Source organism: Natator depressus, chromosome 10 (assembly GCF_965152275.1).
Source record: "Natator depressus isolate rNatDep1 chromosome 10, rNatDep2.hap1, whole genome shotgun sequence".
NCBI lineage: Eukaryota > Metazoa > Chordata > Testudines > Cheloniidae > Natator > Natator depressus.
In genome coordinates, this window is record NC_134243.1 from 12,825,013 (window position 1) to 12,897,101 (window position 72,089).

Consider the following 72,089-nt stretch of genomic DNA (forward strand, 5'->3'; position numbering starts at 1 on the left):
GCCCTCCGCTGGACTCTTTCCAATTTATCCACATCCTTCTTGTAGTGTGGGGCCCAAAACTGGACACAGTACTCCAGATGAGGCCTCACCAATGTCGAATAGAGGGGAACGATCACGTCCCTCGATCTGCTGGCAATGCCCCTACTTATACATCCCAAAATGCCATTGGCCTTCTTGGCAACAAGGGCACACTGTTGACTCATATCCAGCTTCTCGTCCACTGTAACACCTAGGTCCTTTTCTGCAGAACTGCTGCCGAGCCATTCGGTCCCTAGTCTGTAGCGGTGCATGGGATTCTTCCGTCCTAAGTGCAGGACTCTGCACTTGTCCTTGTTGAACCTCATCAGATTTCTTTTGGCCCAATCGTCCAATTTGTCTAGGTCCCTCTGTATCCTATCCCTACCCTCCAGCGTATCTACCTCTCCTCTCAGTTTAGTGTCACCTACAAACTTGCTGAGGGTGCAATCCACACCATCCTCCAGATCATTTATGAAGATATTGAACAAAACCAGCCCCAGGACCGACCCTTGGGGCACTCCACTTGATACCGGCTGCCAACTAGACATGGAGCCATTGATCACTACCCGTTGAGCCCGACAATCTAGCCAGCTTTCTATCCACCTTATAGTCCATTCATCCAGCCCATACTTCTTTAACTTGTTGGCAAGAATACAGTGAGAGACCGTGTCAAAAGCTTTGCTAAAGTCAAGGAACAACACGTCCACTGCGTTCCCTTCATCCACAGAACCAGTTATCTCGTCATAGAAGGCAATTAGATTAGTCAAGCATGACTTGCCCTTGGTGAATCCATGCTGACTGTTCCTGATCACTTTCCTCTCCTCTAAGTGCTTCAGAATTGATTCCTTGAGGACCTGCTCCATGATTTTTCCAGGGACTGAGGTGAGGCTGACTGGCCTGTAGTTCCCAGGATCCTCCTCCTTCCCTTTTTCAAAGATGGGCACTACATTAGCCTTTTTCCAGTTGTCCGGGACTTCCCCCGATCACCATGAGTTTTCAAAGATAATGGCCAATGGCTCTGCAATCACATCCGCCAATTCCTTTAGCACTCTCGGATGCAACGCATCCGACCCCATGGACTTGTGCTCGTCCAGCTTTTCTAAATAGTCCAGAACCACTTCTTTCTTCACAGAGAGCTGGTCACCTCCTCCCCATGCTGTGCTGCCCAGTGCATTAGTCTGGGAGCTCACCTTGTTTGTGAAGACAGAGGCAAAAAAAGCATTGAGTACATTAGCTTTTTCCACATCCTCTGTCACTAGGTTGCCTCCCTCATTCAGTAAGGGGCCCACACTTTCCTCTATCAAATGCCACAGAAAGATCGAGGAACAGGAGACTTGACCTCCACTTCATACCAAAGGACAGGAGGAAATGACCTATCATCACAACACAAATGATGCATTTCCATGCCACAGCCAGGCTTGACATCTGGTCAGGAGGGCACCAGAATCTTGGCAGTGGATGGGTGCAGCTGAAACTGCCTTTTGACTAATTTCGGTGGTTGGTTTTTTTTTTTATTTTATTCGTTTGCTCAGGAAAGAATTGTGTATACCAGGTGTTAATTTGCTAGATAGGTAGGATCCAGTTTTGGTGTTTGTGGAGTACTGGCCAAATCTTTTAATGGTTTAGGGTAAGGCTTCTCAAACTCCATTGCACCTTTCTGACAACAAAAATTACTGCATGACCCACGGGGGGAACGAAGCCTGAGCTCACGCGAGCCCCGCCGCCTCTGGTGAGGAGACTAAAGCCGAAGCCTCAGGGCTTCAGTCCCATGGAGGGGGCCTGTAACCTGAGTCCTGCCACTCCAAGACTTAAGCCCTCGGGCTTCGGCTTCAGCCCCAGGCGGTGGGGCTTGGGCTTGGGCTTGGGCTTTGGCCCGGGCCCCAGCAAATCTAAGCCAGCCCTGGTGATCCCATTAAAATGGGGTCACAATCCACTTTGGGGTCCCGACCCACAGTTTTAGAACCGCTGGTTTAGGGTGAGTGGTAAGTTTCCCTCTTGAAAGGCAGCATTAACTATGTTGTGATCCCTTCCCAGACACCTTTTACTAATCATGGATCTAGGTCACAGGAAGCGGCTTGAGTTTCTGGTAGCACATGGAATGCCTTTGGTTGTATAACTAGGCCTGGGAAAAGAGAAGAGGTGTTTCTAGTTATTGGGGGGGGGGTGTTTCCTGTGTCTGGAGAGGCCATTCTGGATACAGGTGGCCTGTGAAATGGGTTGACAGCGTGGGATGCTGGCTTCTGGAGCAGAGTGAAGGCGATTGGGATTGGTGGTGCATTTACATTCCTGAAAAGTTCTGCTAGTTGTGAGTTAGCAGCTGTAACGATTCAGGAGGAAAACGATCCCTTTGCTGCTACCACAGCTGTGGAGGAGGATTGTGGGAAATTCTTGTCTTAGAAGCCTGGCTTGTAGTTTCATCATCAGTTTTCAAATTTCCTTCTCTGCTGCTCTTTCCATTGCAGGTCATCTGAGAACCCCAGTGATCTGTGACAGTGGTTTTTTTTCGGGGGGAGTAGTATGAGATTAGCCCACGACTGAGTGAGATAGAAGTCGGTGCAGTGGATGGCAGTTCAAAGGTGACTGTTACTATTTGTATTGGGGTAGTGCTTTGAGGCCCTGAAAGAGGTGAGGCTCTCATTGTGCTAGGCACTGTACAAACATAGAAGGAGACCCTGCCTGGAAAAGGTTACCCTCTAAGCAGACCAGAGTGGCAAAGGGTGAGAAAAGAAGGTGCACAGAGACAAGTGATTTGCCCAAGGTCTGTCAGCAAGATTTAGTTGTGGGGGGAGGGATAGCTCAGTGGTTTGAGTATTGGCCTGCTAAACCCAGGGTTGTGAGTTCAATCCTTGAGGGGGACATTTAGGGATCTGGGGCAAAAATTGGGGATTGGTCCTGGTTTGAGCAGGGGGTTGGACTAGATGACCTCCTGAGGTCCCTTCCAACCCTGATATTCTATGATGATTCTATGAAGATAGTGACAGAACCTGACTCCCAGGCCAGAGCTCCATCCACAGAATCATTGACATCATTCCTTTCTTCACATGAACCCACATCCCATCCACAGCTTCGGCTATGGTCACTGATTTCAGGCCAGAAGGATTCTCAGCACCAGGGATGCTTGTGACTGACAGGAGTAAAGGAAGCAGGGTTTGCCCCTATGTCTGACATAGGAGAGTTCCCGGCATGTCCCACTTTTGTGTTTCCTTTCATGGTTGCACGTGCCTGTCCCACCTTTGTGGTTCCTTTCATGGTTGTGCCCTGTGATGCTTAGACTCTGCTTTTTCAGTTGTGTTATGGGTCTGAGGAAAGCAGTGCCATTCCTATGAGCAAGGCAGCACTGGCCTCAGTCAGGCTGACCCTGCCATGCTCTTGAAAATCAGCTGTGTGCCTGGCATAGATGAGAGGGTAAGAAAGCCTCAGTGGCCAGGGGACAGCTGAGAAGTGGTTTCCGTGATGGATGGGAGGGGAAGAAAGCCTTTGAGGCAAGGGGACAGCTGGGAGGTGGTTTCCACAGACCGGAGTTCTGAAGCATCCAGCAATTCTTCTACAAACCTTTCATTTTATGCAAAGCATCAACACAAACAAGATACTCGCGGGGGCTGGGTTGGCCACCAAGCTTGGCTCATGGGAAGGTTGGGAAGAGGCTATTGGTGACATGCTGTCTTCTACGCAGAGGCCACCTTCTGGGTTGCCTCCACCGTAATAGAGCCACCTGCTCTCCCATATACATTCTCCTCTTCCCCCTGCGTACACCCCAGGGACAAATCACTGCTCTCCCCACCCCAGGAAATGCCACCCACACACACTTCCTCCATGAGACAAACAGCTGCTTCCACACCCATCCCTCTACTGTGCCTGCCCCCCAACATACAGGTGCCATGAGACACCCAACCCCAGGTGCAATGCCCCCTGATATAAGTGCACATGCTCTCACATATGCACCCATATGTCGCTTTTCCCTTGAAGACACCCAGTCTCCCATGCGCTCCCTTCCATCTCTGAGAGGGCCTGTGGATGTGGGCTCCTACTCCTATGTTATACGCCTGCCCCTAGCCTGAGCAATTGCCTCCAGAGAAAAAATGTCAGGGTAAGGAGTCAAACCGTCCTTTCTGCTCACTTAAGGGGATTTTGTATCTGGGGATTGTTGGGCATGGATGAAGCTAATGGTGCTGGAAGAGGCAGAGCCTCTCAGCGTGGTTTTGTCAAATGACAGGAGCCCAAGCTCCCAGACCCTTCCTTTCCAGTGGGTTTTTGAAGGGTGAGTTATTGCTGTGCATTTCCATCAACATCCCTGGGCCAAGTTTGTGTGTCATCAACAGCAACATTCAAAAATCATAAGCCAGGTTCCAAAAATTAAAAGATAGGCTTAAAAATCATGAGGGTTTTTTTAAATAAATAAATAAATAACTCTGGCGTTCTTTCTGTTTGCCTTCTACTTTTTAAGCCATTAGGGTGCACTCAAGTCACGTTTTCAAGCTTTTATTTGCAACTGTGAGCGCAAGAAATTTGCTTTCATTTTTAAATGAAAGCTGAGCTTCTCACATAATCACATGACTCCATGAGCTCAGGCTTTAGGAAAAGTGCCATGTATGAATACAGGCCCACATTAGGCCTGAGTGAACTATGGTTTTAAATTGAGTTTGGATTTTAACATGCATGATAGGCCCGAAACATGTGATTAAAAAGAATGAAATCATGAGAAAGAGAAGTTGTTTGTGTTAAATTTGTAGTGACCCTGGAAACTCCAGTGTTATCTTACTTAAAGCTTTGGCTAAGCAATAGAAATAAAGAAAACATGGTTAATTGGGTACCAGGTGCAGTAAATAATTGGTTGGAAATGCTTAGTCCAGTAGTTGGGGGGGAAATATGGCAAAGGGAGATAAGGGAGAGCAGCAGAGTGCAGTCCTAAAGCGCTTCAGCTGACTTTAGCAAAGGTCCAGTAACCAGCAATGACATCACTTGTTTGTTATAGTGTATAAAAAAGCAAGGTTTTTCTAGGGGTTCTTGGTCAGAGCTTTTCCTTCCCCCTCTGGAGCCACGCCATGATGGGAAGGGGTCTCCCAGGCCTGAACTTGTTGTAAGTATTTTGGCCAATGCCTATAACTTTATTGTTCCTAGGGTATAGAAAATGGGTGTGTATGCTTATGTCTGTATTTTGTGTGTAACCAACACCCCAAGTGGCCTTTGGGACTAATAAAGGAATTCTTATGGGGAAGCTGAGTCACAGTAAACCTTAATAAACTTATTAGGAAAATTATTTCCAACATGCCCAGTATCGCGAGGTGCATGATTAAAATCTCAGGAGTTGGCAACACAGGCTCCCAGGTGGAGCCCTGCTGATTGCAGCGGGGTCGTAGGCAGGATAAAGTGGGCTCCGTCGATTTGCACATGGTGTGAGCCAGCACTGAAGATAGCCCATTCTGTTTGTCTCGCAAAAGGAAACCCAGTGCGCTGTATTTAATTAAATTAATTAATTACCTACTGTAATTAATTCCATTTATAAGATGCCCTCTAGGCGTATTTACAACAAAAACAAAAATACGCTCCATCATGCCAACCAATGTTCATTAACACAAATAAAAACATTCTGCCGCCAAGCCCCACTCCAGCATCCCCCTCAGTAAAAATCTGGGTAAATGGGCCTCATGGTCAACAGCATTGGACTGTGTCGGGCCAAAGGGGGAAGAGGGAGAGAATTCCAAAGCCCCCGCTGAGAGTGTCCTGCCAGCAGACATACAAATCAAGGGTCTGTCAGTGCCAGTCTCCCAGCTGATTTCCATTATCAAGCTCAGGCAACAAAGAGAGGGGTGCTTTCCAAAGCGCACAAGGACCTTGTCATGAAGAGAAGAGCCATCTCAGAGCTTGCTTGGCACAAGAGGGCATGTTGTCTCTTTTCTACCACAAGTTTCTCTCTGTTTCTGTATTTGTTATTTTTCCCTCCTTCCTCTCTGCTCCATTTTCACACTCTTTCACTGGATGTGGTCCTCTCTGTTCTTTTTACCACCTCTCCTATGTAGCCTACTAACATTCAGGTCCTAACCCATGATGTTCATAATTCAGGGGAAGTTATTTTGTCCATCCCTAATAATAAAACACGTGTGTGTGTGTGTGTGTGTGTGTGTGTGTGTAAATAAATATATGCCTTAAGAAAGCAGAACTACAACTATACTGTATCACAGTGGTTTTCAACCTGTGGTCTGCAGACCTCTGGGGGTCTGTAACAGACAAGGCTTACAATTTCCAAAGGGGTCTGCACCTCCATTCGAAATTGTTTAGGAGTCTGCAAATGAAAAAAAGTTGAAAACCACTGCTGTATCCTAAATAGGGCAATATGATCAAGCAGGTCCAAGAACAAACAAGACCACCAATATGTTGTAGAGCAGGCAGAAGAACGTGGCTATAGACAGGAGTCCTCAGTGAGGTGTATGGCTCTTGCTGAGAGCATAAGAATAGTTCTCCCTTTGCTGTGGTACAGTCAGCAAAGTTTTTGGGAGCCATGAGATTCAATATTCAGAACAGTGTTAATATAAAATAAACCTCAAGGTGCACACACAGGGCCCAATTTTATTCTCTGGGGCAAACTTGATGTTCCCATTTCCTTCAATGGGAATGCCACTCCAGCAGAGTTTTCCCATGGAGGGCAAAAATCTGGGTTAGCTATTACTGTAGGAAGCAGCCAGAAGAGCCACTGCTAACGGACTAATACAAGCTCTCGGAAGGGAAAAGGGCAATATGCTGGGATAACATGGGCAAGCTGGTGCTGTTGGAAAAGAAGCCCGTGACACGTGGTGGGGGTCACTTCCCCAACTTTTTTCTAATGCTCACGGCGTGTTTCTCTGTCATTGCAGTGTTTAGTGATTCAGGTCCTGCTCCCATTCAGGTCAAAGGGAGGTTTGATTTGGTTGGGCCGTTGGTCAATTGATCCCCACGTCTGAGGTAGAAAACAGCAAATGTGTAAAGCTTTAGTTTGCTTCATATTTTGTTAAACCAGTACTCTTTCCCCCCCTGGAAATAAACACATGGCCTATTACTCCTTGCCAGCACTCCAAGAAGGATTTGACACCTTCTCGGGGAGGACAGCCTCCTGATTACCAGCAGCTCTGCTGGGATTCATTCAACCGACTTTCCTAACTCTGAATTCATTTACAAACCCAGCCTGCCTGATCTCAGAGAGTGGGCTACAAGCAGTTTCCCTAACACACTCTGGTTTGCATTCCAGGAGAAGATGAATAGGGCTGGAACTTGCACTCAGGTTTCTTTAATTCTCCACTTACTCTGGGCCATTTCTGAGGGGACTGACAGGCCCTTTGTGCAATTGTGTCCCAGGGCTCCTTGTTTATTTCTTGGCGGGTCACACAAGGGGAAATGAATTTGTATGAATATTCGTTCAGACAAAGCCTGTGTTTCTGAGTGGCACAATACTGTACCTTGCACAAGGTTCAGTGTCTGCATCTCCTGTCATGTCTGGGGTTGCTAGTTTATTGATATGTTGTGTCTTTCTGTTGGATGGGAAAAAATTGGGGCAATAGACAATTAATGATGAAAATTAAAAATCTTGAAGTTAATTATGTAGGTAATTAGTATTGCTCTCTTTTTCATCTCACTATTGGGTGTGATTTGTGTTTTGAATGCCTCTCATTACAGAGATAACCTCTCCCCTTTGAGAGAGATCCATATCACATACTCCTAGTTAGGGATGGTCCTGAATCAAACCCAAGATCCAAACACTGGTTGGGAGCTTGGAATTTGGACCTTTTGCAGTTGGTCCTTATCCTTATAATGGGCTGGGTCAACTAAAACACTATCATAGAGATCCTGGTCTGAATTTGTGGATCATACCCATTTCCACAAAATACTGTATGTGCTTCCCCTATCAAGTGTCTGCTGTTTATGGACAGGAACGTGGCAGCTAGTATTCTGGGGGGGAAACTGTTGGTCCTTCCTGTCTAGAATCCTGCCTCTGGACCTGATCCAAAACCCACTGAAGTCAATAGGAGTTTTTCCATTGACTTCAATGGGTTTCAATCAGGTCCCCGGACAGTGCCAAATACCTGATATTTTAGGGGTAAAACCTTAACATACCCAGCCAAAGGTGCCAGGTTGCAGGTGGGGAAGGCCAAGGTGCATGTCAAGAGGGCATCTTTCCCATCCTCAGCATGACATCATCTTGCAGCCTACAACCTTCTGATGTCATCTTATAAACAATCCAGCTGCTTCCATTCTGTAAGTATGTCCATCACCCAACGCAGCCTGCAGTCTGTACTTGTGCAATACGTCCCGTTGCTGCCCATGGATGAGGGGCATCATGTGAGGACTGTAGTCCCTGAATCTGTGGCAAAAATGTGCATTTTTGGAGGTTAAATCCCACAGCATTAGATGCCTGAGAAATAGAATAGATGAAATAGGCTGAGCGTTACCTTACAAGCAGTTACTCTAGTCCATATGACAGACGCGATATAAAAATAATGTGTATATTCTTGTCGTCAGCCCCTCCAGATATAGTCCCCTGATGGGAGAAACTTTATAGAGCCCAGTGCAACTCCATCCAGAGAATCAGTGACTCAGCACATGAATACTCCCCCTCCCTCCTCAGAGATTCAGGGGTGTGAGGACCTGAGAATAGCCCAGCAATTCAGTCTCCGGTGAAGGTGGCAGTGATGCAGAGGTCATAAGTAAGGAGTGATTCATGGAATGTAGTGTCCTCCGAACTGCCCTCCCAAGCACTCCTTTTTAAGAAGACAGTGATTCAGGGATTGTAAAACCCCTTGTACCTATATTCACTGGCAATGACTTACTTGGGCTTTTAGCATGCAACATCCCTCCCTGGAAGGCTGCCAGCCTGTGCTGTGTTCCTCTTTGCTCATCAATCTTTTTACCAAAACAGTGTGAAAAATACTGATCAGCATCCCCATGGGCTCCCAAGACAGCGGACAAATTACCAGATTATTTGTAAATTTTAGTTATCCAATGGGAATTCAGTGCTTTGACTGTAAATGTGAAATCAGCTACTTCCTGCAACTTCAAAACAGTGAGCTGTTAACAAGTCAGGTAAATTAAACAGCAGACTCACTCCGCTAACAGGCAAAGCTGTCAGTAGAAGACAGATGTGTGCAATCAGCGTGGAGTTCAGACTGACTCTGCAGGATCCAAACTCCCGTTTCACTGATTCAAGGAAGAAATCAAGAGGTAGCTGTGAACCTGGTGGCTGGGAAAAACTGGGGGATGAGGGATTGTTTCTAGAGGCTTGAAAAAGCTGCAGACTGACTGCCTGTACTTCACCTAGTTATTCACTGTAATACACGAAGAAACTCTATGGCCCTTGCCTCAACCTAATAAAAAAGACCTGAGCTGAGGCATAAATACAGTACGGGTACTGTGCAATCCCAGACACACAGCGCAGTTCTGTGATCCCGGACGTAGCTCCATGATACCAGACAGTCCCAGAGGCGTTGCATAATACTAGGCACCCGGCACAAGTGTGGGTCAATGCCAGGGATGCAGCACAATCACACAGGCACATCTGTACAACACACACAACCCACCCACAGTGCCTGCGCAGAGACATGTGCACCCAAGCATGCAGCTGCAGAACCACACAGGCACCAGAGTTACTCAGCAGAAGAGAAGAGACGCGGTCACTTTATGAGGCGCTGTTAGGGATCTTATTTTTCTTCAGGAAGACACGCGTCATGCACCGAAACCGATCTCTGTTTTGGAGTCGGCGCTTGAAGCCCAGGCTAGTTTTTACTCAGTCCTTAGAGAAAGAATTCTAGAACTACATGTTACTCTTCTATTCTGTATAAGTTATACTGAAAGAACAAAAGGGGCTTAAAACAACACGCTACGTGAGGTCACAACGCAGCAGACAAGAAGGGCAATGCCATTAAGCAAAGTACGGATCAGGGATATAATGCAGCCTGCTGTACTGGAGGAAACATCTACCAAAAAAGAAGGAATTTGCACAATACGTCAAAATGTCTTTTCTTCCTGGAATCATACACATTGGGCTCCATTACATAAAAACATAACCCTGAGTGCTTATAACCAGAGAAAATACGATGAGGGAGACTGCAGCTACACTTGTAAATTTATTATGGATAATTTAAATACAGCACAGAACTTAACATGCAGTGTATACACCATTGATAGGGCTGGTTAGCACTGCGATCAGCTAATGCTGACAAAGTAAAAGGCAAGTTTATTAATGCTCATTTATATACTTGTTAAATACAAAAAAGAAAATAAGCAGATTTTTAAAAAAAACCTTCCCATTTCTTAATACATGAAACATCAGGTTCAAGTTTCTTAAGACAAATTCCTGACATTAGTTAATTTCTCCTGCACTACTTGCTTCACCTCCACCAAAAATTAATATTGATTTCTGTTTGGTGCAACCACGTTTATTTGTTGTGCCTACAGAACTTTTTTCCACTGACTGGTTTGCGGTTGTTAGACAGGGTCATGCAGGCATGTCCTTCCACCTGCCTGGAAGAAATGATCCCGTGTTAAAATATTTTGGGGGTGAGTGGGTAGGGAATTACAATTGTAGCTTTAAATGTTGCACTCAAAAGCGCTTACTGAAAAGTCCTGCAGGAGGCTTTTGAGTTTTGATTTTTTTTTTTAGAAGGAGTCCTTTGCATAAATGTCATATGGTTTTATTGTTTTGACACGTCTGCAATGATCAATATTGTTACTGAAAGTCAGGGGAAACAGATGGATGTCTGCTTTTGTGAATTTCATAAAATCTCAAGCTAATTAAGGGACTGTCAAAAAAATACTGAGCTTATGCATTAGAATCTCTGACTTGTCACGATGGGCCACATTTGGCCGCCCATAGAGGAGTAAAATTCCCAATGCACTCGGTGGGAGTTTTTCTGGGGCAAGAGACACAAAATTTGGGCCAGTATATTTTAAGTGGTTTCCTGATTTCATTTTTAATGGGAGTGACCCTGAGCGGATGAAACACTGATTATGCAGGCCCAGCATATCTAAACGATGCTGTATATGGAACGACGTGCTCTTTGCAAACAAGTATATGCAAAACCATACAAACGGTAGTGGCCTATGCTTTCAAAGTAGTTCTGCAACATATTCCAACATTAACGTTTGTACAGTACTTTGAACTGGTAGATCTCCAGTTGACTGATTAGTAATTAATTACTATTTTAATATGTTAATTTGGAAAGTTGACTTAGAACTAGAGAGGGGCATGAGCCACAACTTCCCCTAAACTGCTGAAAATGCCTTTTTTTGGTAAGTGGTCGGAGCATGGTCACCTTCCTTTGTAAATTTTCAGATGGGGCTCTTTGATTCTCCCTTCTGATAGATGGTGCAGAGAAAAATCGGGTGGAGTTGGAAGAGGAGAAAGATGGAGAAGGAACCATGGATGACAATATTGTGTATGATGCCGATGAAGAGGGAAGGAGAACAGAACGAAGGGAATGGTTGTTTTAGGGATGGGCTTGAGCCACCTGTCTCAGGGCACAATAGGAAATAGTGCAGAAGGTTGAGTATTCATGCAGATGTCTGGAGAAATGCAAAATTTTCCCATGGGGGATCTACAGGTTTGCACCCTCCACAAACTCCTCACACCTTTTCAGCCAGCATGATACCTCCAAAGGGCATACCTTTGCCCTTTCTTGGATCATTCATGGGAGGGGAAGATCTAGCTTTTAATGGCTAAATACACCGGTGTATCACTTTTTGTATTGCCATCTCTCAGTTTATATACCTGCAACTGTGAATGAGGTCACTGACATGATGACAAATAGGCAGCAAGTAAATTCTTTATCCGTATGGGATTCTGAGTCCTTCAAAGCTGGGAGCCACTAGGACTGGGAAAGTGCAAGTCCCTCTATTCAGCTCAGTGTGCATCTCTGTGGGTAATGAGGGGGAGGGAAGAAGACAACCCTGTTTACTGCACCTGGTTGTCTTTAACTGTAACAGCCACAACATCAGTAAAAAGTTACAGACTGGCAAGAAATCAATTGGTTCAAGAAGTAAAGATTTGAAAACACTGATGGACTCCAAGGGCTGGTGGGAATGAGAGGGACCTGCCGAGAGTTTTGTTTACCCTTTGAGTTTCCCACCATTAGTCAGAGGAGCTGCGGGTTGTTTTCCTTGCAGCAGCTTGAATTCATCTGTTTGTCTTCATCTGTATTTGCAAACAGGAGCCTGCAACCAGCTTTCTCTTCACTTTATCTTCAGCAGTAGCGAGAGCAACAGAAACTAGAGCTGCGTCCCACCCTGTGACATGAGGGATGGGAAACAGCTGAGCAGGGAAAGCCCCGATCTCCCAGGGATTCCCAGGTTAAACATACTCAGAATGAACACCAGCCAGCATCTACCCTAGGCATTCACATGCTCTTCTGGTCATTGTGTATAATGTTCTAAAACATGGCTTAAAATATGTTACTGATGCAAATAAAATCATGCCTTTCCTTACAAACATAACCCAGGTAAGTAGGCAGCTACAGAAGTTTTTAAAGTGCTAAAGGCCTCCTAGAGCAATGGATTTATAAGGATTCTTGATACTCTGCCACGTAGTATAAACATTTTCCAGGATCGCATGAGATAGTAGTACTTTGGTCACGTTAGGCATAGAGATGGAAATAACTCTGAGAAAGTGGCGGCTCGTTGTAGTAGGGGACAACCGGCGAGGAGATGGATGGATGATGTGCAGCAGATTACTGGAAGGTCAGGTGCTGAGTGCTTGAAGTTAGTGATGGATTGTGAAGTCTTCAGAAATTTCTGCTATGATGTCACCAATATTCAGACATGAAATAAATGGATTTACTTACTTTCTTCGGTGAGCTAAAAAGACCTAGCATGGTCTAACAGACTGATCATTAGCCTAGGAACCAGGAGTCCTGCAATCTAATCCTGGCTCTGCCGCTAGCTGTTTCTCCCCCTGAGTTGCACTCTGCATGCTTGCTCCCTCCACACCAATGTTCTTCAGAACCCCGTGGAGAGTCCGAAAGTTTACCTTAAAATTCTAACTTGTAAGTTCCCTCTCACATTGTCTCTCGCTATATCAAGGCCACCAACCTGAAACCTGATGCTGACTGGGGAAGTTTCTTTTTAGAGCCAATCCAGGTCCCACCACCTCTAAGTGAATACGTTGCTTTGGGGAAGACATGCAGGGTTACAGATAGGCCTTAATATCATCTTCTCACCCCTCCTGAAATATTTAAGAACGTTTTTAAATAAAGGTAGTTGACACTGAAGCAAGCACCATGGGATACCTGGCAGCCAATAGCTAGAGGTGTGATGTTATATTTCTGACCACTGGAGAGTTCTTATGGGGTGGGAACAAGTTATGTCCAAGTTAATAAGGTTCCCCTGTGGAAGTTTGGGGTCACAAAGACTTCCACGGCTTCCAAATTCAGCAGCCTACTGGATCCAGTGTTCAGCAGTGGTTAATACAATGCACTCTGGTTAGATGCACAGCCATGAAAACGTTCACTAAATATGCATATAGTCATAGTATGCGAGTACCCAAAGTTTTGCATAGAGGACCTGATTGACAGCCCATTGAGGCCAATGGGAGTCTCTCCGTTGACTTTACTGGGCCTTTAGAGAAGTGAACCTTTGTAAGTGCTCTTAGCTAACCTTTAATTGTTTGCATGTTGTTCATCTCATCATTAGATTGAAAGTTTCCATGCACTACTATTACTACTCATTTAAAAAGCCCATTGATATTTTCCACCATACAGGTTGTTTTTTTTTAACCCAGCTTGCTAATATTTCTTTCCACTGAAATTGATCAACGGGCAAAATCTCAGGAATATTCCAGTTAGTCACTTATCCTGAGCAATTACACGGCAAAGAACAGCATGTGGACCCCAGTTTGGCATGCAAATAGCCATATTATGCAATTAGTTGATATGCAATTAATTGGAATAATGACAAATGTAGTCAAATGGCACTGGCCTGAGGCTGTGTAAATAAAAGGGTTATGCAGAGAAAAGATTTAAGTGGGGTGCATTTGGTAGGTGACTAGAGAGAGCTTCAAATGTAAAGATTCTGTTTCTGAGTAAAATATCTTTCTCCTTAAATCAGATCTGAAAGAAACACTACAGTGTAATACACAAAGTAATCAAAATACTACAAGGAAGAATATAGGTCTACTCCCACTCCTAGCCTCAGTGTAGCCAAATCTCACAGTATGGCGGGTTTGTTGTTGTTTTTTTGAAGACCTCAGCTCCTTAGACAAGAGAATTTGTGAGAATCTCAGTTTTCATTTTGAAAAACAGTAAGTTTCTAGCCCTCATGGTTGCGGAGAAAAGCTTGAAGATGTGACCTAAAACCCACAGAGAAATAAATCCTGAATATATTATTTGTTTTAAAAAAAAAAGACTCTCATGATTTTGTGTATTCTGGGGGGCCTGACTCCAGATTTTAGGATGCCTGGGCTTGGCAATATTGCGTCCAAGACCTCAACTTCAAAGGGAGCAGGATTGCATTCTGAATCAGTTTAAAATAAATACATAAATATTTCTTAAATTCGCAGCCCTGCTGCCTCAGGCACAGTGAGAGCACTATGCCTCAGGTGTGGGGGGTGGAATGCTATTAAAGGGACAGCCTCCCTGAAAGCTGATCCAGCTGAGGGTGAGTGAAATAACAGGTAGGCCAGAGCCCTGTTAGTGTAGCAGTTCCTTGCCTTGGCTGGTGTGGAACTGGTCCTATAAATGTAACAAAGCTGTGGATCTCAAACAGTGGTCCATGGAAAACAAACTGGCCATGTGATGCTGGCTTTCCTCCTTGTTCCCAGCTGCTGAATTTTATGAAAATATTTCTTGTCCATCTGAGCACTTTCTGTAGTTACTGTGGGGAGAATACACAGTCACAATTGGGACAGGAGATGGGCTGTGTGTTGTGTTCCCCGTTAAGGCATGGAGTGCTTGTATTTAACACTTAAATTACTTTTATTTATACATTACATAGCAGCCGGAGCCCAGTATTAGCTACAACCTGCAGCTCCCTGCACCCGAGAGCCCCGCCTTTCAAAATGGAGGATGACCTTTAGTCTCTGCTGATACACCCCACCTCCTTCCTTCTATAACAATCGCAGCTGCTCCTCTACACAGTCGGCACAATAGTGCACAGGAGGAGATGTGTCCATAGGAAAATCTCTCCGCTACAATGACACCTACACTATGACAAAATGTGTGCATCCTTCCACTAAAGCAATAAAAAATTAACACTCAAACAGGGAGCCACGGTCTTATTCTTCTGGAAATGTGGCTTAGAGGCCAGGAAACGATGCTTCATACTATAGGGGCGGATGGAAAACCAGTGAGTTTCAAAGTAGTTGTAAGACACATTTTAGTTTCTTCATAATTTTACCATAGTTAAACTGTTGATAAATTAATCAACATTTTAAATATCCCCAAACTCAGACCAGTTTATGTGAAAAGTTTCAACGACTCTCATGTTAACCAACTTCTTTTTAAACTGGCACTTCCCTTGCAACCTTGAACATCTCTGACATCCCAGGCGTTCCTAGGTGTCATTCCATTCTGCCAAGGTATCAGAAGACTAACAGTGGCAGGGATTTCTAAAGATAATGGCTGGATCCCCTTTGGGGATCTATCACATTCACAGGGACCAAGTAGTGACAGGGATTTCTAAATAATGTTCTGCAAATGCATTTTTTGTGTTCTCCTGGATCAAGCCACAGGGCTGGGAGTCTGTAGCCCGGGGTCCTGTTCTCTATCCGGCCCATGGGCAAGTGACATCACCTCAAGCGCTATTTGCCCCCTCTGTAAAATGGGGTTAATAAGCCTTGCGCATTGTTGTAATGGACTCTGAGACCATGCGAGGATAATAAGCACTTTATAAATTGAAAGTCTTGTTAAAGATTGTATCTTAGTGAAATTAATATAAATCATCTCAGGTGACTTCCAGTAACTTGGTATGAAGAGAAGAAATCTTGGACACACCCGTGGCCTTGGCTGGGCTTGCTGTTCCCATTCACATGGACCAGCACCTGCAGTACGCTGCCAAAATTTGTCTGTACCAGGCCCGCTTTCTGCTAAAATCTTTTTTTATGCATTAATCAAGTCCCCTTCTGACTACTGTAGTTCTTACCCTATGGTCTAGCTTCAGAGAGTCCAGAATGTTGTGACTTCTCTAATTAATCTGTCGCCCCAGGTAATAGGACCATGGGCCTAAGCCTGCTTCCACTGAAGTCAATGGGCATTCTCCTTTTCTGGTTTCTCAAAATCCAATTCAAAATTACACTCCTGGTTTTCAAAACTCTCCTTGGATTTGTTGTACCTAGACTCTTACACATCATAGTGACTGGCTGCTTAGAATGGCCCTTCTCACTGTCCCAGCGTTGACTCCCCAAGAAGGGGAATCACACTCTTTTATATTGCTCTATTTATATGGAACCCTCGCCCTCTGAACCACTAATGCTCTTTACGCGCTTCCTTACTTCCTTTTCCTTTAGCCTCCAATTAAGACTATGCCCCACAGACCCTACCTGTCCATCCCCCCTTACAATAGCTAGTCTATGAGAGCTAAGCCAATGATTTACAATGACTAATATAGTCAGTGATTTTAGCTTCTCTTTCTGCTCATGCAATATCTGCAAGCAGATCATGGTTTCATCAGATTTTTTTAGTTATTTAAATTTAATCCACAAACTTCTTTTCAGGTTTGTTTGTTTTTTAAATTCTGTGGAATGATTTAAAATATTTGAAATTTGAACTGCAATGTTGTTTAACACTAATTGGTCAGATCAGTCACATGATGTTGTTTCTGTTTCCCAGTTGGATGAATGCACAATCATCGCCAGCAAACATACTTGCATGCATGGATAATACATACTTGGGTGTGTAACTTTTGAAATGGGCTTCCTGGGAATGTTTGTGCCAGTAAAGTTCAGTCACTCGAACGTCAGTGCAAACTAAACAGAGTGGACATCAGCATGGCTGAAGCAAATTAATTTTAAAATTGAAATAGATATTTGCAGAAATTATTTTGCTTTATTTGCCATGCTTTAGCAGTCAGGATATCTTTACAGGCTTTGTATTTTAGCTTATTCCTTGACCCTGCTCCATATTTACCTATCCCAGTGGGAAAGGACTACAAGGAGAGATTCTTTACCAAACCTTGTAAAACATTCTCTGCATTCTAGCTCTCTGAGATGCTGCAGAAAAACAAATGATCTTTTAGGGCCTGACTCGATGTCCACTGAAGTCGAGTGCCTCCGTTTGAGTTTGCTGGGCTTGGGCTTTGGATCCAGCCCTTAGCGTAGGTTTATATTATATACATTTTATTTGTACACACATAATATTCAGCCTTGAAAAACTGATAGGAAAATTTACCAGCCTAAGACAAAAAACTGCTTGCTCATTCTTCACAATGATGATTGATGATAATGGGAAAAATGAGTGCTATAATGATAATTTACTCGCCTGTCAAAGAAAATTAGTCAATCTGGGTACGTAGAATTTTGCCAGGCTGATATATATGCGTGTGTGTGTGTGTTTAGACATATAAGAGTATACATATATATAAAGGGTGTGTATATACTCCCAGAGAGATGGATTAGTTGTGCAACGTCGTGTCGAGACAGTGAAAGGTGCAAGTTCCATGTACTGTATTGTGCTGAACAATTAAATTATTCATATAGCGACAGGTATAAATATATATATTTACTTTTGCATAATAAGAAATTATACCATCACAATGCTAAAAGGAGCGATGGCATCTTACTATCTGGATATGTATAGTAAGAAAGCTGTACCTCCTAACTGCTAATATTTCCCAAACAAACATGTGCCACTAACACGTAAGAGCCAACAGAGAAGATCTAAAACTATTTCAGATGATGCCTCATTTCACACTATAGGCTAAACCAATATATGATATTTGTCAGTTTCATCCCTGGGATTGTTTGTCACATGAAATGGGGCTGCTTCAGTAATATTCCAGTGCATTCCATATGATGGCACGTATTTTAAATATAGGTGCAATGTATTTGATCAAATATTTATTTTTGCCACCTGGGTTGCAGAGGTTGCTGATATTGAGCATTTGGGTTCCTCTCTGCTGGTCTGGGTTTTTTTGGGGGGAGGAGGGGAGAAAGGAGGTGGCCAGCACAATTCCAGGCAGCACTATCAGGTCATTAATGAAAGACCTAAATCTCCCTTCATATTTGAAACGAGCATCACAGAGTGAGAGTGAACAAGACCATCCAAAGATTTGTTTCTTTACGTAAATCAAATTCTTTTACAATCCTTCAACAGAACACATTAAAATATGCCTCTCTCTCTCTCTTTCTCGCTGCAGCGTTTCCCCGGATTGCCTGCGAGAGGAGTGTAGACCCTCGGGAATTGTTTAGCAGCGATTCACTGGGTCAGTGTATTAGAACAGACTCAAGTCTATCAGCCAGATGGTGACTTCAGAAAAAAATTGACACACCATTTCAAACTGATTTCACGCAAACCCTCCTGAGGGGAGCCAGTGGGAATCCAACAATCAGATCTGTTGTGAATAAATATTACAAAATTGCCAATTACAAAAGGGATGTTTAAAATGTTTGACTGATTTAGAAACCCATTCGTTTTTGCCTTATACTTTGACAGATCCTCTCAATATCAGTGACTTATCACCTCTGCTTTTAATTCTTTATCGGAAGAAGTTACTGTACTCCCTCTCAGAGCATTTATCTCAGAGTTAGAAGGGGACTGAGATTGAGTTAGTGTCTGATGGATACAATTCAGGGCATGAGGGTCCCCTACAGAGAGGGGTAAAAAATAATATTGGACTTTAAATGGGCATTTGGCTTGAACACCATGTAAAATCTATATAAGGCCAGATCCATCTTTCATAAACACAGTCAAATGCCTGAGAATCACATGGACCATGGTATAAACGAATAGCTGGACTATCATTGCAGAGACTGGTGATATACCATGATAAAGTTTCTTATTCATTTGGAGGAGACACTGCCTTTTGCATCACAATGTACGGTGCTTTTAGTTCCTTGCTGCTTGTGTTACCCATTTAGCTATGTCATTGTCTCATCATCTGATGGTGGCCAGCTAAAATTCTCTCTCTTCCCTTTGGCCCCATACCATCTCAGAGGTAACTTGTCACCCTTATGGCTTTTATCAGACTTATGCCCACAACCATGCCAGTTTTAACATTCATTTTCCATTCCAAAAAGCTAGATCAGGAGATGTTTTATATGCTTTGATTTAAAAAGAAAATTGGGGATAAACCAAAATTGTTCCAATAACCTTTTGTCAGCAGAATTTTTATGGGAATGTCAGAATTAAAAAAAATTATGAAGCTGAATTGTGTAAATTAATAGATGTACTAGTTTCTGTATATAGCGTTTCTCTCTCTGATATGACATACATTCATGGTATGATCAACATAGCCCATTACATAAGTATGTGCTTGAACATTTTTCATAAACACATACACCAGTTCCCGAGTCCAGGTCCCAAGCCTTAGCTGCTCAGTTTCCAAGTCTGAATTCCACATTCAGAGTGACCCCTCACGGGGTTCTGGTGAATATTCCATAGCATTGCTAAATGGATTTGGTTTGCCTGCGTAAGAGGTGTTTCAGATGCATGAGGGAGTGTTTACACAGCTCTTTCTCAGGGCCCGCGATATAGAACAGTCTGAAACAGTTTAAGACAGTTCCCGAAGAGTAGGGAGCCATAAAGGCCTATTTCTCTGTACTGTAGGGATGACAGGCTACTAAGCATCTGTGTAACACCTGTGATCCTTGTCCAGCCCGGCTCTAAATATCAGCTGTCAGTCAGCGCTCCTAAATGCTGCAATGCAGCTCCTCACCCAAGCGGACCATCACCATCGGGACCAGCTTGGGTCACTCAGGTTCGTGAGAATCCTTTGTTACAGCTCTTCTCACCTTCAGAGTTCATGCTGACCTTTCCAAGGGCTCCCTAACTCGCTGACTTTTTTAATGTTTCTCACAGCCTTAACCTGGGAACAGCATCCCTGACCCTGAGATACCCCCAGTCATGGCTCTGCCTCTCGGCGAACAACCTGAAACTTTATCTCCCCACAGCGTGCAGAGACCCGTGGGATATTCACACGCTGCACAATGGCAATGTCATGGTGTGCAGTGCAGAACATCGCCTGAGACCTGGCCTTTGGGTTAGTAATTTATCCGGCTCTTAAGGCATCAGCTTTACCTTACCTCCCTTTCTGCTCTTTCCCCATCACTGTATCCTAATTGCTTTCACAGGAGACTCCAACAGCCAACTGTTCCTTGCAATCAATCAAATAACCGTGTAGCAAAAATATCATATTTTATAGACTGTTTTCTTCATTCACAGTTGAGATTCATCTCTAAGTTGATCTGGTCCTCCCCAAATTTGGCTGTGTGACCCCAGATGTCCCTTAACACCCTTCCCAGTTGTTAGAGAAACCGTGCTGTGGTACTTGAGCTCCACCATCAATCTTTTTCAAAGATCCTCCTCACACAGACCTTTCAACAACTTCTCAAATTCAAGAGCTCCCCCCCCCGCCCACCTCCCGTCTCGTAAGGTCTCTCAAAGGCTATCTTCTCATCCTGCTTAAATCTGGTTAAGCTTCACTTCAGATGGTGGTAGATCTGCTAATCTGTGAAATTGTCTGCATTGAAGACATGAGCAAATGGAGTTTGAGGGTTATTAAATTGACTTGCATGGTCATTATTTCCAGGAGCCTCTGGAGATCTGAGGTATGAACGATAATGGCAAAGGTCATTCATAACTTTAAACAAGACATCCATTCACTATCCCCAGCCAAATCAGTGATTCCTTGAAGTCACATTACTTGAAAGAGGTCTCACTGAGATTCAGGAGGGCTTTTCATCTCTAAAGACAAACTTCCGTCAGGAGTTTCATTAATAGAGGTGGACTTGAGCCACAAAGTTTGGAAGCTGGGTGGGGATCCAAACATTTAGGGGTGTTTGGTTGTGGAGTTCTAGTTTGGGCCCATCGCTGTACTTTACTCCTGTTTGTAACTGACAGAAGTTATCGGGACCCTCTTCATGATTCCCATTAATGGTAGGCCACCTGCTGGTGAGGCCAGACACTAGTGTGATCTAGTGGAAAGGGCACTGACCTGAGAGGCAAAAGGTGTAAAATCTATTCCCAGCTCTATTTCAGGCTGCTGTGTGACCATGGACAATTGACTTCACCTCTGTTTTCCCTCCCACTCTTTACATGGCCTGAGTTGTGCAAAAGATCAGACTAGATATTCACAATGGTCCCTTCTAACCTTAAAATCAAAAATATCTGCAAACTGAGGGCTACCTGGATTTGAAGCCCTACCAAACTTGGATTTGGTCCTGTCTGTCTTCCACGTTGCACAGGTGAGCGTGACAACACCAGAGGCAGGGCAGTAGAGAATCAGGCCCAGCCACTGTCTCTGAGTTTTCTTACCACTTTCCCCCACTCGTTCTCACCACCAAATGTGTCCTGAGTATGAAGAACGGTCCACCCTGGGGCAATGGATTAGAACAGCAGCTCAGCTAGAGAATGGAAGTCTGAATTCCTGCACCTCCATGCAGGGTATGGATGGGATTTTCCAAAACAGCAAGTCCTGAGACGCAACAAAGCTTGGGCTTCTAAATCACTTAGGTGCTTTAGAAAACCTCACCCTCTGGATTATGTGGTTCGTCCATCTTCCCAAACTGTTATTTTCATGCCGAGAGGCAGCACTGTAATATATAGACCTGTCCAAAGGGCAACAAAGAACTAAAAACTCCCTTACTGTGGCAACTCCCTTAAAAGGTGGAGAATATGTATAGTGTCTTAAAAATTTCCTTTCCAATCATGGCAATCCGAGAACCCTTTTTGTCAGACAATTTATCTCCCAGGACCCTTCTTGCTTCTCTGAGGGGTTTATTTTTGTTTTTGTTTGTTTTTATAATAAGATTTATTATTGGGTTATTTTGTATGGTATATTAGCCCTTAGTCAGAGTCAATGCTGACAGAAATGTTAGTCGTTTGGGCTCTGCTTAACCTGCTGAGAAGAACTGAATTCACAGAATGGGACAAGGCTTTTTATGATTTCATTACAGAGCCAAATCAGATAAGAATAATTATCCTCTCCTGGGATATTAGGCTGCACCTCACCAGGACAGGCAGCTGACAGCTGTTTTATTGGTTGACTCACTTGGGTCTGGAAATCAAGGATTAATTGTTCATGTGTCTTTGTGGTTCCAGGAATAACAGCAAAAGGTTCTTTCTGGAGAGTCAAGATAATATATTTTTAGTTGTTGTTACAAACATAATTTCATTGGACAGGAAGAATTTTACAAATTAATAAAATAAATAAAACTAAACATCTGATCTTAAAGATTTCAAATCTGGAGCCTTTACATAAAAATAAGTGTTGGGGGAAAATATTCTCCTTCCAAAAAAAGTCAAAATCCAATTTGTCAGAGAAATTTTATTCTACCAGTTAGAATGAACAGATTTGGCTGCTTCCCACCTCTCTGTCCTCCCCTTTCCAGTATCTACCTCCAGATTCTTTTATTTGGAACTCATTTACTCCTGCCTATCAGTTTTTTGCGATTATTCGAAGAAGAATAATGGGTTTGATCCAAAGCCTATTAAAGTCAATGGAAAACCTCTCATTGATTTCAGTGGGCTTTGGCCCATACTCTGATCCCAGACTGGCACAATCCCATTGGCATTTATGTTGCTGAGAGCAAAATGTGGCCTATATTTCTTCCCTCAGTACAGATACTGCTCTCCTCAGGCTGAGGGTTCCTGGGCTGAACTTTTATTTGGCACAGTCTGGATAACCCAAGTTCCAGAGCAGCACTGGAACACTTGCTCAAGTTTCCTAGAGGGGGTGGACTGGTTAGTCACATCATTCACCAACGAATGCCTACGGCATCCCTTGTAGCACTCCGCTCCCCACCCCCCAGCTCCGTTACTGGAAGGGAAATGCGATATGAGTTTGCCATAAATGGGGAACAGATCAGGTAACTCAAAAGTGGTAAAGGCTCAGAGTGACCGATCTCCTGCCTAGCTTCTCGCAGAGATGTGCATGAGCTACCATGTGAGCCCTTTCATTATCATATGGAGTACAGAGGAAGTTAGGAATCAGACTGGAGTCAGGAGTACTTAAACGATTGTCCCTGTTGTTGTGTGCTATCAGACCCTGCTGAACACCATTGCTGCACGCACCAGATTAAAGTTTAAATGAACTGGAGAGGATAGAGTAAGCATGATAACATCCCTTGTCAGTAAGGTAGAGAAGCTGAGGTCTTTGTGTGCAAAGTAGAGAACTTGGACACGCAGATAAAACTCCCACCAAAGCCAATGAGCACCTTTACCCACTTATGCCAGGGCTAAATTTGTCCCTAGGATATGACCCGTAGGCTTTCAGGCAGTTAGGGTGCACAGTGCTGATCCATCAGAGGAGGAGGTTATGAGGACGCAATGGTGTGTCACAAAGGGTCTGACGAGAATTGATAGGTAAGACCTGATCATTATGAATTTGCCAGCCCGGTGTCATTTCACGGCTGGGCTAGCTCTTTGCAGTGTATGATGCCCATCAATGCAAAAATGGAAATGATGATAAATGGGGGTGGTTAGATACATCTCACAGACTGATTGCAGCAGCTCACTGTTGATTGAGAAACAGTACCCGCCATCAGCAATGATGGGAGAATTCATGATTCAGAAAGTGTGACTTAATATAATTTTCCATGGGATCAAAAATGATTCATTGAAGAGCATGGACACCAAACAGAGGCATTTAAGAAAGTAGATTGCCAGACTGGACTTTACTGAAGCAATGATGTAGCTCCAAAATAGCTACTTTGCATTACTGGGCCAGGAGCCTATGAAAGACTCAAACAGAACCCTGATATAGGTAGGTCACACTTACAATAGCTGAGAAACGAGGAGGAGACAGAGAGGCAAGTTAGAAAGGCTGAGGAAGAAAAGAACCTGGAACAAAGCAGAGACTGTAGTTCTCCATAATCTCAAATGCAATAACAAGATTTAGGAGGAATGAAGGTTTCACTTTTCAGGCAATCTGGAATACGATATTCTGCCTACACCAATACAAATTGATTGATCTAAGGTACTTAAATGCCCCTCTCTGTTCTGTAGTAGCTGAGCATCTCACAATTTTTCATGTGAGTGCTATTATCCCCTTTTAGGAAACTGGGGCAAAGAAAGATAAAGTTACTAGCCCAAGGTCACACAGGAAGTCTGTGGTGCAGCAGAGACTTGAATCTAGGTTGCTCAAGTCCCAGGATAGTACCCTAATCACTGCACAAGCCTTCCTTTCTTTTTCAGGGCATAGACTATGGAGGGTGTGGAAATTCATGGGTTGCCTTGGAACATCATCCTGTATATTGGGGTGGGGCTGCAGCCTTTGCCATTTCTCCCATGACCAGGGGCTGAAAGGATTCTTTGAAAAACTGGAGAAACAAACATTTGGATGAACACACCCACTACAGAAAGGAAGCTACATGATGTTACCAGGCAAGGAAAGCAGAAGAGCAAGAGGATGGAATCTTGAGTGGATCTAGATGGGAAAGTTGTCATCATATGTCAGAAGCTAACCATAACTTCATGGTCCAGCTCCAAGACAAAAGCTCTTCTTGAAAAGGTGCTTCTGAAGGAGAAAAATTTCAGGGAGTTCTGAGAACAAAAGGATCTAGGGTATTAGAAGCTAGCACCGCAGTGCCAATCGGATGGCCAGGTGGTGGAAGTGGCCATCAGGAAGGTATTGGAAAAACAAGTCGCTTCCTCTTGTTCTCCAGCTCTTAAGGAAAGAGGAATAGCAGGGAGGTTGACCAGACAATGACTTGATTTATTTGCAAAAGGTGATGCCCTCATCATGCATGAGATGTCCAGGAAATAAAGGCTCTGAAACATCAAATAACAATGAGATTCCAAAGATAACCAAGCAATTACTGCCACCCCCACTGGAGAAGAGAGACCTGATTAGGCAGGCATTGGAGGGTATCTTGGTAAACATGCCCAAAGCGTGGTTAAGGTATTTGACAGAAACAGTGACCTTCTGTGGGGGGGGGGGGGTTGGGTTCAATACACGAGAAAACATTAACCCTTGTTAAATATGTGGTCGTGGAGAGGAAGTCCTTTGGGACACAGGAGATTGTGATTTTGGGTGTTCCACCTAATGAACTGGTTCACTGAACCTGTACCTAGGCTTTGCACATATTTCCCAATAGTAAAACTTGAGATAGTCACAGCGCTACTGATCATGATATGGCTTCAGCTCCTTCACGGCTGAGCAGATGTGAGGATTGGGTGAGGTGGAGAGGCAATTCCATAAACGAAACTGTTAACTAGAGAGGGGCTCAAACTTGAAACTCTGATTCCAGACACCCAACTCCCAAGCTTTGGAGGCTGTTCAGAACTGAATCTAAACTTCGGGTGAACATCTGGCTCCACTGTCATAAATGGCAAAGCTCCCATTGACTTCCCTGTGGCCAGGAATTCACCCCATTTCTTACCCTGTCTCTATAATGGACCAAATCCAAACACCGGGCAAATTCAGATGCAACTCCTTAAACTTGTGGTTCAAGTTCATCTTTGTTCACAATAGCACCAGGAAGAAAATAGTCAATATGTTTCTATTGTCAGTTTAGTAGAACATTAAATGCAGTGTCTAATAGTTCGGGGTGGTTCTTTATTGAAGGACAGTTAAATGAACGTTGATGAAAAATTCAAGAGTTTGCCACGTTAACCCCAAAGAAACAGAGAAGGAACTACTTCTGTGTTGGAATGTTCTTATTTCCCATCTCCAGGCTCAGTTTAAAACTTAAAAATAGCCCAGCACACCCACCCCTCCCAGGATGAAAAATATTCCCTTTAAACTCTGTGACAGACTAATTCTCCCTAGCGCTAGCAATCACAAATCCGGGCCAAGTCTCTTTAAAAGAGGAGTGTGAGGGATCACTGGGAAAAATTCCAAAAAGTGGGTCAAAGCTTTAAAACTGAAAATTAAAAGCTTCATCTTCCTAATTGTTTTTAAATTTCCCTCTGCAGGAGGTAGTGGCAGCTAAGTGTGTGAGCAACAGCCTGGGAAACAGGACTTCCAGATTCTACTCAGGTTTCCTATATCCCTGGCAGTGGGGCACTGTAGAAAGCATTCCAGACTAGGAGCTGGGAGGCCTGAATTCCATTCCAAATTCTCCCACTGATTTACTGTGTGACATGAGACAAGGCATCTAACCCCTTTTGTGCCTCATTTTCCCCATCTGTAAATCAGGGTGAAAATATGTACCCACAAATATGAAGGGTTTAGTTGCACCTGGCTCTGCTACCACTTCGCTGTGTGACCTTGGGCAAGACACGCCCTTAAATTCTTGATGCCTCAGTTTCCCCCTTTATGCAAATGATATAATAATTCCTACCCCACAGAGAGGGATCACTAATGTCTGTAAAGCACTGTGCATTGCTGGGATGAAAGTGCAACACAGCAGTGGTAACACCTTCGGTATGTTTGTTTCTCTGTGTTTGACTTAATTTGCCACAAAGCACCATGGTACATGTGACACATACTATATTATATGAATAAATAATCAGACTAACAGGACTCGGAGCTTTACATCGCAGTGGACTTGAATAACAAAAGCGTTTAGCTGGAGGTTTGGCTGTTTAAAATCTGAGCCGAGTCTCCGCTTTCCAAATCCTCTGCTCTTAATGTGGGACCCTGCCAGTTTCAGGAGGGGGCGGCGAAGATTTCTGATGCAAAATTCAGGACAGTTGAGAGGGGACATAATAATTGTCAGTCCAGAGAGCATCCCCGTGCACATGTTCTCAGGATAAGAGTGTCACCAGAGACTAGTGTCTGTCCCCTCTCTGTTAAAGTAGAGATAAGGCTGGGATAAATCTCCCTGGGACATTCTGCCCTATGATGTTATTTCATGCCACATCACCTAATAGGTGTATTTTCACACTGCTTGCTACTGCTGTGAGGGTCTGCAGCTCCTAGCCAGGCTGACAATCTCACTATATGGAGAATGGAATAGTGACGGCTAATTGATTTTACAGCAGTACCGAAGGACAGACAATGAAAGTACCATCAATTTAATCCACTATTTAATGGTTCCAATTTAGCCTCTGTAAATGCTCACTAAACTAATTTCTCTGGGTTCAGCAATCTGAAAAGCTATCATATCTCTAATCTCCTTCAATATATTCATCTGGAAAAGGGAATTTAGCCAATTCTGATGTGCGGAGATGATCTGTTAGCACAGTGTAAATGTTTATAACACGGCAATCTAGTTCGTTTATAAGGATATGAAAAGTTTTATTGGGGAGGGCACTGGAGTGGAACCACGGGATAATAGGCAGTTACCCAGCAGTCTCTGGGAGCCAGGGAGCAGGCAGGCATGCAGAAAAACACTAGGATTTACTTTAATCCCAAATTGTAAGCTAAAGTTCTGCCCGGTACATGATGCATCTGGGACTCGATGGCACAAAGGATTCTGTTCCAGCCCCCAGAGACCTAGACTTTCCAACCAGACCATGATAGTAACAGTCATTTTTCTTTCCTCATAGAGGCTGGAAATTAGTTTAGTTTTAGCACATTTGTATCTCCTTATCCAATACACAGAGCACAGACTGGCAACCCACCAGTATAGTGCTTCCCTCTGGGCACTCCCTGTTGCCTTATAAAAGTTTTCACAAAGGCCACATTGAATGGGCTTACTTATGTGACGCCATAGGATGGCAAGTGGTGGCAGCCATGAACCCCCACAGTTAACCAGCCTCTTGGAAGAAGAAGAAATGGCACCCATCAGAGCCCTTCTCACTAACCACCAGCCCTTTGAATAACCCAGTTCTGCTCCCCTTGAAGTCAAATAGGAATTTTGTCACCGACTTCAGTGGGGACAGGACTGCACCCAGTGTAACCAGCTGTAACTCAAAGCACCACAGGGATATAATACAAACTCCTATAGAATGAGCTAAAAAATTAGGCTGTACTTATGGTCAGCTTGCCTCATATTTGAAATGGGTCTGAACTGGAACTCCAGATCCAAATGCCCTTCCTTCCCTGGAAACTGGGAGGAAGTTCAGTCTTACGTTTGGGTCCAAATTTCAGCACTCAGCCCCACCTTTGCACTATAGCCTTGTTCTGCAGCAGCCCATCTGCTGTTGGAAAACAGATCAAATAACCAAACATTCCCTCTTTCTGCTATTTAAAAACAAATTCCAAAGATATTCAAGCCAGGGATTTTATGGGTCTGTATCTCATGATCTTCCAGCGCTTACACTGAATGCTTTATCCTATTGCCAAAGGAGAGCTGGGATTCTAAGATGTCCAATGGGATACACCACTCGTTTCTAGGCCTGAAGGTTCGCCAAGAGACATCTGCCCTTAGAAACGGTCACTGATCCACGATTAAATATATCGGGTCTTGGACCACAGACCAACATAATTTCCAACCCTTCCTCCTACATGATCTAGGGTGTCACAGGGAAAAGAAGAAAATATTTTGATGGTTGGTTCTTTCTATTAAAAATCATGGGTGTTGGGCGAGCTGCTGCACAGAGTTGGAGGGTTAGAGAACTGGTTTAAATAAACATTTGAGAATTTAAGCACTAGTGCCAGCAGAGTTAGATTACTGGGCAGGGATAAGAAGATTAAAGGTACAAAATGCATGCAGTTTATTCCATATATATCTAGATATATATGAGCGTGGAATAACCTGCATGTATTTTGCACCATATATGTGTGTGTGTGTGTGTGTGTGTGTGTGTAATGTTATATTATTATATAATATTTACACACATACATATGGCCAGATTCTCATCGGGCAATAATTGTGTTGCTCTTTTGACACCAGCTGAGGGTCTGTCCCACATATTCTTATAAATACATATGTATGTATATATGTGTGCATATTAATACACCCTCAGTCCTCCAAGCGTGTATAATACCACACACACCTTCTTCTTCTTCTTTTTTTTTTTTTTTTTTTTTTGCTGAACAAGAAACCAGGTACAACATGTCAAAGTAAATACACTCCTGTTCTCTGCTGTAGCCTGATATATTGTACCTGGGTGGTAGAGTCTTAACATTTCACTACGAACAGACAAAAATGTGTTCGCAGTCAAAAAGCAAGGATGGAGTTAACTGGATTGGGCTGTCAAATCTCTTTTATCGCAGGAGTAGTTCAGGACTGCAACGGTTTTACTTTGGCCATTTTTTTATTCCAAGACAATTCCACAAATGAGCTTCTGCTTGATTAGTGTTTTAATGAATATATCTGAATGTACCACAAGTCCACCAGCCGTGACTCGAGAGCCACAGGCTATGCTATCCAGATGCTGCCTTTGTGCTGTCAGTTCGGGGTGTTAATGTCAGATACGCTATGGGAGAAAGAAGGGGAATAGTCAAGAAATAAGCATTCTGTGAGGCAGCAATTTCCTTGGACAGAAAACTTCAGCTTTTAACCAGGCACTGGACAGTCCAGATGGACAATGAAGCATACTGGGCCGTGTTCCGAACTGACTCACACCCTGTGCAGCTCCAATGAAGCCAAAGGGGTGTAATGTCAGTGTGGACTTTGACCCTTTGAATAGATCTGGATCACAGAATCCAGGCAGGCCCTTTGCTAGAGTTCTTGGCAGTTCTAAGAGCTGCATGGCAGATTCATTAATGACTGTTTGTTAGATACAGTGCAGATAAGAAAGGCACTATGCCTACTAAGTATTACTGTGATTGCTTTGGGCAGTGAAATCCTGGCTGAGGTGTACTAGTGCATGCTTCCTTCTGCTCCTGGACTGATACCTGGTAAGCGACACTGCACAACAAGATTTATGGCAGTAGGGAACATTTTCCCACTGTACATTATTTTTAACATTCCACAGAACTTTATTGCATTTTGTGTTATGAAAAAAAATCTGTATTTAACTTCAAGCCCTGGTAAACATCTTTGCTTATGTTGTTATTTGATTCCTTATTTGAGTATTTCGATTTAATTTCACAGTTCATATATCTTAAAGTTTTCATTTCCCCCCACCCCCTTCCCGACTCTTCAGAAAGACAGGACTGGCCAGGAGCCTGGCCCTCCCTCTCTCTCTGCCTTCCCACTGCACACTGCAGGATGGGTGAAGAAAGTCCAGAGCATTTCCCTTTGCTGGCTCCTCCCCACCTCACCCCACAATGTGCTCTCCAGAGGCAAGGAATAGTCAAGAGTGCCTGGGGGTTGTACAAAATCTGTATCCCAAGCCCTCTGCTTTCCAGCAGCCCCAATGATACCATCCTGTTGGAGAGCTGGGGAGCGGGAGATATGATAAAAATCCCATGCCCAATAACTCCCTTGACATACCAAGGGCTTTACAGGGTAATGGGGGGGGGGGGGGCATTGTGGGGCTTGCTTCAAAACAAAAGCCCAGGGGGCCTGTTCCAAAGTCTGTCTGAAATCAAGGGGAGTCTTTTCATTGACTTCAGGCCTGATTCAAAGGCTACTTCATAAGGTCCTACAGTATCCTGATTGGCAGGTTGAAATGTGCTGTGTGCACAAAGGTGGGACAGAGTGGGGTAAGAAAAACCCAAAGTGAGAAACCATAAATAAATCAATATAGGCCTCTAAGTCACTTAGATGCTTTTGAAAATGGAGTTATGGCCACAGAGAGAGAATTTGCCCCTGTGCTTCTGGGTGCTCGGATAGGGGCAGTAAGCCTCAGCCTAACCTTGAGCCCTGGTATGTGGAGAAATAAATGATTTTGATACCTTGACATATTTATCATTGTGAGTCTGAGCCAGTCGCCACTCTGGGTTCACTCTCTAGCTTCTAGAACTGATGGAATATAATCATGTCTTTTGGAAATCTTTCATGAAGTCTCCTGCAGCTGCACAGCAAAAAGAAAGCTACGTGTAATTAATTGTCCTCCTTAGATTATTCATCAGGATTTACTGTTTTGGTTTGTAAACCTGTTGTTCCGATGATTATAAATAGTGATTTGGACAATTATGGGGAGTTTAGGGGACTCGTGTTTAACCAGAAGGCATCCCACCACAAGGCCCAAAATGGAATATCTAGCTTTCCTATGTGTCGGTTTCCCCCATGGAATTTTTCTTCCCTTCTTCTAATCCAGAACACAGTGACTTTTAGAGGGATTATACACTATTTTCACTGTACTTTGTAAAATCCTAATTTTTCTGAGACCTGGGTTTAAACTGTCTGATAGTGCCTGACTGGAAGGAAAGTTTTGTTGTTGGCTTTGGGGTTTTGTTTTGTTTTTTGAAGATTTTATTTGCACACTTACATCCTACAACATATTTTTGTGGGGGACAGAACCAGTTGTGAATACATCTTTTGTGGATTAGCACTTGTTTAGAAAATGCACTGTGGGCAAAATCCTTGTGATGACCTTAGACTCTCACATTCAGGCATTGAAAGAAGGACCCAATATTTTGAAAATGTTGACCAGATTTATTTCACCATCACCTACCTGAAGAATCCTGGAAGAATTACCATTTACTCTCTACCCTGCCTGGTTCTCAAAATAGTCATAATTACATTTCAAAGGGTTCTCTCAGAAATACATTTGTTATTCTGTTACCGAGCTTCATCGCCTTTGGTCGCACTAGCCAGTCAGTTTTAGACTTGCATATGAAAATTTCTACCCTGGAATGTCAAAGGTCTCAATAAATCTGGGAAAAGGAAAACATATTTATTATTCTTGAACAAAATCAACACAGACATACTATAGCTCTGCACCTGGCAATGCACCCCTTCCAAGAAGAGGAGGTAAAGCTACATTCAAAAAAGGTTAAAAAAAATTATATCATTCCCTCACCAAATGAAGGGCTGTATTCTACTGTTCATCTTTGTACAAAATTCCCATTGACACCAATTTCACTTATTTGTTGATTGATTTTTATGTGCTCAGTGCCATAGCAACTGGGTGCATTCAATAAATTAAATGTGACATCGCATTAAGTTAAACTTCTTGCAGTGGATAGCACATACAGCACCCCTCCCAGTGCCCTTCAAACAACTATAAATAAACCAGTGATTACCCAGAGTCAAGCAACTGTTTGCAATGAACTCTGAAAATCTGTAAATTTGAGCCTTTGCTGATACATACATATACACACACCGATACATACATACATATGTTTAACACAGATGTGAGCATAGGTATCACAATAACTATGAGTTTTCACAACCTGTGATATAAAATGTAAGGTCCTGATCCTGCGATCCCTAAAGACGTGCTATACTGGACACTAGCGAATGATCCTACTGAGTTCAATGAGATTGCTCACATGGGTAACATTAAGCTTACACATACACAGCATCGGGTGCTAGATCATTTCATAGACTAATTTAATTCTTTATTTACGGATGTCACTCATACTAGTGACATCATTGCTCCATAGTAACAAATATATTTCAGATTAATTTTTAGAGTGCTATAATCTATTACAACTCAGCCTCAAACTCCTGACTAATAATAACGTAATTATATAGTCACACAATGCTTCTCTATAGATATTTAATTAACATACTGCTTTTTATTTTATATGGTCATCCAAATTCACGGCACTAACTGGTTTATGATATTTCACCCAAAGAGATGAGGAACTCTGGCTGCCTGACTGGGAGGCTCAGGAAAGCTTTTTTTTATCCCTTTAACCTGTGTTATATAAAAGAGCTGAGTCCTGAGGAATCATTAGTAACGTTCTGTCCTGGAAAGGAATGCTGTGAATTTCTTGGACAACGATAACGTGTTACCTAGTAGGCAGATATAGGCTGACACTGAGAAATAAAAAGAAGTGGGGAGGAGAGAAATGGTGAGGGATCTGCAAATCTCTAGCATGGCCTTGCCTGCACTGAACACAAGCCAGAATGACCACGCCGCAATAAGAAGAACTGAAAAGAAAGCCCCCTTATGCTAGTAGGTGGTGATATTACGATTAGATGGTAGGCGGTAGCACCGGCTCCTGGAGCCTGAGCGATTTGTTTGCAATTTCATTCTGACACTGACCCCCTGACAGACTTTTGTTTTCAAATGGCATTTGGTTAACCAAACAGAATGGGATCCCGTTAACTTGCCAATCTCTTTTTTCCTGCCAATCTCAGGATGGCCCAGGCAGCTTCCAAAACCTCTTTAATGTGCCATCTCACATCCCTCCTCCTCCTTTTTTTTTTTTTTTTTTACAAAAAGGAATATATTTCTGTAGCAGCCAATTACAGCAGTTTGAGATGCATAATAATGAATCAATTGAAATTGAAATTGACACCTCAGAGAATCAGTGTAAAAAAAAAACCCCAACCCCTTAGATGAATCAAGCTCTTTTTCTCCCTCTCTCCTCCTTATAGTTTTCTATCATTTGCAACAATTTATTATCACTAGGGTCCTGAGCAGATTGCTGGGAGTTTGGTGTGTGCTGAAAAGTCAGTGATTGGGACTGAAGCTTGTACAGGCTCTGTCTCTTTCCTAAGCACAGATCAATTACAAGGCAGACAAGTCAGTGTCACATGTGATTCACAATGTCAATTTCATGCTAGTAGTAACCATTTAAGAAAGAGCAGTGGAGGTTTTACATTTGATAAGAAATCAACAGTGTTTGTGTTTGTAAAAGACCGATCACAGAGTGTGACAGCTCCACGAGATTGCTATGGAGCATCAGCTACCCGTCTGTCATGGACCTATAAGTATTTATTTCAAATGTTTTTAAAAAAAAAAAAAAAACCCAGGATGTTGAAAATAAACTGTCAGTCTCTATTTACAGCTGTACAAGTAGAAAATACAAAGGCTTTTAGGTTAAATTGTCAGTTAACAGAATTCAAAATAGAAAAAAAAAAATATGTACCGTGCTTGCTGATTTATTACCCATTTGGAAAGAGGAAAATCATTTCTAAATTTGGAGATACAGATGTCTCTGTTTTGGGTAAACACAGGTTGCATATTTTGGGGCCTTTTCGAGCCTTTAATGTCCTGACCTCCATATGTACTTCAGTTCATTATATATAATTTGTATGGTAGAAGTAGATAATTAGGGCCAAACTCTCATCTATTACATCAGTCTAAATCCAGACTACCTTTATTGAAGGCCATGAAGTTGCTCTTAATTTACACTGATGTAACTGAGATCAGAATCTGACCCTTATATTTTCAGCTTGGAGCAAACAGAATCTTAGAAGCTAGATAATGGGAGCCAGATTCTGATCTCAAAAACATCATTGTATATCCAGCGTACACTGAGATAATGATGTTGCCCCAGATTTACATCAGAGTAAAAGAGATCAGAATCTAGCCCTGAGTCTTCACCTCCTTTCCTGCCAATTTATAGTGTTTATCCCCAGTAAAGAATTCAACAGTCTTCTCTCCAAAAGAAGGAAACTGTCAGAACATTTTTTAGATGACAGCTCTACTTGACAGACATTTATTGTGGGGAAGGATGGCCTTGTGCCTAAAGTTCAGGCCTGGGTGCTAGGAGATCTGGGATCTACTCCCAGTTCTGGAGTAAGCTTTCAGTGTCCCCTGAAGAAAGTTCTTCTGTGCCTTTTGTTTTGTAGCTGTAAAACGGAGATAGCACTACCTGCATATCTTGCAGTTGTGAGGTTTATTTAATCAACCATCAAAAGGACTTTAAGATCCCATGATGGAAGAAATGGAAAGTATTACTTGGTAGGGCTTTGCATTATATCAGAGTATAAATAAGATCAGTCAAAGTTTAGTTATTTTTTTAATTAATACCATCGGAAATGCCCATCTCTGTTCACAGTAGCTCTACAACATGACTAGGAGCTGGATAGGACCTGGCAGAAATATCATGGTACTGCCATTCCTACAATATTTCAAAAGAGTGATCCCAAAAAGCATGCTCAAAAATACTGCAGGAAAGGCAAACCTGTGGCATTGCATGCTACGAAATTGTGCTGACAAGACAGCTCAGAATTATTGCATGAAGGGAAGTCTAGAGAGAAAGTGGAGCTGCTGGAATAGAGAGGAAATATCGGCCCTGACCATCACACTGATTCACACCAACATTTGCCCTTGGCCTCAGTGGAGTTCCATCAATTTTTCTTTAGTGGAGCTACATGGATTTACGCCAGCTGAGGATCTGGCCCTATATGGTCTTCAATACAGACAGACACTTAACAGAGAGATGCACAGACACAAAAGGAAATCTACAATTCTCCACAGCTCTTGGAAGCAATGGGCCCATTTCTTGTCTCAGATGTCCCAGTGTAACTCTGGAGTAAGTCCATTGCCTTTAATAGAGTTATTCTGGGTTTACACTGGGGCAACTGCTTGTAAAATCTGGCCCAGCGCTTGTATTCAAACATCAATATCTTACCAAAGGGGGTGAGGTGGCTCAGAAGCTATCTAGCCTTTCACTCCATGCTAAGCTGTTGGTTCTAATCAAGCTCGGCTTGACAGTGACTGTGTTTATCACCTGCTGGTGGCTCAGTGGCCTATGTGAAATGAGTTGGACTCAGTCAGTTCCTAGTGAAGAGGTGTCACAAAACCACCATTACAAGTGGCTTCATTGTTGGCAGTCTGAGCAAAGAGGCCAAGGGGATGAATTGCCCACTCTGTCCTAGAGCTGGAATGCTTCCAGTTAAGGTAGGGCAGTGGCCATAGCTTGCACTGTCCTTGCTTGAGCTGTGTCTGGTCTATGAATAAATGGAGGGCTTTACTCTCCAGTGCTGTCAAACAGGCTGCTTTATATGCATTAGAAGAACCACCACCAACCTGCCCTGAGTCAAAGTTGTGCTTTGTATTGACTTCTTTAATGTGCTGCTAACGTGTTTTAATTTACCTTTTCCCTTCTGCCCAGCTAGCACCAGGCCTGCCTGGGCTTCTGCAAGGGAATGCTCTAAACTCCTCTTTTGTTGCCTTTATTCTGTGCAAATTAATACTGGAGAGAGCTGGTGAGAGGAGGTGGCTTCTTGTTGTGTTATGCATGATTACAGTAGTGAATAAGTTTTCTAACCAGCACTATACTTTTTATTCCCTGGCTGGACTCATTACATAAAAACTGAAGGGCTGGCTGGAACCCTTTGCTTTGTGGCATAAGGGCATGTATTTTTTGTAAATATAAAATAAACACACACACTTTTTAACTTATGTTAAAAAAGATATTGGAAGATCAGAGTAAAGAATTAGATGTCAATACATGCAGCATTGCCAATCCCAGCATTCAAAAATCATGAGTCAGGGCCCCCGAAGGCAGGAGAGTATTTTTAAAATAATGTTTTCAGGTTCTTTTTTACTTGTCTTCTGGTTTGGGGGCCTTTAGGGTATGGGACAACCACCCTCTTCACTGACACACTAGTGAGAGAACTGGGGACCTCCAGAACAACCAGCATGAACTGTCCCAGCTTGAGTTAAAGAGCCAGAGCTTGGTAGCTGCAACAATTCATATATTCTCTGCAGCGCAGCAACGAGGAAGACTTGAAATTCCTAACTCATCAGTGGGTTCCAGGTGTGTTTGGGGCCTGTTTTCCAGCTGTTTTGGGAAACCGTGAAATCTAGAAACTTTTATTTTTAGCTGAGATTTCCCTCTAACCACATGCTGCCAGGAACAGGGTCTTTCAGAAAAACACCAAATGTTTCAAGACTCATGATAAAATCACAGGAGTTGGCAATGCTGTGAAGTGCAGGACAGTAAGTCACACCAGGACAGATGGAGAAGGATTTAGGCCTACATTTCCCCCAAACTGCCTCTGATATAGTGGGCACATGCTGTGGATGCAGTCGCCCTCATTCAGAAGCCTTGCGATATGACTGCAGTGTGCAGCTTCAAATCAGGCAATGAGGCATTATAATAGGGTTAGTTGTGGGTCTAATAAATTGCCCCTGCAAATTGCAGGTGCAGAATTGCATCCACAATATTGGAGTCCAGTTTGAGCACCTAAAAGTTAAATTGATAAGTGAAGTTTGTGTCGATGGGAATTTTATACAACAATGAACAGTAGACTATGGCCTTTTATTTGGTGATGGGTAGATTTAATTTCTTGTACCTTTTTTTTAATGTGAGCTGGAAATGTTTGGGTGGTGGCTCTGACGTCAGCTGATGGATTCCCAGTTCTCTGGACAGCTGGTGAAGTTTCACATACCCAGGCCTGTTACATGAATGAATTTTGAATTTAACAGTTAACATTCAATGGAAATATGTATTTCAACTTTGACAGCGTTTTGAGTATTAGCTATAAAATAGGGATAGCGGTACTGAACTGCTTTGTAAGGCTCTTTGAGATCTGTGGATGAAAAACATTACACAGTCACTAGGTATTATTATTATTAGCCCGCAGCTATAACATGCGACCATTAATCCCAGCACACATGACACTTACCTGTGTACCATACTGGTCTGGCATATCCATCAGCTACTATGACCATGCCTTCTGCTGAGGATCAGCACTGTCTGCAGGGCATCCTAGAAGGCTCACCGTGATCTGCACAGCGATGGAAGAGGAATCTGCATCCAAAGGCCCAAAGCTTCACTTCTGACTCAAACCAAATTACACCCACCCTCATCTGTTTTGTTTGTTTCAAAATAATTAGTGAGTGAATTAGGTGTTCATGCTGCTAATGAAGGATTAAGGACCCAGTTCTGCAAAATGCTGAGTGTCTCCTGGGAAATGCTGAGTACTCTCCACCTCCATTAGCTCTGTGTTGCCAACTCTAATCAGACTTATGATAATCAGTGTTTTTGTCAACGCCCGAGTTCTTGGAGTCATGTGATTTTAAAAAAGCAGAGATTCTCCCTTAAAGTAAATTTCTAGTATTTATGGTTATGAAATAAAACTTGAAAGTGTGAACACTAAAGGCTCAAAAGAAAAAGTAAATAAAAATAACCCAGAATTTCTTATTTTTAAAAATCTCATGATTTTTAAACCAATTTCATGTTTTTTGTGGGTCTGACTCTTGACATATGCATGTCTGAGGCTGGCAAATCTGTGATCTTCGGTGTGAATGAAGTCACTCAGCACCCTCCAGATGGTGCTCAGCACCTTGCAAAATACAGGGATAATAGTGCTGGCAAGACTCAGGCAGAGTGCAGGCAAGAGATGTGAAAGCTTTCCCCGCCCCCACCCGCAGTCCTGGCCTACAGAACCCTGGCTCTTCCGATCTCATGCACAGCATATGGACATTATTTATGTGGGGATCAAACACTTTCCTTTGGACACAAAGACAGACTTCCCTTTGATCCAGATATGCAACGGCATGTCCACTTGGACCACCCCTCCCTCAGCACTGATACCTGCCCTGGGAACACCAGATGATCACCTCAGGCACACAGTTTAGGACCTGACCAAATTCCCCAGCCCCTCCCAGTGGTATAGACAGCCAGACTTCCAATCTTCATCCCACACAATACAAGATGAGCGAGCAGACATACATCCATATTGTCCTTGCGTCAGCCAGCTGCCCTCCCTACTGACGTCTGTCCTAGTACACACATGCAACTCCATTCTGATACACTGGACTAACCTTCACCCCATCTACACAACCCTCTCCCAGCATCAATATAGACACTGGTGGGGCTTTCCAATTGGCGTTAGACACCCAATTCCCATTGACTTTCAATACCTCACTCCCTGAGGGCCCTTTGGAAATGCCATCCACTAGCAATGACTTTCATTCCCATGACCAGGAGCAACTTGGACCAAATTCTTCTCTCAAGTACACTTGTGTAAACCCAAAAAAACCCACAATTTTAGTGGAGTTAACTCCAGATTAACACTGGTGTAAAAAGGAGCAGACTTGACCCCTTACTTCAAAGAGACATACTGGCATTCTGAGGGCCCAATTCTCCTCTTCATTACTTCGGTGTAATACTAAAGAAGCCAATATCTACACAACAGTGTAACTGAAAGGAGACGTCCGCCTGAGTTACTAACCTTTGTGCTATGTACACAAGCCCCTCTCCTCAGAAATGCAGGCACCCACCCAACTAACCTTCACCCACGCAAGCACATTCAGGCACTCGGCTATTCTGTTGCTTCCTGTATATTTGTTGGCTCCCCAAAGACCTTTATTCCACAGAGCTCCCTTGTGGCTGCACACCCCAGAGCACGCACAAACACAAACCCACACAGCAAGCGGCTTCTCAAGGGCCACAAGTGGAGAGTTTGTAAGCAGTGAATTTTCTCCCTGTTTATGCCCTGGAGGGGGTGTTTTGTGGGTTTATTGACTAAATAAGGGTATTGATTTGTTAAGAGCTTTTCTACTTCCTTTCAATGGGAAATATTGTTATCTCTTTCCTCTCCCCTGTACACAAGGTGAGAAGTTCTTTTAGTGAGACCATAAATTTCCATCTTGGCTTTTCTCTGCTGTGTAAACAAGTGTTTGCCTGTCCCTGGGGGTTAATTTGGTCATGTTAAATGATCTGAAGATACCTCTTGGGCTCCAAGCTTGTAGACTGTAGCTCTAAGGAAAAGTCACATGCTTACATAAGATGTAACCTCCCTTCACACATTCTGCATAGTTACACTGGTCTCCCCACCACCCCGACAAACTCCAGGGCACAGACAAGCAGCTACAAAATCAGGGGCTTCTCAAAGTACACACACGTGTTCTCTCGTCAGCCTCTCTTTCCCCCATACATGCACAGGGGCTCGTACATACCTTTCTCAGGGTGGCTACGTTGCAGCGTAGAAAACTCTTGTGTATCTGGTGGCGGGCCCCTGAAAAGCCATCACTGCCTCAAGAAGGGTTTGACGGCAAGAGAGGTGACATTGACTGCCTCCCCTTGTGGTCTCATGACATGCAGCCCCACACGCCAGGTCAGCTACATCATCTCACCGTAACTGAATGATCTTCCCCTGGAAAAAAGCACAACCATAAAACAACAACAACAGTCATGCTCTGGGGATAACTCATGGTAAATGTGATTAATAATGAATAAAGATAGCATTGCTGTAATCTCCAGCCTACGGTGGAACAGTAGGTTATTGCTGACCACTAGTGTCAGAGCTACACCTGTATTCATAAATGCAGTAGACCTTCCTTCCTGAAAATTACAGTCACTGAGAGGCTCCTAAATAGACATGGGTATAACACTAACCTACCCCTTTTCCCAGGGAGAAAATTCAGGCTTGTGAGGAAATGTACATAGCAATGTATTTTATTTGTGTCCATAGCAACGTTGGCTCCGCCCTTTAGCAGACCCTTCATGAATCTCTCTCATGAAGAGTTTTCAGTGGCTAGATTTTATTGTTCTACTGTTTTGTTGACATCAGGGCTATCTATTCAAATGCAAGGCATGCAGTGATTATAGTCAGAGCACCTCCTCATTCTCCTAATGTAGGAATGAGCATGGAATACCCATGGTGCAAGAGGGAGAAATGCCTCTTAGTCGTCAATGCACTTTCAGGTGGAGGAGCAGATCCTAGCTTTATTGGGGTCCATGGTTCACTCCACACACACCCAAGCCCTGATTCAGATGTATATCCTAAATCATGCCTTCATACTATTCTAGGTTCCTTCTTGGGATAATTAATTGTTTCTCAAGATTATGGCGACCATGAAAGCCACAGTCCAACTCTGAAACAAACCATTTTAATCTGTTGGGATGCCAGATGAGATTACAGCAAGTCCTATTAAGCTTCTCCAGGCTTCAGTGGGCTGTGCCAGAACTGGACTGTAGGCCATAGCACAACCTAATGGGCTGTGGGTTGTATCAGTAACGTGTGTCATAACAGATCCCACTGGGCTGTGTCAGCTCCATTTACCAGAGCAAATCCCGGTGGGCTGGGTAAGATTTGAACTTCATGTCATACAGGAGTTCATTTACAGAGCATTGCATAGCTGTGTGCGTCCCACTGATTCAAATGGGGAGCTCGATAGCTAAAACTTCATGCAACACTTTGGAAATTCACTCCACTATGTTGCACCACTGGAGAGCCTACTGGGCTGTCAGCATTATGGCTCCCAGGAGGGCTGGCTGTAGGGACACCATCTTATTGGTACAAGAGGTCCTGTGAAACTGTATAAAATGCATCACAGAAGGACCTATAGCGCTGTGTCATTCCCAATAGGCTATGCAACACAGCTCATGCCTTGTAGAAGCTATTAGGCTGGATCAACATCTTAGGTGCAATCTTGGCTTGACTGAAGTCAATGGCAAAACTCCCATTGACTTCAGTGGATCCAAGACTTCACCCCATACGTCTCATGCACGCATAGCCCATTAGTAACGTCAACATGGTGTGCTGGAACAGATCCCACACTGACCTGTGTCTAAACCAAATATTCATCTCTGTGGTCTGTAGCAGCACCATATTGCATCACAAGTGTTGCTGAGCAGGGCCAGAACAGGAATAGGTGCCACAGCAAAGAAAAGTGAGCTGTCCTGCGGTCTGAACTGCATTACCACTGTCGCCACACGATGCATCAGGCCTAGCTTCCCTGTCACAGAAGGTTCCAGTGGACTAGACGAGAATTCTGACTGGGAGTGTGTCGTATGCTAATGGGCTGTGAAAGAATCAGCGGTCTTTCATGGGTGCAAAGGAGCAGGGCCTGTTCTATGGGCTGGCAATCAGAGCAGTCAACCTGGGTACCAACCTTCAGGGGACACTGTGCCACTCAGGTTGTTTGGTGGGTCTTTTTGTTTTGCTTTTTCTCTACTGATTGGCCAACCATCATTGTTGTTGTGGTGGGAACACCAAAAATGTCTTCCTCCCTGGCTGGCAAAACACCTATGGCTGTTTTTGCAAACAAGAACAATATTTAGCCTGCTATAGCAACTGCCAAAGGGTTGGACCAGACTGAATCCTGTGTGGGTTGATTGCATCTCACAGTCATAGTTAATAGGCACTATATACGTTAGCACATTAAAATGACAATTACAGTCTCTGTAATATTGTACTGGTCCAATCTGGTTGTATGAGAAATGGATCAAGTGACAAGCAGATTCCAGGTTGCTGTCCCAAGACAGGACTCTGCCACAGCAAATCCTGTGTCACAATAGATCCCATGGGTCTGTGTTAGAAACAGCAGGTAAAAGCAGGTTCCAGGATACGGCATGTAAAAGGAACAGAACAGCTGCTGTATGAACATGCCTCAGGATTCCAGGGCCTGATACTGATCCCACTTATTCCTGATTTACACTGGTGTAAGGGAGAGGAGAATCAGGCCCTTAATGTGCACTTTGAACATATGTCACAGCAGATGCGAGTGAGCTTCATTAGAACCCAGTGGCGTGGAGTAGCAGGTTCTGCTGAGTTTTATCAAACCTGAAGTGTCAGAGGAGGAATTAATAGGCTGTTCTGTGTGTATATGAAAGCACCTAGAGGATAACGGAATCAGAAGCAATAAACAACATTGGTTTACAAAGAACAAATCATGCCAGACAAAGTTGATAGCTTTTTTTTGATCAAATTACAAAATTAGCGGATGAAAGGCATACCGAAGATGTAATGCATCTAGACTTGAGCAAGGCATTTGATATAGTGCCTCGCAAAATGCTACTTGAGAAATTAATCCAAATTGGCTTAGATATGAGCACCAACAACACGGATTGAAAGAAGTCTGAAGGACTGTAAACAAAGAGGAAGGATAAGTGGCAAAGCACTGACGTAGGGGGATGTGTCCTAGTGCAAAGCCATTGGATTGGGGCTAGGCCTTGGTTCGTATCACATTTTTATTAATGGCCTGGGGGAAGAAGGAGTAAATGGCTTATTGATACAGAACTAGGCCAGGTCAGGTCTTGAATGGGAGACAGGCAAGGTGCACACAAGGAGCTGCAGGAGGGAGTTGTGCTGATGATTCAGTAGGTGGCGCTCATCCCTGTGAGTTAGAAATAAACGAATGCTCCAGCGTGGGGCTAGGGGGCACTGTGCTGCTGGAAGTGCCATCTCTGGGTTTAGATCCAAAACAGAGGTCCTGATTACTTATGGTCACTAAAGATCTCATGGCATTTTTGCAAGAGTATAGTGGTTAGTCCTGGTGTCCAGGCCCAGGTCTAATCAGGAAATTACATGTTGCCTTCTTTTCATTTGGGAACAGGTCAGTTCTCTCAGGGTAAGGTCTGGTTTTGTTTGGCATGTTCTAGTACTTTTCTTTTGTGGTTATACTTTTATGGCATATTTTTACCATTGCCTTTAACAAGGGCAGCAAGCACAGAAAACTTTGAGAACTCTGGATTAAAAATTAAAGGAAGCTGAAGCTTTATCACCGTTCAGGTCTGACAGGGTTGCCCAGTTCTCCTGTAACAATGTCATAAGGCAGCTATCACATCATCTCCCGGCCAGACTCTTACGCCTAGTACTAGACTGGAGTAACTTGTTAGCCACACCTGCACCCTTCTGCTCCCCTGTCCTACTCAGGACTTTATGCCTTGCACTTGTACATGGAATATTCTGCAGCTGCTTCTGTGCAGGATCAAACCCTACAAGCCTGATCCTGCTTCCACTGAAGTCAATGGAAAAACTCCAGTTAATTTCAATGGGAGCAATAGCAGGATAAATTTGTTGTGTCTGGACATGCCATGAATCTGATTATCTACTGTGCGTGTTTTTAAATTCCCTGATTGCTTCTTCACCTAGAGAGAGATTGAGAGCACGTTGTAAAGATCAGTCCCATCAAGCCAAATCTGCAGCTTTACATAAAGGTGCTCGATCCAAGCCCACAAACACATTTAGCAGGTCAAGGACTGAATCAGCATTCATATTCACCTGCCAGGGCTAGGGAGGGCTGATTTTTATTTAACTATCATGAGAGAGGCTGGAACAACCTGAGCTAGGAGAGGTTAGGCAGGACCTGATGGAATCCCCACACTGTGTGCATTATTCCTGGTGTGCAAATGAGGAATATCTTACTACTCACCCCAAGGGAGGATTGAACCACAATTTGGGCACTGGTATGATGTATTCATCTTTGCAGAGACCTGAGTCGGGAACCCGTGAGTTCAGTGGCAGGAGCTTTCTTTCTAGACTTAAAGGAGAATCTTGATAAGCCATCAGTTAGGTAGCACAAATAACCCCTCTTGAGCCACCTGCCCAGAGTGATCAACATCTTCCCAATAGCACACATGGTGCATTCGTTCCTTGCTAGGCAAAACTTGTGTAGGCCAGCGCATCAGACAGAGTCAAAACTCTGATCACTTTACCAGATACCTGACACATAGTCACCATTTCACACAGCCATCAAGCCATCACCATGCCACGTCTCTGCCACGCGACCGCCACGCCAGACAGCTGTCAATCCAATAACCAAGCCAAATTACCTTAATTTTGGTCCCTGTGCCAGGCATCCCTCCTGCTGATCCCAGCCCCCTGCCAGACAGACATTGCAGGCATCACACAGCACTATGATTTCTAGAGCAGGCAGCCATGGCTGTGACCCCTACCCCAGGTCTCCCTTTGATGCCTACATCTGACAGATGTTTCCTCTCCCTCTGCCATGCAGCCCTCACTCCAATTCCAAGCAGCTAAATAGCCCTTGTTCCTGATCTCCAGGCCAGGCAGACCTCATCTGATTGCCAGTCCAGAGCAGGCTTTGGGAGCTGGGAGGGGAATCAGGTTTGCTTCCCAGATAAAGACTGGGAAGGATTATGGGCTCTTTAAGCCTGTCTGTGCAGTTGTGTTGGCTCCCTGTGTGCTGACCCATTCGTGTGCTGTATTAGAATTGTAGAGTAATAAATGAACAGTGGAGGGGTTTGTAATGATGATTAGGGACTGAAATTGGCTCAGATTTACAGTGTCACTCAGGAATGGAGGGAGAGGGGGAAAGCATTCTGAGCGGCCTAATGGATCCATCAACTCGTTTTGGCTGCTCAGTGGGCCGAGCAGGGTCACCAGGCTTTCCGCTGGCAGCACAAAGCACTTCAATTTTGTTAGGAAATGTATCAATTTAACTGACTTGAGCAGCACACTGAAAAACCTAATGAATCTGGACTCAATTTTCCGCCACACTGCTTCTGCGAACTGTCGGAAACAATGTCTGTGGTCGGGGGTGAAGGCTGCCTCGGATAGGCTGCCTGCTCTTCCCTTCCTCTGTCAGGGTTAGTGGAGAGAGACAAGCCTGCCTCCTGCAAGCCAGTGACAGCCACAGACCAGGAGCTGCCACTCTCCTAACAATGATGTCATTAAAGGTAAATTGGCCTCTATTTCAGCAGGATGATAGTGCTAATTGAGTGGGAAAATATAATATAGGGAGCTGTTGTCTGCAGTTAAAGGGAGGAGGGGGACAGATTAAATGGCCTACAATAGTGGGTGTCAGGCATGGCAGATGTTGCTTTCTGCTGATAACTGCACTGACATATCTCTAGCTTGTCAAGGCTGGGGTTTTCAGAGAGACTTACGGCAAAAGGCAGCAGATGGCCCTCCTGAATGGGAATGAAGTGCTTAAACAGCCTGGCTGCTGAAGGCAGCTAGTTTGTAAATAGAAGAGTCGGAGGTGTCTTATTGATCCTGCTCGCTGCCCACGAGTGCAGCTAACCAACAGGCAGTGAAGAGGGCCCCAAGCAGCAGGAGTCAGGTTTCGCGGAGGGTCCAGGTTCCTATCCGGAGTGACTGGAGTTGGCCTTCCGGCTGGATGAGCTGCTTGCACAGCGGATACTCCCAGACCTATGCCCTGGATAATTAGGACCTACCTGTGCACAGTGTCTGAGGTGCATCACCTTAACGTCGGAGACTGTCAAACTGCAAAACAAAACTCAGAGAGTCTAATCCACTGGCAAAACAGCAGCACTGCAGTAGTAACACCAAACGCACTGCCATTACACAACACTCAGAGAAAAGAAATACCAACCCCACACAACGCTATACCAACCCCCCCCCCAGGTATACTGCAGTCTCCACAAACACCCTCCAACGAAACCACACCAATAAAAATAGACAGACATTCAAAAATCACACCAACAACAACCCTGCAGAAGAAAGAGCTGTACACCCACTTCTCCAAACACATGCAAACTACACAAAAAGAATCCAATTGTTTCATTACAAAAAATAGATCAGGTTAACATGTATATATTTAATACATCAGATCATCTCAATAACTGTGAGATGCATGGTTTTCCCATTCAGGAACATACTAAATTTAAACACAAAAAGAAATACAAATTCTTAGATATTTGTATATCTCTTAAATATGTATAGGTCTGGATTCAGATTGAACCTTGGTTTTCCACAGATGGATCTTCATTGACTTCTGTAGAGAGACTCCTGATTTACACCAGTATGCATGAGAGGTAAATCAGACCCATATTGTTTCAAACGATGTGAATGAAAAGGGGGGATATATATGTATATACATGCATATAAACAAATATACACTCTATACATATATGTGTGTGTAATACATACATATACATGTTTTACATGGAAATTAAACATAATATATAAACTTTGGGAGATTATGTGGGAGAGGTATATGAATATAAACATATCCAATGTTCATAGAAACACACAAGAAATCCCACAAATGCATCCTCTAGTGATGTCACACAAAAGCTTACCAATTAACTCACAAGCACATCCACTGGTGAGATCATGCAAAAGATATAAAATCCCTTCCACAAAGTTCTGCAAGCATCCCCTTACATACAGGCTCACAAAGGAAAGGTCTGAAGCCCAGGAAATTAAACACTCCAAGTGCGCACGCACACACACACACACATCTGCGTCCACAAACTCCCACATCCATCCACAAGATCATTCATACATATTGTCCAACAAATGGAGCTCTCACAGAACAGTAGTTCCACGCTCAGAAATCATACATAAGTGTCATCCTGTCACCCAGATTCAGTCCCATTTCCTGTATACATGAGCCTCTCCCATGAGCCTCTCCAAATATAAACACACACGTGCACCCTATTATTAAATCAATCCAAACATGCAAGCATGGCCTTTCACAAAATCACACAGAGTCTGGCACAAACACTTATCTGCTTACCAAATGACATAAATTGAGTCTGTATACACAAACACATCCACTGACGCAGCTGGAGAAACACATTGCTAATATCCACACAGACACAGATTTACCACTGATAACATCACAGCCTTTCTTCCTCACACACACATTGCCAATAACACAAGCATGCACGTAGGGACAAATTATGCTCTCACTGAAGTCAATAGAGTTGCTCTGGCTTATACCTGTGTAGCTGAGAGCAGATCCATATAGACACATACACAGCTCAGGTTTCAGAGTAACAGCCGTGTTAGCCTGTATTTGCAAAAAGAAAAGGAGTACTTGTGGCACCTTAGAAACTAACCAATTTATTTGAGCATAAGCTTTTGTGAGCTACAGCTCACTTCATCGGATGCATGCTGTGGAAAACTTTCCACAGTATGCATCCGATGAAGTGAGCTGTAGCTCATGAAAGCTTATGCTCAAATAAATTGGTTAGTCTCTAAGGTGTCACAAGTCCTCCTTTTCTTTATACACAGCTCAGACACGCTGAAATAGAGAGGTTCTGATCCTGATCTGACTTACACCAGTGTAAATCAGGAATTAATTATGTTGCCCTTAATGGAGTTAAACTGGTAAGAGATCAGTCAAGGCTAGAGTGTAGTTCTGGTGCAAACATATCTAGCAGGCTACAGCTAATGCGAGAAGACCCTGCAGCAATTCTGTTGTTTGCAGTGTTGTCTCTCCCACCAACAGAAGTCAGTCAATAAAAGATATTACCTCACCCGCCTTGACCCCCTACACAGATTGGCACTGAATCAGGTCCAGAGACCATGTAGGGAATCCCGGAGACGTTCAGAGGTGTGTCCACAAACATGTCCCATGCACATGCATCCTTAACACACACGCCCCTCTGCATGCCCCCAACGTCACAGAGAGACACATTCCCAGACATCCTGCGGCACACACACATTCATGCAAAAGAGTGTGATTCCCAGCCATGTGAATGTCCACCCAAGTAGGTTTACATGCTGGGCTTGTGTTCCTATGAAATGCAGACACACATGCAGTGTAACGAACCTCTCCTCATCTGCATTTATGAGCATTCTGCCTAGGCTCCTCCTTGGAAGGAACAAGGAAGCAAGGTGGGGCTTGAACTTGGAAGGTGATTGAGATACTCGCTCCTGCTACATGTAGTGTCACTGGCCTAAATTCTGCTCCTGTATCCATACATACAGATCCTGTTTGAAGCCAGTGGCTACTGGGCCTGTCTACCTGCCTTGTCTTAATTGGCCTTCTGGCTAGTTACCTCTGCAAACCCCACTGATTTCAATAGGTTTGATTTGATGTAACTGAAAATAGAATTTGGCCCCTTGCCTTCCTTAAGAGGGAATCCATGCTGGAGTAGCACATCACACCGGCAGGATCTTGTTCTTTGCCACTGAGCCTGCTTTCCGTCATGCACCAGCAAATGGAGAAAAAAGGCCATCCAATACAAGGTTTGTAGTCACCTGAATGAAATGCCCAGTGCTGCAGAGAGACATTTCCAGGGCTACCAGATTTAAAGAAACTTGGAACTTACAGAAAGCAGTTGCCCTGGTACTCCCATCTTATGGGCCGTCTTCCAATGCCAGTGCAGCCGCCCAGTCTCCATCTCTGTGTGGGTGAAACCTACCAGCCTCACACCACTGCTCCTTCTCCTGGATGTGATCAGACAATTTTAGTACTTCACAAGGAAAAGGCTTTTCCAGCAATGTACTGGCACTGGGACAAAAAGTTTCTTCTACTGTGGGACAAGGACGCTGTTGCAAATGTTCTCCCCACCACCACTCTGAGGAAAGCATTCTCATGGTGGCTGGGGCCTTTTGTGGATATATCTGGTCTAGAAGTTGCCCAACCTCATTTAGGGTTTATTTTGCCACACCTACGTCAAAGCAGAGACTGAACAGGAGACAGGATGGGGCGTTACCTTGCTCCTCTCTCCTTTCTCCTCTTTCAATTTCCTTTTCATTTCTTCTTTGCCTGTCCTCTTTACCTTCCCCACTTCTTCTTTTCTTTCCCCCACACTCTCCTTTCTTCTTCTTCCTCTCCGCATCACCCTCACAACATTCCCTTTGTTCTTCATGGTCTTCCCTTCCCTACTCTACTGCAGTACACATTTGCTTTACTCTTCTCTGTTCGCTTCTACTCTCCTCTTTCTCCTGACTTTCTCTTCTCTGCTTTGCCTCCACCTCTCCTTTACCTTTCCTTCTTTTCCTTTCCACACACCTCTCTGTCTCTTCCTTTTCTATCCCTCTCTTCCTTTTTCCCAACACTCATTAATGGCTTCCATAGGTTGCCTACCTTCCTACATCCATATTATCCTTTGCTGTATTTCTCTAGTGGCAGTGTCTGGACTCGGGAGGTTTCGCTCAACTAAACCTACAAGCTTGGTTTCCTTGCCACATAGCCATGTTTACTTGGACTGCTCCTGTTATCAAATATTGTAATTCTAAATCACCTTATATATCATACAACTGCATGTACAGACACAAACCTAACTGAATTTTACTACGGCATTGCTGAAGTTTAAGGACTTGGCTGCTTTTCCATTCGGCAATAGGAAGACCATAATTTTACACATGATCAAGCCTCAAACATGAAAACAAACACTGGCTAGACAGATGTTGAGCCAAGACCCTCTGGTTCTTACCCATTACTCTGCTTATTACACAACACTTTTCTCTAAGCTCTTGCTACAAACCTAGGTAACCTTCTGCTATCCAAGCTCATAACCACCAGTTTCTCTAGCACAAATTCCTAGCTCTGTCTCAGCTGAGCTGAGTGGAGTGTTCTGTTCAATATCCCTTTGCCAACATAATATGGCTGGTACATGTGGTGGTGTCCTAGAGATTCTTCGGAGTTTTGATCCAATAACAGGTAACGCTCAAGCAAAAAAGAGACAGTGCGGCATAAAACGAGAAGGGAAAATCAGGGTAGATTTGAGGTGTGATTCTTTGCTCTAGTTTGGATGGGTGGGATTATGGATTTTATGTCCCATCCATACATATCTATCCAGTGCTTGGAAAGGCCATTGTTCATCATACAAGTAAACAAACCTGCCTCAACCCCCTTTGGCACCAGCCCCTCTAGGCCGGTCTCTGAAAAAAGGACCCTTAGATTTAGCAAGTAAGTGGCTCAGTCTGTCCCAGAGGAACACAGAGAAGCTCTTTCCACAGTCTGAGGGAGGAATGCTGCCCTTTTTCTGTACAGCACATAAAGAAACTCACTCTGCACAGAGGGAGCAGGTTCTTAACGGATCGCCCAGCATTTGCAGTAATCAAGAAGGATTCAAGTGACAGGTTTGTGTGGCGTTTGTTAATTTACTTGAGCTTCATTCCTGGGAACAGCTGGCTGGATCCCAGCAGGACTGTGCCTCTCCCTGGCCCACCTGCTGCTAGACAGACGGGCTTTGGGTACAGTTGTAGTTAAAGTTTAGCAGGCAGCTATTGCTGGCCATTACAAATCTCAAACTTCTTGAAAGACTCATGTGCAGAAAATGTTTTGGAAGCGGAGACATTGGCTCTAGGCTTTGCTAACTGGTTTCACTTGGGTTTGCAGAGCAGTTGAGGAGCTGAGAGTGCTCATTCTGCCATTAGCACATCACCAATTGAATTACCAGGGTGATGCCACTGAACACAGGATTCATAAAGAAAGAACGTAATGGTCAATTGTATATTGTGACTGGGGCTTTTTCAAAGGAGCCTAAGGGAATTAGACACCCAATCCCCATTGAAATTCAAGAGGAAATGGGCACCTAACGCCTTTAGTCTTCTTAATCTCCAGCCTACGTATTTATATAATATTAATATTTTACCTAATTATTCCTATTGCCTTAAAAAGCCAGCTTTCTCTTTTACTGTAACTGTGGAAATGGATTTTTAAAAATAAAATAAAAAGATGCAAAAATTCCCTAGCATGGAAATATTTTTCAGCATATTCTTGTTAAAAGAAAAGTCACTATTAGGTTTCAATGTAATTCATTTTCCATTTTCTGGATGTGTCCTGAACCTCATAAATTCCTCACGGAAGTTAAAGCTGGAGGTGGCATGGGTCAGTGGCTAGACCACATGGGCCGGGGAGTCAGGTGACCTGTGATCTAGTCTCAGCTCTGCCATTTGCTGTCTGCGGGAACTTTGGCAAGTCACGCCACCCCTCTGTGCCTTTTTCTTCTTCTGTAAAATGGGTACAATGACGCTCACCCTTCCCTTTGTAAAGCACATGGAGATTTAGGGTTGAAAAGGGCTGTATGAGGACTGATTCCATACCATGCCCAGTGGGTATCACCTCCCACCTTGCATTGTTAGGATGATGGTGGTCCCATGATTTCACATGATCTCTAACACCAGGGTGTGCTGCATTGCGGGAGGTCCTTGTCACTTGTGCCATGCCTCCTTTCCACCAGTCCCAGGGTGTTTAGTGTTCACATTGGCAGTGAGGAAACTAGAGCTGTTGAAGCCGCCTCCTGGACACCTGCTTCGCTACCAGGACCATCCCATTACTCCCCCTGCGACTGGAACGGAGTCTTTGGGCCAGCCCATCCCATGCTCTCTGCTTCCTGGCACTGAGTGCTACACTCCCCTCGAGGCTGGAGGCTCTTCTTGGGACGCCCTTTCAGCTTCCTGGGTCCCACCTGGTCACTACTAAAGAGACCATTGCTGTGAGAGAGCCCATACCCGGCCTGAACTCCACCTCATCTCCCCCAGCCTGAGGGACTCAACATTCCTCACAGCAGCGGGGAGATTTCCCTTGCAGTCTGCATCCCAGCGCTCTGGACAATCCACCCCAGGAAGCTGCTTCCCTCCCTCCTGGGGTTCTGATCAGACATGCCAAACCCGCAAAAAAAAAACCCCACAGAAATTGGGCTTGGCTTTGGCTTAATTGGCTTGTGAGTTGCTAGTTTTTGGCTTGTAGCTTGTTGCTTGTTTGGCTTGTAGCTTTTGCTTATTTTTTTTTGATCAGCTCCCGGCAAGCCGGGGGCAAGCAATGGTAATGGGGGGGAGAGAGTGAGAGATTCTTAGGGATTGGCTTGTTTTGGCCTTGTTTTGAAATGGGATGAGCTTGGTTTTTGATTTATTGTGAAAGTCGGGGTGCTTATTGACTGCATGAAAGTTGGCAGCTGAGGTTCAGATACCTGCAAATCCGTCCATCTTTGATTAGAGCTTTGTGTATCTTTAAAAATGGGCAACTGGCAACAGTCACAGTGGATGAAGGGCAAAGAGAATGTGCTCTGATTGAAGTGGAATCTTAAAAGTATTTTGGTTGCAATCTCAAGCCCTAAATGGTCTTGGGGAAAGATACCAACAGCACATTGGAAATCCCTGGGGATGGAGCAGGGATGTGAATTGTATTGGCCTTGCTGTATGTTACAGTCCTTCCATCATAGTTTTGGCAGGAGGCCTGGGGAACTCAGAGTTGACTCTTTCAGGTGATTGTTATTTTAACATTGTTTGTATTACAGGAGCACCTAGAGGCCCCAGCTGAAATAAAGACTTCATTGTGCTGAGCACTGCATCACCACAGATTAAAAGACGTTCCCGCCCCACAAAAACTTAGTTTAGACAAGACAGGGAAAAAAAGGGAAAGAAAAGAGAGGCCTGGAGAGCTGACGGGACTTGCCCAAGGTCACCCAGCACTTCAGTAGCAGAGTTGGGAATGGAAACCATGCCTCCCAAGTCCCAGCTCCACTCACCTATGCTGCTTCTGCCCTTACGTATCCATGGCACTTGGAGAAATATAAATATATGTATTTAGTGTGGGCACTTTCACAGGTCCAGAGAACATACACAAGATCACAGATGGTTCCTCTGTTGAGAGAAATATATATTTGTCCAAACATGCTATATACCTACCAGCACATATTAATTATTAATTAATTATTAGTAGTAGTTATTTATATAGTGGTAGGGCCTAACAGCCTCAGTCATAGATCAGGCCCCCCATTATGTTAAGCGTTGTACAAACACAGAACAGACAGACAATCCCTGGTCCATATAGCACATAAAAAAGACCTCCCACCAAATGGCTAAATAAATGACACTAGAGTTATTATGGTCATACTTTATATTAAAGACCCGTTTATCAAAAGTCAATAAATCAAACAGATGTTGTAAGCATGCTACAGACCTAAGTAGTATGGCTTAGAGATGGTTATAAGCCTGTTGACCTGTCAGACTCTGACAACCGATTTATTTGTCTGTGTATTAAAACATCTATTAATCATTTATCTTTTATAAACAACTTATAAATGGAACCTAAAGTGTGACCTATATACTGTTAAGCTAGATGTATTTAACACAGATATTTAAGTTACGTTTATAAGTAATATTTTACATTATATCCCGTAAATAGGTTCATTATATTTAGTTTTATTTAATTTCTTTATTTTATTATTTATCACTACTCTCAATCACAGATGTCTCCATTGGCTTGGTCATCTAAATCAGATAGACACATACCAGAGGATCTCCCGTATGGATGTTCCAAGGCCAGTGGACTGATCTAGGCTCAGATTCAAGGACATTTGCAAGAGGGACTTGAAAACTTTCAGCATCAGCCCTGCAAGCTGAGAAGACGCAGCTAGCAATGGGCTAAACCAGAGGGCTGTGCTGTGCCCGGGAGTCAAAGAGGCTGATGAGAGGTGGTTGAGAGAGAGAGGCCTCAAGCATTTGTCCGTGCCAGCTTCACCCTCTGTCCCTGCATCTTACACCCGCACTAGTTCTGGCAAGGACTGTTGCTCAAGACTTGGTCTTTTTAGCCACGCATGATCAGTGGTGCTGGAACAATTTTTATAGTGGGGGGTGCTGAAAGAAGAAACAATGTATGTGGGTTGTTACTACCACTTCAAGCCAAGGGGTGCAGCAGCACCCCCAGTTCCAGCACGTATGCTCATGATGCTTTAGCATGACACACAGTAACAGACCTGATTTGGCACTTCCACCACCATCTTTTGAGATGGACAGTTGCCACCACCACTATTTCATTATACTCAAAAATGTATGTTTCCATATAGACGGCTCATTGGGAATTATAGTAATGTCAAAAATTACAGTGCCAATTTTCCCACTGTCCATCTAATTGCAGCCTGTAGGTTTTTGGTAATGCCCGTTCATTGAAGGACCACGGGGTTGTGGCATGTTCTTTCCGCTGATGCCCACTCACTTTGCTATCAGCCAAAGGATTCCTTTGTTCCACTCTTCTGAGACTCTTTAACAGCTCACATCAAGTATGGGATCAGCAAAGTGCCTGTCAGACGTCCGCACAGGCAACGCCTAACTGCATTTATAAGCTTGACCCAAAGTCACATACTGGCTGAAAACCAGGAACCACTGCCACTGTGTGAGCCGAGCAGAATCCATTTGTTACTGGACAAATGCAGGAGGCTTAGCCAGTTTGTAATACAGTAAACAATTAATCTTTTCGATTCCACAGCACTCTTAATGCAGGCATCTCCTCTGAAAAGTGCAGCATAGGTCTAAGATCTCCAACAGGGAGGTGCCCTGTGTAATCTTTGGGAAATAAGAACAGAGAATGGAAAGAGGAGTGGTAAGCAATATTAGAGGCTGTGCACCAAGCTGGTGGGGAATGGAGAGTTGAAAATGGCTTGGAAAATACATAGCAAATGGGAAGCAATTGATTATCCTGATCCTTTATAGCCTTCCTTTTTTTCCTTCTTTCCTTACTTGTGGTCTAATAACCATTTTCTGTATCAATGCCATTATCATAGCTTGAAAGGCACTGTATCGTCCAGTATTAGATTTAAATTAATTCACACTATCAACAGCTGATGTTGAGCCACTGGTAGGGTCTAGCAGCAGAGAAGGAATTAACCTGGACTGGCCTATTTGTGCAAGTGCCTGATTGTACTACAGGGCTAAGGCTCAGTCACTTGCTGGTGTTCAAATCAAGTTTTCAGTGCTTTGAAGTTGTTTCCCCTTTGAACAAAGCAGGATATTTTTAACCTATTTAATATCTAGATAGAGGAGGTTTTTCCCTCAGGATACCGACAACAAATACTGAATACATGGGCCAAACATATCCCTGGTGTAACACCAGTAAAGGCAATCAAATTACAACAGGGATAAATGTTAATACCAGCTCCTGTACGGCTTGTTTGATCAGCAGATCTCAAAGCACTTTACAAAGTTTACTTTACAGTATTTAAAACGGGGTGACTTGGGCAGTTACAGGCTGGTCAGCCTGACATCGATCCCGGACAAAATAATGGAATGGTTGAGAAGGGCCTCGATTAATAGCGAATGAAAGGAGAGTAATATAATGAATGACAATCAACCTGGGTTTAGGGAAAATAGATCTTGTCAAATGAACTTGATTTTATTTGGAGATTACAAGTTTGTGTGATAAAAGAAAGAGTGCTGATGTAATACACTGAGACGTCTGGGGCCTTTGACTTTGTATTGCACAACATCTTGATTACAAAATCAGAATGATTAAAAAAAAATCAATATGGCGCACATTTAACTGGTTTAAAATCTGGCTGACTGACAGGTCCCAAAAATTGTAAACGGGGCATCATCAAGCAGATGTGTTTCTAGTGGGACCCCGGAGGAATGACTTCTTGGCCCTATGCTATTTAACGTTTTTATTAATAACCTGGAAGAAACCATAAAATCAAATAACTACTGACAAGGTACTGTGCAGATGATACAAAGACTAGGAGAGTGGTAAAAAACAGAGGGTGGGTCACGATCTGGATCAGTTGGTAAACCTGGCACAAGCAAACAACATTCATTTTAATACCGCCAAATGTAAAAACATACATCCAGGAACAAAGCATGTAGGCCATGCTTGTAGGATAGGGGACTCTACCCAGGGAAGCAGTGACTCTGAAAAAGACTAAGGGTCATGGTGGATAATCAGCTGAACGTGAGCTTCTGGTGCAACACTGGCCAAAAGGGCTAATGTGATTCTTGGATGTATAAACAGGCGTATTGAGTTGGAGTAGGGAGGTTATATTCACTCAGTATTTGGCACTGGTGCTACTGCTACGGGAATCCTGTGACCAGTTCTAGAGTCTAGAAGGAAGTTGATAACTTGGAGAGGGTTCAAAGAAGGGTCCCAAGAATCGTTAAAGGTTTGGAAAACGTGCCTTATAGTGATAGACTCAAGGAGCTCCATCGATTTAGCTTAACACAGACATTTCAGCAGTGACTTGATCCCTGTCTATAAGTCCCTGTGTGGGGAATAGATGTTTGGTAGTAGCGGTCTCTTCAATCTAGCAGACAAAGGTATAACAAAATCCAATGGCTGGAAGTTGAAGCTAGACAAATGCAGAGTAGAAATAAGGCATAAATATTTTACAGTGAGGGTAATTAAACTGCTGCAACTATTTACCAAGAGTTGTGGTGGATTCTCGATCAATGAAAAAAAATTAATTGGATGTTTTTCTGAAAGATAAGGCTCTAGGGAAGTGCTATGGCCTGTGCTATATAGGAAGTCAGACTAGATTATCACAATGGCCTGTTTTGGCTTTACAATCTATTCTTTCCATTTTACAGATGCGAAAACTGAGGCCCAGATATGTGAAATGACTTGCCCAAGGTCTCCTGAGTTGCAGTCCGCTGCTCTAACCAGTAGGAAACACTGCCGTTATCACCGATTTTTTTTTCTCTTACTCTGCAGAAAAGATTTTATTGCTATGTTCAGTTTATGTTGGAAACAGAGATGGACTCGAACCAAAGACCTAAGAATCCGAGGATGGGTCCAACCCAGCTCCAGTTCCAAACTGCACTGGTTAGAACCATCGCTACTTGTCCCTCCCCCAATAGAAGAAAAGATTTTTTTTTTTAAAGAGAAGCAGAACTAACCTGCTGCAAATCAGAAAAAAAAATCCCCTTCCTGTTTGCGAGCAGGGAAAACAAGGGTAAAGCAGGACAAGAATGGACGGAGGGCTAAATCTAAACCACCAAAATGGTCAATTGTGGCATAAAAAGCTGGGAGTGTCTCAGGAAACGTTACAGCTGTTGTTGTCTTTTGGTGTTTGTACAAACACACATAATATGAGGGCCCACACAAGCATGTTGGGAGCCAAATAAATGTTTACTGAATATATACAGCACGAGAGGCCTAATTACATATAGATGCTGCAGCTCTGATTCTGTAGTGTCAGCTTCTAAACACAGAAGACTGTGAGCATCACTAAAGGGCTTACAACCTATTTAAAGGGATACTACTTTTGCCCTTTGAGAGTGCCGCAAAAAGACAATAAAGTGTCCTGTAGCTGGCCTAGCGGCTGGAGCAAAGAACTGGGAACCAGGAACTCTGATATTCTAACCCTGGCTCTCACCCTGAGGGCTTGATCTCAGAAAACCTTACTCACACACATAGTTCCACTCTAAACATGAGACTCAAGGCTTCAGGATCGGGCCTTGATTTGCTGCACAACCTTGGGAAACAATTTAGCCACTCTGCCCTGCCTCAGTTTCCCTCACTCTAAAAAGAGGGTGATATTTAGAGTGGAGGGTGCTGTTGCGAGGATTAGTTAAGGATGAAAAAGGCCATGCCAGACTGTAAGGAACACAAATATTTTACTTTGCACAAGAACGCTCTGCCTCATGCAACTGTTTGTTTCAGAAACATGCTCGGTTGTTCTCAGCCCACATGGCAAGAGAGATGGCTCCGAGCCTTTGGGTCTGACAGTTGGGCTGTGATGGAATTATTGGGCAGCATGAGTTTTTGAGAGATGGCCGAGGGTGCCGATCGGGATAATGCTCTCACCCGTGGGCTGGTTACACGAAGAGAATAATGAAATCCCAGGAAGCACTGAGACTATTTAAAATGCAGGTGTCACATGAATTCACCCTCCACACGGATGTCCTACTAATAATGTACTGAGCGCTCCTGCTAAACCAGCAAAGTATTCGGGACATGTCTGGGCTCTTTGGAAACCTTATCTAAGTGCTCGGGGTCAAATTCAGATCTCAATTCATCCAGTGTAAATCTGGAGTAAGTCTGCTCTCTCCAGTGGAGTTAGTCCAGATTTATACCCTTTGTATCCAGAAGCAGAATTTGGTCCTGTATATTGAGCTGGTAAGAGAGCTGATGTCTCATGAGAAACTGGCTGAAGGAGAACCGTAATTGTTGCAATTCTACATCTTCAAGGCTATTAGATCCTTGTAGCTCCCCATCAAGCTGTGTTTGGAGTAAATAGAGAGTGTTTAGCCAAGCTGAGAGATCCTCTAATGGAACAGACAGTTCTTCCTCTCTTCATCTGCTTGTCCCCACAGCTTTGTTATTTAAAGTCAGGTTTAAAAAAAAAAAAATCCGTAGACAGGTTTGGTTTGGAAGCCGGAGGACAGGAAAAGTTAGAGATATTTATTTGACAGGGTCAAGGTTGCTGCTTTTCTTTTCTCTTTCCCCAGGTCCCATAGGTGTTAGACTGAGAGACATTTAATCGAGGGAGTAGCGGTTTCATATCTATAACAAAAATCAAATAATGCAAGATGATTTACTCCCCCTAGCAACCAGGGAGCTTACCCTTAGCAACCAGCCTACCCTCAGGCAGCGGTGTAATCAGCTTGAAAATATTTCAATTATTGTGTTGATTTTAGTGGATTTGAGAAGCGCTGTGCGGAGAGACCAGGCACATTCTACCCACGACCTGGAGAGGAAGATATTGATTTAAACAGGTGTCAGAAAGGAAAAGTGGAGTAAATTTAAATGCAATAGGAGAACAGCGCATCGAGTGCGGTTCAGTGTGGGGGTGACATTTTGCTCATCGCCTTGAATGAAAGTGACTCAACTGAACTAGAAATTTCACCTTGAAAATCATCTCCCATCGACACAATCAAGAGAAAGCCGTTCACCATCTCGTCCCCTTGATCTGGGAAAGGGGAGGAGAGGGGGATGGCAGCAAACACTGAGGTTTCTTAGGTGGCTTGGGGAAAGTAGCTATAATATATCGTTTAAAAAAATAAAAAGCATCAGTGTATCCCATTTGAGATATTAGCTAAGACCTGAACAGCGTGAGAGAGACCATGAGGGGAAATGCCTATAAACAGCGGGCTATAGAAGTCAAATATACATCACTACATGGACTGATGCTATCAGGATCAGCCCTAGATAGCAGCCGGTACAGTTGACATGGGTCCCAGACAAGACTGTTGGGACAATACCAGGTCCCATATCTCTAGAGGAACAGCTGGTGTGGATAAAGTGTAGATGATATTGCTCTCAGTTCCACAACCACACGTCTTCAGGAGCTGTTAGTACAGGCCCTAATCCAAGAGTGCCAAAGTCATGATGGCTAATTGGCATAATGCTAATAGTAGCCATGGGATCATCACACCCAGAAGTGTGGAGTGGAGTCTAGTAAGAGAAATCCTCTGAAGATTTTAGTTTTCAATGTGAGACCCACTTCTTTCAAGTTGCTTCTAGCTTTGGCAACAGGCTGGGTGCTTTTCCTGCTGGTACCAAGCCTGGAAAGGAGTCAGGTATTGGTAATGGATTGAGATTTGCTGTATCTCTGTTAGGGTCTTCAAGCACTAGTAGAAGCCTAGAAGATCTGCTAATGTAACAGATTTAGGGTGAATGTCAACATGGGTATCAGTTTTTACATCCCAGGGGCCAAATGCTGCTCTCAGTAACACTGGTGTAACTCCACTGAGGAGAATCTACCCCTGTATGAGTTTGTGCCACGGATATCTTTTCTAGGCCTACAGTGACAGTTGAGTGTGAACTGGTAGATTAAAGAAATTAACCAGACCTCAGTTAATTTTCAGCAAATTTTCCATCCCTTCCTAAATATGTATGTCCTGAGGAGGTCAATAGAGGTGATCCCACGTCAACCAGCAGGGCAGCTCCGATACATTGTGCTAACTACCTCCCTCTCCAATGCAGTAATAGCATGTGTGTCGTTCAGTGGAAACCAGTGACACTTTTGTTCACACTGCTCGGACTAGCAGCTTTCTCATGCAATGGACGCCTGTAAACTACATACCAATAATAGGGTTTTGTGTGTTTCCAGTGAAGTGACAACTGACATGCAAGGTTCTGATGAGACCTTTTCCAGTAGGGTGACATCTGCAATAGCTTAAAATACTAGTTCTAAATGCAGTGACAGTTGTATACACGGTGTGTTAGTGGTAAGCTGAGCTGCAGGATAGTGGAAACTTTTGTCCAGTTCACCAGGAAGCTGCTTTCTGCATGCCTGTGACAGTTTGGATATGGAGTACTTAGCACCTGCTTTCTAGTGTAACAAACATGCACCATGCAGTGTAATACTGACCTGGAACACAGAAGGATGGAATCAATACCAGACGGAGAAAAACATGTCACAACTGCTGAGTGGTCAGGAAGCTTTGGACACCAGTACAACCTCCCCCAACTCATACCGTTGTGCCCAATGAAACACTTCTCCCCATTAACCTGTACAACAGGGTGACTGTATTGGCAAAACCAGAAACAACCCCTCTAGGCAGTAGAGGCCTAGAAGCCTTCTTACAAATCAGAGCATTTGGGGAGTCAGCCAGCTCTGTATTGCTTCCATTTCCTTCTTATCTTTGGAAAGTCCTCCCTCATTTATCGAGTGACCGAGGTAAATCACTTCTGTTTGAAACAGTTCACACTTCTCTGGGTTCAATTTCAAAGTGGCATTTTAGAGCTTATCACACGCTATTTATAAATGTATCCGTTCCTGTTCAAAGGCCTGGCTGAAAGAGGGACAGCGCCCTCCCCAGTTGAAGAGAGCAAGAACGTGGCACAATCTTCAGATAGCAAAGGGCATGACGTTCTCTCGGGAGAGTAAAGGGTGTTACTTTACGTTGCTACAGTCACCACCCCGCTGTAGAGTCAGTCCGCCCCTGGCTTTTTGGGCCCACTTCGACATGCTATTACCAGACTGACTCTTACCTAGCAGCCAATGAATCATCTCTCCAGGGAAAAGGAGAAGGATCCTGTGACAGGGTGGCTGGCCCCATGGGACTGAAATAGGACGTGTTCCCAGCTGAGCCAGTGGAGGGGTCAGGCCTGCACCTGGGCTATAACAGGTCAGAGGGAGGTCACCCATGGCAGAGCCGGAAGAGGAACTGCAGAGAGAGTCTCCTGAAGAAGGGCATTGGCTGCTCAGACAGCAGGAAGGGCTGGTACCCCAGGGAGGAAGGGCTGTGCCCAGTTTAAGGCTGGGTGGAAGGTTTGTTTGTGTGCTTGCTTTTGGAACCTTACATTAATAAAGAAACCTGAGCTCAAGAAGGGCTATGGATGGATGACCAAGACTACCCTGCAGTTTTGTTTAAGGAGCCCTGAAGAAGGGAAAACAGGGGCTGGGCCCTGCAGGGGGCACTGGGGTGGCAGCCAACCCTGTTACAAATCCTTTAAAGCATCTTCATTTGATTGTCAGCATGACACTGCCACCCAACCTTTCTCTTAAGTAGAATGCTGGGTGAGGACAAGGCACCAGATACTTATTTATTTATATTGCTGTAGTGCCTGGAAGCCCCAGTCGTAGACCGGGACCCCAGTGTGCTAGGCACTGTACAAACACAGACCAAAAAATATGACCCCAGACCAAAGAACTTACAATCTCTGTTTTCCCTAACTCATTTAATTAATGGCCTTAATTAATTAAAGTCTTCTACCTCTTTGCTATTGGTAGCAAATGAGGGCACTTCTCCAACACATAGACTCTATATCTTTGTTGGATTTGGAGGAAAAACAATTATTCAAAAAGGTGTTTTAAAAAAAACCCCATTTGCGGTTCCTCTTTGAAATGTGCAGCATTTTCCCTAGGGCTTACCTTCAACACTATCTGCTCCTTGCCAGAATCTACTACCGTCATTGGTTCACACATTATTCTTATTCTCTTCATTATCATCTGTTGCTGATCAGAAACATTTAGCAACTTAGATGTGAACTCTAGACCTTCAGGACAAAACTCCGCTAGTTCCCATTTCCCAGAATGCTACCCAAATGTGTAATAGAAATGATGGTGTCAGATCACCTGGAGGGCAGGACAGTTGCTCATTGCAGATCAGTTACATGCAAAATATTTATTTACCTGGGTCACATGAGCTTTCCTGGGAATTTCCCTGATCTAAATTTGCAGAACTTCTCCACTGGTATTTTGCCTTGTTAGTATTTATAAAGCACAATTCAAGTTATTAATAATCAATAGCAAAATCAGAATAAGTAAATACACAGGGCCATTTCATGCCATTGATTATTAAGCGGAACGCCCCAGTGAAATCAATGGAGGGCTTTGCTCCGAAACCAATAGCATGGTATGGACCACAATTTTTAACTATGAGGACACACAGACCCATGATAAGTTATCACTCTCTCCCAGTCCTCATGCTTAAATTCTATTAACCCTATTCTTCTGCAACAGGATCTCAGTAACTCCTACTGACTTCTCATCAAAAGTGAGGTCTTCCTCAAGTCATCTTCTTTAATGGGAAATATCTTGCAGCTGGGGAATATAGCACCAGGTCCAGTTTACCCCATCCTTGGACTGGGGCAAATTTTTAAACAGACATGGTTTCTACTTGAGACTAATTAGCTTGCTCACTTTTGGAACCTCTGTTCCCCTGAATTTTCAGAAGGTTTGGTTCAATAACTGACATATTAAACCGGTGTCCACAACCGCTGTCTATTTCATATTTGCAGATTCCCATTCCTCAGCCAGATCCTCTTTATTGCTGATTGCCAACATGTAAACAAAATCTGAAGAGCTACACTAGTTAATTACAAGCCTTCCTCAGCTCCACAATACTCATTAGCTTGGGAATCAGATGTTTCCTTAACTGGGGACCTGATTCAAAGCCCACAGAAGTCAATAGGAATCTTTCCATTGGCTTCAGTGGGCTTTCGATCAGGCCCTTGAAGAGCTATCATGAAGCTCTGCCTGGTTTGCATTAAATAAAGAGCACTTTCTTTTTCCGGTCAGTTTCCTTACATGGCAGCATAGGACTGGCCTGGCTATGGCTTTCTTTGTGGTTGAATTATTGACAGAATTCTTAGCTTGACACACACAGCACTTCCAAGTATTTTTTTTTCAAAGTTCCTAGGCAGGTGCAAAGTTAGCAACTCATTTCTCATTACGGACCCATCTATGCCAAGTCCTGTAACCAATTTTAAATGCCATGTTTAAAATCAGTTTTGGAACATAGACGCTTCTGCAGTGTAAACAGGTTTTTGAGTATTAAAGATTTATACTTACAATGTTTAGAAGGCACAGCATCCATGTTCCCTAAGAGTGGTTGCCTCCATCTCTACTGTGATATTGTACAGGATCAGCTTGTTGATCTCCAGCTGGACCAGTTGCCATGGGTGATTTTATTGGACTAAACAGCCAGCTATGACATTCTCCTGGCTCAGGGAGATAGACTCCTCTCTTCTTGTTCTTAACTGTGCTCTGATCAAGCCAGATTGTTGACTCACCCCAAACCAGATATTAAGAACTTGCACTGGGACTGAATAATTCAGTGTCTTCTCAGAGGGGTAAATTCTGCAGTAGGAGAGCAGGTCCACTGAAGCTAGCTGCTAAATGAAGCCTGCCCCATCTGTTTCTATCTTCCAAAATGTATTTGGAGTATTGTGCATAAATGGGCTAAATATAATCTCCCAAGAAGTTCTTTTCTGAAAGAGGAGGCATCTGCACCACTCAACGAGGAAGAGTTTGATCCTTCCCCTCTTATCCCAGATGTCCTGCTAGTGTTCTGGAGCTAGAAGGGCAGGAATCATTTAAAATATTTGTCCTGTTCAAAGCCCCTTTCTTTCTTGGCTCCCAGAGAGCTCGCATTTAGCTATCTGGTTTCTCATTCAAGCTGTTAATTTACAGAGATGCCTGAAGACCTCAGGTTTTCTGGTCGGAGCATTTTTCAAGATGTTTAAATCCTGTCTCTACCCCCACACCATAAACAGTTCCAAGAATCTGGTTCCTCTCTGTTTCCTGAAAAGCCTTATTTCTCCCTTAGTTGGTGTCACTTGTTCACCTCTTCATTGTTCTAAACCACTTGGAATGTTTGTAGACTGTTTGCATTTCCAAAGTTCTCTTGGTGTCACTCAGAAGGTGGTGAACACTCCTCCTGGGTCACTTCATGAGAACCTCTGGAGACACATCAGAGATGCCAAGGCCAGAAGGGACCATTGTGATCATCTAGGATGACCTCCTGTATAACACAGGCCAAAGAATTTCCCCAGGTCTTTTAGAAAAACTTCCAATCTTGATTTTAAAGTGACAGAGTGATGGAAAATCCACCACAACCGTGACCTTTGGTAAATTTTTCCGGTTGTTGATCACCCTCACTGTCAAAAATTACATTACAACCTAAAAAAGTGGCTGGACCTCTTCAATCTTATGGGCTTGATCCTAAGTCGATTGAAGTTAATGGAAACACTCCCATTCACTTTAATGGAATTTGAAATCACACTTATTTTACACTGATGTTACTCCATGGACTTCAGTGGAAATGTTCCTGCTTTACATTGATTTAAGTGGAGAATCAGGCCATATGTTTTAAAAATAAACAGGCTTCTAAACACGTCCTTTTGACAGGAAAAGCTGGAAAAAAGGCAAGACACTATTAAGAGAGAAAATAGATATTTTTAAGAGTAAAAAGGTTCTAAAGAAAGAGAAGACAAAACAGACCGACCCTTAGGAGCGAGCATCCTCCACTGGATTCTCCTTTTTCTAAACCAAGATGACAGCCTTAAACTAAAGGTATTTTTATTGGCAAAAATAAAAGTGAAATGAAGAACCAAAGTTTTGAAATTATGGGAACAGCCAAATGAAGCTAGCTCCAAAATGCCTCTGCCTGAAATAAACTCAGGCCAGTAAGAGGTTTCTCCTCATGCCTGTTCCCTTACGTCACACATGGCTCTGTTACACAACTCCTCACCAAACTTGACATGCAAAAACAGAGGCAAATAACCACAGTTGTGTGCTTCTTTTGGAAAGATGCTTCTCAAATCTTCGCAGATGCTGGCACTATTAGCAGGCTTTTCTTTCCTAGGTTATAGATACTGGAGAAGACAATGGTCAGCCTCTAGGCTAGAGGATTAACCCAGTTAAGGTAGACAGATATTCTTTCATCATGTTGGCATACACAATCTCCTTTGGGACTAGCTTTCAGGTGGCACAAATTACCAGTCTCTTCTTCTCAAAGTCCAAATTTCTCAGGTATGATTCTTCGTGTGATGATCCAGAAGATATAGTCATTTGTGTGTCATGTTTACTTGATTGGAGTTGGTCAGGTTACTCTCCCATGTGACCAAGTGGCATATGCCAGGCTTAGTTCCTCAGGAAGGGCCTGACCTGATATTATTTTCTTTGGAATGAACCCAGTCATGTGTATCCCCTGGACTTTCTCAACTGATGACTTAATTATGGCATTTCTCAGGATATACTCCAGATACTTGACTTTCTGTCAAGCCAACATACATTTCTTAGACTTCAAAAGAAAGTTTGGTCAATATGATCTGTGGCTGATACATATGATCTACTTAACATCATCTAAGTATTCCATGGCAGCCTTTTAAGACAACGTGCATGAGTCTCTGGCAAGTTGGAAGGATTCTGTGCAAACTCACAGGTCTCATCACAAAGAAATACAGACCACAATGAAGTCAGATGGCCAATGCACCTGCCTGTGACCTTTATCAAATTCCAGGCTCATGGGGTGTCTCCCTTTCTTCAATCTCTCCGTCTGTGGCATGGGATACTACTCATACCTGGACACAGCACTAAGCTTCCTGAAGTCAAAACTGAAGACAATTCTGCGGTCATTTTTCAGCACCATCATAATAACGCCCAATCAATTTTGAGTGAATTCAGTGATCCTCTTCCTTGAGAGCGGTTGTCACCCCAAGAGTACTCTGAGGAGTGACCCACTGAACCAGAACGGCAATAGGTTCAACTTTCAGCTGCCCCACACTCAGTAGACGTGACACTCAGACCTTTCCAGTTACTCATGCCTTTTAGTACATTGATGCATCAGATCTGAAGTTTAGTAGGGTGTTCTCAGGTTAGCAATCATTGGCATCTTGCAATGGATATACTGTTACTTGCAGGGAGTTTAACATATGTCAGCAGACGTATTCCATGCTCTTTTATTGCAAATATGGTGAATAACCTTGGACATCTCTATCTGCTGACAGAGCGTGGATGGAACTATGTTGATCTGGGGACAGGCTTTTCCATGGTCAGATGAAAGTATTTTCCCCATGAACAATAACAATTCCTTGCTAAGAAGGTATTTATCATCAGATTGGTACTGACACCATGTTTAATCTACCAGAGCAGGTGCCAGCATGCCCTTTAATGATACACAACTGTAAGAGCAGGATCCATAAAGCTGAGGGTCATTTTTCTCTCTTGAGGATTTCCATCTTTAAGTCATCCTTGACCCATTTCAGGAACATATTCAGGATCACTGTGGGAAAGAGTGAACTTTGTGGATTTCATTCAGGTTCTGAAGAAAGATGTGTATTAAGCAAAAGAGAAATTTCTTGCAAGCCTTAAGGAACTTCTTCTCAGGATCAACTCCAGCTGGGAGCTTGCTTCAGTTTTATATTCTGCAGCTTTTCTAAACAAATAGCTGTATCACAGTATGTCCAGTTTAAAATAATCCCTGAAACAGCATGCATTTCAAACCTCTATCCACAATAACTGCTATGAGGACAAGACCAACATGGGCTACCATTAGGCCCCAGTGCCACTAGTTTTCTTTACGGAGTCAGGCCCCGGACACTGAAACTTGAGATCCCACAGGTTATTGAAGATTTTCCGGTCCCAGAACTGCAGTAACACAAGTACTCAGATCTATTACAGAAACAAAAGCCAACACTCCAGGTCCCGAGCACACAGAGCAATGAAGGCACTGGAATGCCTGCTGATAGCCAGTGCATGCCTCAGCTGGATTTTGGGATACTGAAATTAAAAGTACATTGTTCTGGAAATCCCTAGGTTGCATATACACCGCAGAATCTTGTTCCCTAGAATCATCCAAAAAGCGTCACTCTCAAATGCTGTCATTGACCTTAAGTGGACTTTGCAATTTTGTGAAATCCAAAGTAGCCATCAGGTAGCTAATGCTTAAGGACCTCTCAAGGTCTTTCCCTGGGTTTTATTTAGCTCTGGTGGTTAAACCAAGCTTGTCAGATATGCCGGGTCACCAGTGGATATGAGTGTCACGTTTTGTGTGCTAGCTGAACATGCTGGAGCAGAATTTTCTTAAGGACTGGCTATTACTTCAGAAAGGCCACAAACTTTTCACCAGTTTGGGTCACTCTTTAAAGACCTTTAACATTCTTAAAGCTGAATAGTGAAACTCTACCTTTTATACACACTGGAGCAACAGCTTAAAAGCCCCCCAGGCACACACAGAGCATACGCCATAGGGATCAGAAAAAGCATTGCTCCAGGTCCTGGGCTGTAGAAATGTATGGAAGTAAGCACCTCAAACTTTGCGACTTCTACAGGAAACCACACAGGGTGTCATTGAAAACAAGACTGGTATCAGTGAAATAATGTTCCTAATCAGCTTTCAAGTACCACCCTTGAAATCTTAAGCAGAGAAGATAAATACAAGCAGATAAATAATATTTTGAAACCTTAAAATAAGTTTCAAGATTAATTAGAATTAGAGGCGGGGTCTTGCTACAAACCGGTTGCTGTTTTAAGTACAAACTGCGACAATGACTTCATTTCTGAGATGAGTTTTCCCATTACAGCTGAGCTGCTGTGTTGATTTAAGGCTTAAAGAATAACAGTCAAGCCTCACATCCTAATGATGAGAGTTTGACATACAAAAGAGTTCTTAATAGAAAATGCAGCTACCCTGTTGCCTTTCAGCAAGTATAGTCTGACAAAGCAAAGAGTCAGGAACCTTCCTCCTCCAATTTCTTCTCTTTCTTCTTGTGCTCTGATAGCGCTTCCTCAGATCCATGGCTCAGAGCTAAGAAGAATGGAAAGGCTAAAGTCACAAATGTCCAATAGAAAAAGTCCACTACCATCACGCAGCCAGTGTCTCCCACTAGCTTTCTTCATAACCAATGATGGGCCAGATCCTCCACTGGTGGAACTCGGTGCCACTTCAATAAAGTCAATGGAGTTACCCATTTATACCAGCTGGGGATGTGGTGCGATATGGAAAAATCCTCTTTGGGGACTAAGTTTGGAAGTTAAAAGTTTGATCTGCCTTGCCTACAACTCCTGCCAGTTGGGTCTATTCAGAAGGCATTCCCCTCACGGCTAAGAATGCTGTTGCTAATCAATGAACAATCCATCCAAAATCTTTGTGCTAGCAGCTTTACCTGGACAATATCCCACAAATTCATTATTCTCCATGTTGGAAAAATGCTTCTTGACATCAAAAAGCACTCAAGCAAATATATCCTTCTCTGGTATGTTTACCTATTCAGCCGTTCTTCTCCTGTGACTTGGCAGTAAGTTTTGCTACCAGACACTTCCTCCATCACGCCCCCCAGGAGTCTGTCCCTGTGTCTTTTTTCTCTAGTGCATCCCCCTACAGTAGGTGGCTTGGGGGCTCACCCTAGGGTATTATTTCTATGCAGGTTTCACCCAATCAACCCATCAGCTCTCTCACTCCTTCTCCCCAACGTTTACTCCTGTTTCTCTAGGAACTTGGGTGCCCTCCATCACTGTAGTGTCTGAGCATCTCACGGCCATTAGTGGATTCATCCTAACACCACCCACACCGTGAGCTGTGGGGGGGGGTGGTATTATAATCTTTTACAGACGGGAAACCGACACTCCAGGCTCTGCCACCACATTCTTCAGCTCAGCATTACCCAAGCTAATATCATTTTCTCCATAACGGTGTGACCAGGACCTCTGCGTTCAACCTTCAGTCCATTCTAAACTGCAGTGGCCTATCTTCCCATTGGCACCGAGGGAAAACGTCACCCTCTGACAACGTAACTGAATCCCTGGCCATTTAAGGAGGCAACAATAAGTTTGCCCTGCTGGTGTTCAAACATATAACTCCCCATGTTCATATCCCTACCACCTCACCTCAAGGGATAGCACATACTCTTTTCATACAATAACCACATCATCTGGACCAGCTTCCGATGCTCTCTGAACCCAACAGACTCCTCAGTGATACTTAAATTCTTCTCAAGATCCATCATTTTCCATGGCCTGTGTCTCCTGCTCTCTCTAATAAGCAGCCACATAATTCCCCAATATACTCAAATAGGACCCCAGTGTTTTGTATTTTGTGCCCTACTTCCCCCTCTGCCATCCTGTATGTGTGGATGCTACCTGAAGTGTGCTTTGTTTTTTATTACAAGACCAGAATGCACTCTGCAGCTGTTTGTGATAAGTCTGCATAGAAAATTTTCTACAAAATAAATTGCATTGTGTTACATTCCAAGTTGCTTAGCATCCTGAAAGAGGGGGCTAGAGAAGGCCAGCGCGGGCTCTGAGGTGTATTTATTTCACTACCCTGGACAGCTCGTAATATCAAACCATTTGTCCTTGACTCCTGTCTCAGCAAAGGAAGAGTGAAGTTCCTACAACATGATCTGTATCAGATCAGATTTCATATATTTCATAAGAGCCTTTTATTCGCCTCTCTTAGTTCATTTATTTATCAATCTGACACTTCACTAGATATTTCACTGTCTTTCTTTTTATTCACCTGTCATTACTCACTGCTTACATTTTATAATGCACACCTTTTTGTAGAGATTAAAAATAAGCAAGCTGCTGCTCTGATTCCTTTTCATAATGGATCTTCTTTATCACAGTTAAATATCAAAAGAATGGACACTTTGCAAATCTTGTCTGACTTTTATTGATACAGATTGTCAATATTCTAAGACCCTGGACCTCCTGGAAGCATCTTAGGGCCTGATTCTGCAAACATGCATGAGAGTAACTTTACTCCTGTGAGGAGCCCTGTGTTTGGAAGATCAAGGGAAAAATTAAGAGCCAAGCAAAATAAATCATAGAAGCTGTGGAGCTATAAATAAATACTTACCTTCTTTCCATGATCTAATCTATGGTGTTAACCTACTGTAAATCTACCAGTACATCGTTCATCTTGCTTTTCACATTACAAATCACACAGGGTTTGAAGTCAGGCAGGTACAGTAAGCAAGGAGTGGTATATAATGTGCATAGCTTATTCCCATATGTTGAGTTTAAAATTTCCATAGCCCCTTCTTTAAAGGGAAAAGTTGGCTTGAAACTTGTAGTCAAACAAAATGTTCTATATTTCTCAAAGCTTTCTGAAAAAGCAGTAAGATATTACATCTTGAATTTTTACTACCATCACAGAGACAAGTAAAAATATTGAACGTGTTTGTTAAAATATTTAACGTAGTTTGACAGTTTACCAGATGTTTAAAAGTAGCTAAAAGAATGGGAGACACTGTTGTTGAGCTTAATAAATGTGTGTGTGTATAATGTTTGCTATCTGGAGAAGCACATTTCGATGTCTGCTTAGGTTAGTATCACATATGCTAGACCACATGTTCGTACTCTGGTACACATATATAATTACTCACATTTATCTTATTGTAGCTTAAAGTGCAAACAGGATAAAATATCGTCACTGGCTATTTCAGTGGGTGAAAGAGGCTGGGTTATTTGAGTCTCTGAGAAAATATAAAACCCAGACGATGAAAACTTTTGGGGGGGGGAATTACTCTTTTAAAATAATGTAATCAAGGGACATCTTTTGTGTGCAAAGGAATTGGTAGAATGATGCAATTTAAAACCTGTTACAAGATGGATAGGAGGAAAAGAATAGATGCGGTTCTCAGAGGATGTATTCTGCTCGTCTCCATTTTACAATCATTTCTATACAGTGACATTCCACATCAGTTAAAACAAAATGCATTCGCCGGCATTGTCGTCACCGGGTGCAGCGGTGATGTAGACTCTATACACCTTTGTGCCCACGTAAAGGTGTATAAAGCCCAGGTGCGTAGGTGTAAAGCAAGCACTGTGTGCCCACTTACTCCCTGTCCCCTCCAGAGCAGGTGGGCAGGGAGAGGTGGGAAATTCATGGAGCTTTGGCTACACACACCTGTCATTGGGAGGCACAGAAGACCCAGTGTAGGGGCTGTTGTGATGTGTTGCTGGTCTAGGCCAGCGACACATAATGTCCCATTTCCCCCAAGCAAGGAGGAACCAGGGAAGGACCTGTGATGTAGTAGTGTCTGAATTCCTATGCCTGCAGGAGCTTCTACTGGGGCAGCTAATGTACCAGCCCTTGCTCAGGGCTGCCTATGTCACTATCTATCCACAAGGAGGACTAAAGAATGACCATTTCCTGAAAGCCTTATTCAGTGTTTGCTCAGCCCTTGCTGAGTCAAAGCAAGGGGATTTGGTCAGACATTGATGTAAAGGGGCCAGGTCCTATTGGCCTTTCACTCCTGCTGAAGCCAGTGGGACCGCTCGAGTGATCATGGCAAGCAGAAGCTGGTTTATAGATTACAGCTTAAGGTTATATGGTTTTTAGGAGTGTTTTCCATCACACATCCCCAGCCCACTTCATCATTCTCACACCAGTTTGCTAGAACAATGGCCATATTAACACAGGCCTGGGAAAGGCTACCAGCCCAGGCTAAAGCCAGCAACATCTACTGCCCTCAACACCAGGCTCAACAGATATAGCAATGAAATTAACTGTGATCTGAGATCCTGCATTCTGAGCCCTTTGTGGCCTGGATTTCTGAAAACAAAGATAAATAAATCCCTTTTAATTTAGGAAAATGCAGCTGTGGGAATCAGCCTTGGGAGATAGCACTAGATTCATCAGTCCCTTTGATGTTCCATCCATGGAAGTTTGCAAATTAAAGGGGAAGAATCACTTCTGAGACTTTGCAGCTCACAATAAACGGACTGTCCAGAGATATGCTGAAAAACAGGAGCCAGCTCTCAGTAACAAGGACAGACAAAGTGTCAGTGGTAAGATGAATACTAAAAGCCAAATCCATGGCCACACTAAAAATATTTTTAAAAGGAGAAAGCAAAGGAGTTTGATCATATTGGAGATTGTACAAGAAAATTCACAGGGTGACCTGGTGGCACTAGATTGATCAGGTGGGGTTTTCCCACCTCTTGATCTTTCAGATAAACTTCATGAAGAGAGTTTGTGATCAGGCACAACAGTTAAAGACTCTCAGATCTCCAGATTCAGTTGAACCACATTGGAAACCCAGGAGAAGCAGTGCATGTATGGTAAACAGCCATGAATCCAGTTGCAGGCCCAGACACGG

General features: G+C 43.5%; 1 long non-coding RNA gene across 2 annotated transcripts; it reads right to left on the bottom strand.

The window, feature by feature from the left end:
* Window positions 1–37,323: 37,323 nt before the first annotated feature.
* On the bottom strand, window positions 37,324–43,930 carry LOC141994373 (uncharacterized). Of its 2 annotated transcripts, none has more exons than XR_012641112.1 (3): window positions 43,803–43,930; window positions 39,603–39,799; window positions 37,324–37,449 (listed from the first exon to the last, which is right to left on the bottom strand). It is a non-coding gene; the product is annotated as an uncharacterized LOC141994373 (long non-coding RNA). The 2 variants fall into 2 exon arrangements; XR_012641111.1 differs by having other exon boundaries at window positions 37,332–37,426.
* Window positions 43,931–72,089: the final 28,159 nt, after the last annotated feature.